General features: G+C 40.6%; 5 protein-coding genes across 5 annotated transcripts in view; all 5 read right to left on the bottom strand.

The window, feature by feature from the left end:
* The window catches only part of LOC112561953 (propionyl-CoA carboxylase beta chain, mitochondrial-like), a 23,536-nt gene extending 21,502 nt beyond the window's left edge, over positions 1 to 2,034 (bottom strand). Inside the window, exon 1 of the mRNA XM_025234827.1 lies at positions 1,814 to 2,034. Within this exon, the coding sequence (XP_025090612.1) occupies positions 1,814 to 2,020 (207 nt within the window). The 5' untranslated portion in view covers positions 2,021 to 2,034. The remainder of the gene's footprint in view (positions 1 to 1,813) is intronic.
* Positions 2,035 to 6,636: 4,602 nt separating this feature from the next.
* On the bottom strand, positions 6,637 to 12,166 carry LOC112562491 (arp2/3 complex-activating protein rickA-like). The gene is made up of 5 exons (XM_025235771.1): positions 11,567 to 12,166; positions 11,343 to 11,405; positions 7,597 to 7,737; positions 7,181 to 7,405; positions 6,637 to 7,020 (listed from the first exon to the last, which is right to left on the bottom strand). Exons 1-5 carry the CDS (start codon positions 12,164 to 12,166, stop codon positions 6,637 to 6,639), a joined length of 1,413 nt encoding a protein of 470 aa, XP_025091556.1.
* A 10,262-nt stretch (positions 12,167 to 22,428) lies between these two features.
* LOC112562907 (arylsulfatase J-like) lies at positions 22,429 to 26,572 on the bottom strand. Its single transcript, XM_025236506.1, has 5 exons — positions 26,545 to 26,572; positions 24,881 to 25,181; positions 23,958 to 24,489; positions 22,960 to 23,474; positions 22,429 to 22,730 (listed from the first exon to the last, which is right to left on the bottom strand). The coding sequence occupies exons 2-5, from the start codon at positions 25,135 to 25,137 to the stop codon at positions 22,517 to 22,519; spliced, it is 1,518 nt and encodes a 505-aa protein (XP_025092291.1). The 5' UTR covers positions 25,138 to 25,181; positions 26,545 to 26,572; the 3' UTR covers positions 22,429 to 22,516.
* A 14,662-nt stretch (positions 26,573 to 41,234) lies between these two features.
* On the bottom strand, positions 41,235 to 42,016 carry LOC112562492 (arylsulfatase B-like). The gene is made up of 2 exons (XM_025235772.1): positions 41,918 to 42,016; positions 41,235 to 41,508 (listed from the first exon to the last, which is right to left on the bottom strand). Exons 1-2 carry the CDS (start codon positions 42,010 to 42,012, stop codon positions 41,235 to 41,237), a joined length of 369 nt encoding a protein of 122 aa, XP_025091557.1. The 5' UTR covers positions 42,013 to 42,016.
* Positions 42,017 to 50,453: 8,437 nt separating this feature from the next.
* On the bottom strand, positions 50,454 to 53,656 carry LOC112562906 (arylsulfatase J-like). The gene is made up of 5 exons (XM_025236505.1): positions 53,554 to 53,656; positions 52,709 to 53,012; positions 51,786 to 52,317; positions 50,970 to 51,484; positions 50,454 to 50,762 (listed from the first exon to the last, which is right to left on the bottom strand). Exons 1-5 carry the CDS (start codon positions 53,603 to 53,605, stop codon positions 50,555 to 50,557), a joined length of 1,611 nt encoding a protein of 536 aa, XP_025092290.1. The 5' UTR covers positions 53,606 to 53,656; the 3' UTR covers positions 50,454 to 50,554.
* Positions 53,657 to 71,785: the final 18,129 nt, after the last annotated feature.

The following is a 71,785-nucleotide window of genomic DNA, read 5'->3' on the forward strand; positions in this document are numbered from 1 at the left end:
TTATATTGCTTTGTTGAATTTAAAGGTAAACGTGCATGGAGATTTAGGGGCAGTTAAGGTTGTTGTGCAAAGAAAATGTAAATAACCAGTAATATATCATACATTTTGAAGAATCATCTTGTAAAAATGTTTTTATCCCATTCACTTACAATAAAAATAATTTTTCAATTGGAGATTGCTTCACAGTAGTGAGAGGTTTTATTTCGATACTACATCCACTATTTTATATGGCTTTCAAATGTGCTTTAAAATGATCTATGTCACCATAACCAAATAGAAAGTGGATGCATCTAAGTCTGCTGTTCCTTATTCTTGCTTTTCAAGACACTTCATAACAGGATATGTAACTTGTGAAGGTACGCGCATTACTTGCAGTAATACTGGTCTCTAAAGAATCTGAGTAGCTGAGCTGGTGACACAGACTGCAAGTTTTCCAGCAATGTTATAATTATACCCTTCTTTTCTTAGCTTGGGCATTTTTCTGCACTGACAACGTCATTCATCAAAGTTCAGAAGGGGACAAGTCCCATAACCTTTTGAGTCATTGGGGAGTAAAGTACTAAAGATCGCACTAGCTGTTTTTTAGTACCCATCTCCTTTCCTTTGCCAAACTCCCTGGGTCAGTTACCCATTCAACAGCTAGGTCAAGAATGCTGGGCCACACAGATATTAATATATTGGCTAGTGTGTAGTGTACACTCTGGGGCTGTAATTAGGATGCAAGGATGAGTCACTGCTCTGTGACAAAATGAGAAAATCAAGGGCAAGGTTTTTTGTTTACTCTAGGACATCTTTGCTACCGTTTTTTTTTTTAACGACACCAGGAAAAAAAACCAAACTACTTTTGCTTCATAACTATGTGCTTTAATCTTAACCTATCATAAAAACTAGGTTGACATATTCACTGTAATGGTTACTTTGTGTGAGGCAGTGCTTTTACTGTGTAATGCTGCTTTATAACACAGGTATGATAAAAACTGTGTGTTTGTAGTCCATTTTATTTAACCTCTGCGATGAGCATGTGAGAGATGCATTCATCAGACATAAGTCTGATTAAAATCTGTTGCAGCACTCAACATTGGGCCAAATGACCACAGACTGCATTAACATCTCTGCCACTCCTTACAATGTCACTAATGTTGAAGTGTAGGCTCTGACATCTACACAAAAAGACAATGAAGTGGTGCAGTTTTACCAATAGCCAGACGTGGTTATAAAGGCAGTACCAAAAATGATATCATTGTACTCAGCGACTGGAACGCCAAGGTTGGCCCAGATGTTGGTAGAACAATGAGAAAGTACAGTGGGTAAATTTCAATCAATTCATTCATCTTGTGATTGATAGCAGCACATCGATAGATACGACAGCTGAAAAGTTCCGCCACTCACACCTGTTTCTTTAAAGGTAGGTGCCACATGGCCAAACCAGACCAGCTTGCGTCACTTGACTGTTGCAAGAAAAGGTTCCTGTGGCAGCCGTGCTTCGTATTTGTCATTGGCTTTATGTTCTCTGTAAGAGATCAAAAAGCCTAAAGTACCTTGGATTTGTTGGAATGAGATCAACGCAGTGGTGGCAAGAAAAAGAACTGGCGTCAAAGAGCGGACTGGTTATCCCGAGCAGTACCTGCTCACCATCCCTCAAGACGGTCTGTAGTAGCGATCGGTCAAGGGGCAAATGAATGATATGCACTAAAAAACTTTTCAATTATTTTGGAAAAAATCTCCAATAGACACGCTATCTCTTCAATGTGTTTAAACAATGTAACAGTGGCTCTCCAAAAAGTTAAAAGAATACTCCAACTGAAACTCGTACTTTTTTATGTTGTGTATCGATTCTGCGTTGTCCGCCACCTAAAAGTGCTCTTTGTCTTGTATTTTCGATCCGGTCCTTAACATGAAGAGTATTTTCAAGACTTCCAGCAGCCCCAGAATATGACTGCAGAAGAGGAAGAAGATTTAACCGTCTTAAAATCGTCTTCTGGTTGCACAGCATACTCCCCAACTTTCCCATGGTCGCCATGTTTATACTTTGGAAGGTCATGGCCAACGCGGTTCCACATTCAAGATTCTATTTTTGTGTTTTATGACATTATGATAATGTTGTATGATAACTGGGTATAAAGTAAAGTTTTTATTTTTAGGTGTAATTCTAAAGAAGATATTCTTAGAAAATGAAAGTTTTTATATTTCTAGTTACAATTTTGTGCGACCTATGAAATATGTCTGCTACCATTAGCATTCGTGGCTGGAATATTTCATGATGTTAAACCACTCAAAGCGACGGCAAGTAACAAGGTTTTCAAGGGAATCTGCAGGCTCGGTTTCAGCCTCTTTGTCAAACCTGTATAATCCTGCACCTTAACAAATTTCACTAAAAAGAGTAGATTTTTTGCTGTTGACAAATGTCAGAGTTGCGGTCACCATCATAACCAATCTCATGAGCCAGCATGGGGCCGTCTGGGCCGTCTCAAAAGTCAACCAAAAAGTTGGGGTTTAGGGTTAGTCCACTCATCTGTGTGTGGACATCTATTTGCAGCATAGTGCTACCTTTCCTGTAGAGCCAAGGACAAAAAACAGAGTATTGAGAATAGTGTGTGTGGTTGTGGATGAATGGTATACCGTATACGTTGGGGGCTGTGGTAATTTTTATCTATTAAACAAATCAGAATAAATAAAAAAATTCTGAAGATGGACCAGTGATGAAAAAATAAAATTCTGAATGATTGGCAAGGGATGGAATGGTGAAAAAGCATCATGTACTAAACCAACAAAAAGAAAACACGAATTACAGGGAGACAATTGTAGTCGTGCACGTTTAAAACCGATTATCGACCATCACCACCCTTGACGGGGAGATCACGAGGCTCGCATATCAATGCTTTATGTACATTGTCATTACAGTACTTTGCCTCATCCTTCAAAAAACGAAAAAAAAAGACTTTCTTGGACATTTATAGCGAGAATTCGTGCAGTTAATAGCGTAACAAACACGCCCACTCCCCAGATTCATGGTTCTTTTGACTTTGACCAAAATAAGAAAAGTTGTCTCCCTTGAAGGTAACATTGTGTATTATTTATCATTAATTCAATATTTTTAAATCTTTAAAAGTTATAAAATCAACGAAAACATTGTGCATCGGGCTTTTAATAAAATAACTTTAAAGCCGTAGACACATTTTAAGACTAAGGAAGATTTTATATATTTATTTCTATGATTATTTCTCAACCATGCATTTTTGATATATTTTAGATTTTCACACCATTCGATGCGACGTTATCGGCAGAATTTAAATATTACTTACTATTTATTTTTGTGGTGGGCAATACTTATTGCCTTATAACAATCAATATCAAAGGACTTGTGCTAGATGCGATAGGTGAGACTAAAGACGTGGTCATCGCGACTCGGTCGTTTCTCACAATCCGATCCACTTCTCAATCGCAAGCAGGATCGCGATGTTGAAGCTATTAATTAATATTACCCAAAACGTTGAAGTAGTTTAGTGCTGGCTAGTTCAGTCCCTGCTGGCACCGAGCAATGCTCTTTGATTTAGACAACAACACAAGAACAACACACAAATCCAAGACGCGGGCACACACACACGAGTGAAAGGCGTGAAAAGAGAAAGTGCACGGCGCGATGCGCTGCTTTCACGGCACTCAAGATAGGGTAAAGTATAAAGTGGTAATTCGAGGTACGTAACAGCGAAATCACCTACACTGTAAAGCGATTCTTTTCACGTAGTCGAAATAAGGAAAATGGTGCAGATGGAATATATAGTTCCGTCGGTGCAGGTACGTTGGCTGGGTTGGTTAATAATTAAGATCATCCATTGGAGAGAGTGATGTCCCTTGGCCTAACTGGCTAGAGGGGATTAGCTCTCCGTCGATTTTCGTATTTTCCTGTTAATCTGCGCTTTTTGTGCAATACTGTGCATCTATAACGCACTTTCATATATTCCCGGATTTAATTTTGCCTGCGCCACTTTTATTCTTTTCTACGACATTTATTTCTACTGCGACGTCAGCGCCATCTTGCCATAACTTCTATTTCAGATCTGCATCAGCAGTGTCAATCAGACTGATTCCATTTCTACAATTGCTAAAGTTTTGATCATGGTGAGTTGTCACAGCAAGCTTCGTTCGCTGTAAACGCAGGTCTGATAAGCTAACATTGTGCATCTCTCTGAAACTAGTTTGTGGCCGTTATAAAGTGATGTTCTAACAAGAGTTGTCATTATGGAACCATAGATTTGCAAAAGTGAAGCCACTCCACCAAAGATTGGCAGTTGAGCTTCCATTAGAAATATCGTACTAGCTCTCAACTACTTTTTTTCACGCAAAACTTTATTCACTTACCGAAGATTTCATGCAATGGCAAGGATACAGACCGCATAATAATATATACTGACGGCGTTAACATGAGTGGCCACACTACGTGGACACGCACTTATTGTTTTTTTAAGATCAACGCTTATTATTAATGTCTGGGTTTTTTGTTTTTGTTTGTAAAGCACATTGAGCCTGCCTTTGATGGTTGTGTAAAGTGCTACATAAATTTATTATTTATTATTAACCTTGAGGTGATTTCGCATTATTTGCGAGGAGCATGGCGAACTAAAGTACACGGAAAAAGCCCAACATCCAGCCCTGCATGGTGTGCCTAGACGAGATCTGAACTTACAGCCTCTCACTTCAGTGGTGACAAGTTAGTGTTTTAGAATTTGAGATTCAGCGCTATTAATGGTTCGAGAACGGATGGCACCATGGAAATGTGCGCGCTGCTACAAGTCGTGGTCATGTCTATGGGGTGCCAAGAGGCGAATTTTGTATATTTTTCTCTCGCTCTAGCTATACAATTATTTTTATAATTATAAAACAAGCTTATAAAAATAAAATTTGTTCCCCCCTCTTGGCGCCCCAAACACCACGTAGTGTAGCATAGTCAGCTTTTCAGATGTATTATAGGGCCGCGGTTCTCAGCCAGTGACATAAATACAGGGGTACACAGCGACATAAATACACGCCATTATGAAAATAAGTACTTTTATTAATTTACGCGCGAGGGGTACCCGCAGACACACTTTCACCATTTGGGGGTACATTTGGGAAAATGGTTGAGAATCTCTGTATTAGGAATTCCAAGGAGAACTCGTCCTTATTACGGAGCATAATGTGTTTATCCGACTTCCGGAGTTAAGGGAGAAAAAGGTCAATCTCCATCAGTTACGATACTTTTAATCATTTCATCTTAGACACTAGGAGAAGCTGCCTCCCTTGAAAAGAAATTTATTTATTGTAGGTTGTCTTAAAAGTTTGAAACAAACGATGTTATTTTAGATGTTATTATTAGTACAAATCCTTTCAAAAAGAAATTGCTTTTTGAGATTAAGAAAAAATATTTTTTATGATTTTCCTAACAAATATTGTTCTCAAATTTATTTAATATTTTCATATTATTGACAGTTTAAGTGCATTAGAAGCTATTCTGTCTACAGAACAGGCTGCACAATGCATCTCTTTGGAAAGTTGGGTACACGTTTGTTGACTTAGAAACAGAGTCGATTAGTGTTTGAAAAGTTTGCTCGCGGTGCACCGTCACGGTTAAAATGACGTCAACTGCTCGCTTAGTGCCGTTGAGTTGCTATGGTTATATAATATGTGCGGGATAGAGTTTTGATTTCCAAGTTCTTAGTCCTGTATAATGTAATAGGTGGCTGTCATGTGATAACCTACTTGGGGAAGTGACAATCCCCCCACTTAAGACACTGGGTTGTCACTCTCTTTGCTAATTGACACCTCTGCCAGCCGCCTGGTTGCGCTTGGCTTACTCTAATCCCTTAGGGCTTGCAACACGTGTGCCCTCCTACCACCTACAGCACCTCTAGTGGCACGTACGGCCCCACTTTCCGTGCTTAAAGGCCCTCGAGCTTATTACCCGTCGTGTAATAGTGGAGCTAATCCTCAGTTCACCTCCGCTTTTCCCCAACAACAAACACTTTCCGCGGAGTAAGCGACACCCGGGGTCTTCAAAAGGAACTGGAAGAAAAGAAGACAAAACTGACAAAGGTGGCGAGTTGCGTAACAGCGGTTTGTTACCACGGAGATCATAACTTCTATGAAGCCAGGGTGGGGGGCTTTCCGCTGAGTGCTTTTGATGATGAAACGCCCCTCCGACAGTTGTGTCTGGTCACTGAGTTCAGTAACACAAATAGAAAACCCTCTGGGTATGTGTTGTTTGCTTGCGTAAACTTCAGTTTACCATCTTTAAGGAATGCGTTTCTTTATAGAAAAAATGCCAAAATTATGCAGACATTAACACCACATTGTGGGTTTCATATATATATATAGACCTGGATTTGCAAGTTACCTTCGCCCCCAGCACCTCTCTTTCTCAAACACGCACAAGAGACAAAGTATAGAAAATTGCAAACAGGAAATTTATTGCAGTAATATGCTTGTTGAGGATAGCTTAAACTGCCCGTTGACAACTTCACAAAGTTTTGCCAGATATACTTGGACAGGTTTTGGGCACAACATCAGACACAGTGTCACAATGATCAATTAAGAAGAATTTTAAATGATGGGCAAGAAGGAAAGTTAAATGATTACACCACTACTACAATACCCAAAATACTAAGGAATGTATGCATAATGGCTAAGTGGAGGTGGGAGTGCTGGAGAAGGAGGATGGGGTGGTAGTGGTGGAAGGAAAGGTGGGGGTGTAGGAGGTGGAAATTGGGGTGGTAGTGGTGGAAGAGAAGGTAGGGGTGGAGGAGGTAAGGGTGGTAGTGGTGGAAGAGAAGGTAGGGGTGGAGGAGGTAAGGGTGGTAGTGGTGGAAGAGAAGGTAGGGGTGGAGGAGGAGGTGGTGGTGGTAGTCCAGCAAAAGATGTGAATGGCAGAAGCTGTGGACAGTACCAGCCTGCTGCACCGCCTGACTGCAAGTCTGGCAGTACCTGTACTTTCTGCAGTGCCTGTTGCAAGCGGGGAGCAGGTTCTTGGTGTAGAAAAGTTTGAAGCTGAAGCATTAAGAAATGAAACACTCACTTCAACTGCACATGACAAAGTTATAGTGACATAAAAATAGCAGAACTATGTTGACTTTATCTTTACCAAGACTACTTGTCATACACTGATGAATGTGAAAAAACAATAGAACTCAAAGCCTTAGTATCGTACCTTATTAGTACTAGTAGATTGTGTAGAATCCGTTGTTGGTGCAAGCTCTACCGTCAGTTTCGTCTGGGAATTTTCCACGACTTCCGTTTCTAAAGCGGCATCCATGAAATGGTCCTCTTGCAAAACTTTGTGCTTGGAAAATTTCCCATCACAACTGGCATTTGAGTGTATTTGCTGGCTGCTTGTGTTTAGCACTTTTTCCACAGCCACTTTGTTCAAAATACGCTGCACAGTTTTGGATGTTGGTTTTTGTGACAAAGTTGCAAGCTTCTCATAAACAGGGGCCTTGCTTACTGCCACACAATCAGTGTTTTGCACATTCTTTTCTTGCAGTTTCAGTTTGTGTGACGACTGAATAGTTTGAGCTTGACCTGAAGCACAGCGACTGAAGTCCTTTATAGCTCTCTTCTTTTTACACTTGAGCACAGGTCTATGTGACCAACTATTGCACGCTCAAAATCTGTTATGGCTTCTTCTGCCGTCTCTGCCTTGAATGTTCTCTTGACATTTTTGGGGCCTGACTTCCTATTGCTTCCTACACTGTTACTGCCATCTGCCTGCTGACAAACTTTGTCGTTTCTGTGGACAGCTGAATCTGCACTTTAGTCGTCTGGTTGATGAGTTTCGATCATCATCATGAATGATGAAAAAGTTTTCAGCAAATCAGTTATATTCAGCTCTGATTGCTGCATTTTGTCTAAAGTAACACTCACACAAACTTCTTCATCATCATGTGTGTAGGATATGTTTGTCAGTTTTGGATGATACAGTTTGGTATCGCTTTGAGAAGATATATTCTTAAAAAACTTTCTCAAAGTGTTGTCTAAATTTGGTGCTTTTCTTTTGAGACCTTTCCTCTCACTTTTTGAGGAATTCTGCGAGCAGTTTGTTGGATCCATAACTGTACCAAAACTGTCTACTTCACTATCCCATATACTAACTGCTGTAGAAAGAGGAAAGAAAGTGAGTCTCTTAAATACTGATTTTAGTGCTTGCATAAGGTATGAAGACAAAACAAGCAAAACTAAACAAAAAAAAAATTGGATAATAAAATTGGATCAAGTTGCACTGTTAAATGACTTTAAGAAACAATGGAAGTTACACACAAATACCTGAAGTGTAAAATATGATATAGATCTTATCAAAGTATATTTTCATGATCAAATGACAGTAGCAGCTAAACTGATCCTTATGGTGGCTCAAACAGGACATCTGGATGTTAATAAATAAAGTGAGCATTTCCATCAACAGAATTATTTTAAAATAGTTTTGAGGAAAAAAACATTAACAGTCATGCTGCTTTTATATTTGAAATTTGGGAAGTGTTTTATATTTGAAATTTGGGAATGAAGAATGGAACTGTTAATTATTCAATAATTTTTGTTGAGTTCTTGTGACTCAGGTAAAGCCGGCCTTGGGGTACAATAGTCTACTTACTAAGCACGCTTATACAACCTTTGTCCCTCTATGACAGGGGTGGGCAACTTCTCCGGTCGGCGGGCCGGATATGGGGAAATGAAGTCCTTGGCGGGCCAGATTACTGGATCAATACCTTAATCGCGTATTTATCTACATATGCAAGGAATAAATCGTGTTTAATGTAAACTCGCAAACTTTAATTTTAAAGCATAGAGACCGAAAACAGTATTTAATGATGTTAACGTAATGTACTTCAATAGCTGCTGAAGTCAATGAGACAGCTGCGGTCGATCAAAGTTGTCAACAAGTTGCTGGAACTCTGTGAACTCTGGCTGCATGTCGGACATAGAAATCCTCAGTAACGACTGCACGTGAATATCAGTTAGACTGGAACGCAGATTTGTCTTGTTAATGTTCATGGGCCACATTATCATGTACGACCAGAAACAGTCTGCGGGCCAGTCAAAATCCCGTCGCGGGCCGGATCCGGCCCGCGGGCCGTATGTTGCCCACCCCTGCTCTATGACATTGTTTGGTTTTCTAACCTATGATCCCGGCATTCTCACTTGTCTCGGATGTACATGCACTTATACAGGCTATGTGAGGTGCTGTGACCATTTCACCTAATCTTTTGCAGTAAGTTTAAGTAGGAATTCGATTTCTTACCTGACACTTGTGCGTGAAAGGGAGATACGTATTTGTAGCGTTGACGACAGAACTCACAGAAGCGCTAATGATCCTCGTGCCTTGGCGGCCACCACGTGGTGTCAAGCCACCACAGCCAATCAGATTGTGTTTTGCCACATGTATTATAGACCACAGCCAATCAGATTGAATTTTTGCCACATGTATTATAGACCTCAGCCAATCAGTGACTTCCTACACTGCCCTCGTTGTCAGCATTGGAGTCTCGTGACGTAACACCAAATATGCAAATGAGGGTCATAACCTTGCTGGAGGACAAACAACCTCCGCGTCTTGTGATGTTTACGCCTAAGGATTCATCGATTAGTTTTAATAGTAATAGTTAATCTGCTTTTAATCTCAATGTTGGTGAATGAAAGTGCTCCTTACATACTCTATACTCGCCCCCTTTCGGCGATACATGGAGGACAGTAAGTGCAGTAAAGCATGAAATGCGTGGAAGTATCTGCGATGCCATATTGTACGTTGGCAACACTAGGGTGGGATGGTCATTTCTCCCCTATAATTTCACGGCAGCGAGGTCTCCATTTTGTCCCAATGATCACACCACATCGGCCATGATCCCCAAAATGCTTCTTTTGTGAGGACAAGTCCACGGAAAATACAGGTTATGCCTTTCATGGGCTCAGCTTTTTATGAGGGTAGTGCCCACTTCGTTACCCCTTGCTGCTATACTTTAACGATATTTTTCCTCCCCTGTTTTCTCTTTCACCAACTTTCCTTAACAATAATAATAATAACAGGAAAAAGGAGAAGACTTTTATTTTATAAGTAGAGAAGTTGTTTTCACTAAGAGTTTGTACGGTTTATATTTTTTGTGTGTGCGATAACAACATGATCAGGACCCCAAGTATGGGTTAGGGTGGTTTGTGGACAAGCCCGAGGGCCTTTAGGCTAGGAAACGGGGGCCGTGCGTGCCGCTAGAGGTGTTGTAAGCCCTAAGTGATTAGAGTAAGCCAAGCGCGACCAGCCGGCTGACAGAGGTGTCAATTAGTCAACAAAGAGAGTTACACCCCAATGTCTAAAGTGTAATAATGGAGCTAATCCTCAGTTCACCTCCCTCTTTTCCCCAACAACGAACGCTTTCCGCGGAGTAAGCGACACCCGATTCATCTACCCGAGGTCTTCAAAAGGAACTGCAAGAAAAAAAGACAAACCTGACAAAGGTGGCGAGTTGCGTAACAGCCGTTTGATACCACGAAGATCATAGCTTCTATGATGCCAGGGTGGGGAGCGTTCCGCTGAGTGCTTTTGATGATGTAAGGCCCCTTGACAGTTGTGTCTGGCCACTGAGCTCAGCAACACAAATAGAAAACCCTCTGGGTATGTGTTGTTCTTGCGTAAACTTCAGTTTACCTTCTTTAAGGAATGTGTTTCTTTATAGGAAAAAAAAAAAAGCCAAAATTATGCACACCACATTGTGGGTTTCATTTATATATATAGACCTGTATTTGCAAGTTACCTTCACTCCCAGCACCTCTCTTTCTCAAACACACACAAGAGACAAAGTAAAGAAAATTGCAAACAAGAATTTAATGCAGTAATATGCTTGTTGAGGACATGCACCACACAGAATCACAAGTAAATACACAATTACAATCTGCTTAGACATTAAAAGATGGTGGGCAAGAAGGAAAGTTAAATGATTACACCACTACTACTATAATACCCAAAATACTGAGGAATGTATGCATAATGGCTATGTGGAGGTGGTGGAGGAGGAGGATGTTGGGGTGTAGGTGGAAGAGAAGGTAGGGTGGAGGTTGGGTGGTAGTGGTGGAAGAAGGAAGGGTGGAGGTTGGGGTGGTAGTGGTGGAAGAGAAGGTAGGGGTGGAGGTTGGGGTGGTAGTGGTGGAAGAGAAGGAAGGGGTGGAGGTTGGGGTGGTAGTGGTGGAAGAGAAGGTAGGGGTGGAGGAGGAGGTGGTGGAAGAGAAAGTAGAGGTGGCGGAGAAGGTGGTAGTCCAGCAAAAGATGTGAATGGCAGAAGCTGTGGACAGTACCAGCCTGCTGCACCGCCTGACTGCAAGTCTGGCAGTACCTGGGCTTTCTGCAGTGCCTGTTGTAAGCGGGGAGCAGGTTCTTGGTGTAGAAAAGTTTGAAGCTGAAGCATTAAGAAATGAAAACACTCACTTCAACTGAACATGACAAAGTTATAGTGACATAAAAATAGCAGAACTATGTTAACTTTATCTTTTCCAAGACTACTTGTCCTACACTGATGAGTGTGAAAGAACAATAGAAGTCAAAGCCTTAGTATCGTACCTTATTAGTAGATTGTGTAGAATCCGTTGTTGGTGCAAGCTCTGCCGTCAATTTCATCTGGGAATTTCCCAAGACTTCGGTTTCTAAAACTTTGTGCTTGGAAAATTTCCCATCACAACTGGCATTTGAGTGTATTTGCTGGCTGCTTGTGTTTAGCACTTTTTCCACAGCCACTTTGTTCAAAATACGCTGAACAGTTTTGGATGTTGGTTTTTGTGACAAAGTTGCAAGCTTCTCATAAACAGGGGCCTTGCTTACTGCCACACAATCAGTGTTTTGCACATTCTTTTCTTGCAGTTTCAGTTTGTGTGACGACTGAATAGTTTGAGCTTGACCTGAAGCACAGCGACTGAAGTCCTTTATAGCTCTCTTCTTTTTACACTTGAGCACAGGTCTATGTGACCAACTGATTGCACGCTCAAAATCTGTTATGGCTTCTTCTGCCGTCTCTGCCTTGAATGTTCTCTTGACATTTTTGGGGCCTGACTTCCTATTGCTTCCTACACTGTTACTGCCATCTGCCTGCTGACAAGCTGTGTCATTTCTGTGGACAGCTGAGTCCGCACGTTTGTCGTCTGGTTGATGAGTTTGGATCGTCATCATGAATGATGAAATAGTTTTCAGCAAATCAGTTATATTCAGCTCTGATTGCTGCATTTTGTCTATAGCAACGCTTACACAAACTTCTTCATCGTCATGTGTGTAGGATATGTTTGTTAGTTTTGGATGATACAGTTTGGTATTGCTTTGAGAAGATATATGCTTAAAAAACTTTCTCAAAGTGTTGTCTAAATTTGATGCTTTTCTTTTGAGACCTTTCCTCTCACTTTGTGAGGATTTCTGTGAACAATTTGTTGGATCCATAACTGTATCCAAAACTGTCTACTTCGCTATCCTGTATACCAACTGCTGTAGAAAGAAGAAAGTGAGTTTCTTAAATACTGATTTTAGTGCTTGCATAAGGTATGAAGACAAAACAAGCAAAACTAAACAAAAAAATAAAAAATTGGATAATAAAATTGGATCAAGTTGCACCGTTAAAGGACTTTAAGAAACACTGGAAGTTACACACAAATACCTGAAGTGTAAAATATGATAACATAGACCTTATCAAAGTTTATTTTCATGATCAAATGACAGTAGCAGCTAAATTGATCATCATGGTGGCTCAAACAGCACATCTGGATGTTAATAAATAAAGTGAGCTTGTCACCATTGTATTTCCATATTTCTATCTGTGCATAGATCATCAACAGAATTACTTTAAAATAGTTTTGAGGAAAAAACCTTGATCGGTCATGCTGCTTTTATATTTGAAATTTGGGAATCAAGAATGGAACAGCTAATTATTCAATAATTTTTCTTGAGTTCTTGTGACTCAGGTAAAGCCGGCCTTGGGGTACAATAGCCTACTTACTAGTAAGCACGCTTACACAACCTTCGCCTAATCTTTTGCAGTAAGTCAGTAGGAATTTGATTTCTTACCTTACACTTGTGCGTGAAAGGGAGATAGTTGGTAGTCCATTGCTGTAGCGTCGACGACACAAGCGCTCATGTTCCTCGTTCCTTGGCGGCCACCATGTGGTGTCAAGCCACCACAGCCAATCAGATTGTGTTTTGCCACATGCATTATAGACCACAGCCAATCAGCGACTTTCTAGACTTCAAGTAGGACTGCCCTCGTTGTCAGCATTGGAGTATCATGACGATATGCAAATGAGGGTCATAACCTTGCAGGAGGCAAACAACCTCCACGTCTTGTGATGTTTACGCCTAAGGGTTTCATCGATTAGTTTTAATAGTAAAAGTTACTCTGCTTTGAATCTCATTGGTGATGAATGAAAGTGCTCCTTAACTACTCTCTACTCGCCCCCTTTCGGCGATACATGGAGGACAGTAAGTGCAGTAAAGCATAAAATGCGTGGAAGTATATGCGATGCCATGTATGTACGTTGGCAACACTAGGGGGAGGGATGGTCATTTCTCCCCTACCATTTCGTCCCAGCGAAGTCTCCATTTTGTCCCAATGATCACACCATATCGGCCATGATCCCCAAAATGCTTCTTTTTTGAGGACAAGACAAGTCCAAGGAAAATACTTATGATTTTCTTGGGCCCAGCTTTTTATGAGGGTAGTGCCCACTTCCTTACCCCTTGCTGCTATACTTTAACGATATTTTTGTCCTCTTTTTTCTCTTTCACCAACTTTCCTTAACAATAATAATAATAACAGGAAAAAGGAGAAGACTGTTTATATTATAAGTAGAGAAGTTGTTTTTACTAAGCTTGTTTGTACGGTCGATTTAAAATTTTTTTTTGGTATGTGTGTGTTAACAACATGAACAGGAATTGAACATTGTTTCCAGGACAATGGGTCCAGAAAGGCAACTAACTATAAGCAATGATAATAAATAGTAGTAATTAGTATGTTTTCTATAAGGCCTGGATAAGTGGGCGCAGTTGGACTTGTGAAGGAATCCACAACATTGGAACAAGACTGGAGGGGAGAGCACTACGACGGAGGAGGCAGGGGGTTAGCGCTTTGTTGTGGAGGGGGATGTGAGGGTTAGGGGAGCCTAGGCCCCTGAGGTGTGGACTGTTAACGCAATTAGCTTAACGACCCTCGTCGCCGACCTTTATGGCTGGTTACATACACAGTGAATGGATTAGACGTCATAGCGGTGTCCCAGATAGCATGAAAACATTTTAAAAACGTTTTAAAAACGTTTACATGGTTGTAATAAGGTTTACGTTTTAGATAAAACGTTTTAAAAACATTTTAAAAACATTTACCAAAAAAACATTTTTCAGTAAAACATTTTAAAAACATTTTTAAAATGTTTGAAAATAAAACATTTAAAACAAAAATGTTAAATAAATGTTTTATAAACATTTACAATGTTAACCTTTATGGCTGCGCGTCATGACGTAATTTTTTATAAGACGTCACTATTTGATTTGCCGGCATTCACTTTTCCTACGGAATTTTAGAGCCAGTCCACGGTGTAGATACTGAAAATCCTTACAAAAAAGCATTTTTAAAGACTTTGTTATATTTGTCTTATGACTAGGTTTGATAGTTTAAAATCATTGCAGTTTTTAAAACATCAATGCTACGTAACTAAATATTTGCTATTCTTCTTGTGGATGCACGTACTCCCATGATTCCACGCGGCGCGACATTTTCTCTGCTGATGTACTGTATGTTTGAAAACCAAGGTTGTAATCTTTTCTCTTTGTTTACCACACACGTACTGCAGGTTCTTAAGTATAAAACGCTATATACCGTGTTCTAGTACAACACACATTTAATGTATGCTTATTGGGTGTGATGTGTCAAAGTTTACTTTCTGAATTGAGCGCTCGTACATAATCTAATATTCTAATACGTTAAGGCAACTGATAGTTCACATCATGTCGTCCTACTGGACGAAAAAAGTTAATAAAACTTGTAGAAGCAGCGTTGGCAGAACTGAAAGAAGAAAGTCAGATGTATTCAATACACACTGATACAAACATTCACGATTCACTGTCCCGTAGAGAAGGTGCTCACAGTTTTAGATCTACAGAGTCAAATTAATAACAGTTCGAACCAGCGGACACCAGAACTCTCAGCGATAACATCACGCCAGCAATATTTACCGACTAAATACAATTTGGATGAAAATAATGATGATGATGTTGTGAAATCTAATTTTAGTGAATTTGAAGATTATGTTGATGATCAGTTTGATTCAGGATATCTTCAGACAGCGACAGTGAAACAGATACAGATTTGGCCACACAGTTGGCATATTGGGTCGCAACATTTAACATTTCCAACAGTTCACTTTCAGTACTTCTTGCCTTGTTGCGACAAAAGCATCCTGTAATAACTGCTTGCTTGAATTCATTGCTAAACCGTTATCTATGGCTGAAATGGTACCACTGGTATTGTGTAATCATTTCTCATTATGGTGTAAATTTGTGTTACATGTTCTTACGGATGATAGAGTTTTTAATAACATTAAATAACGTTACATTATAACATTGCATGCCACAGAAGCAAACTGCAGTCAATACAATCATATCTCAGCTGAACAATATTCATGCTATCCTTCCTGAATTTACCATAGTTCCTTGAGTATAACAGTGTATAAAAATATATGCAGTCATAATCTCTGATGGAAATATGACAGATGAAGTCAAACGTCCAACACTCCATAAAGACACACAGTTAGCCTCCCTGGTAAGAGTTCATAGAGGATTGTTTATTTTTCAGCACGCGAAACGGTTAGCATACTGGCCACCAAGTGAGCTGACAAAACACCTTCAGGAGGGAGCTCTGCCAGATAGACATACCTGGACTCTTCAAGCTGTTTGCATTTTGGGTTCAAAGGGTACTTTTATACTTTTTACTCATTGTCATATACAGGTAGTCCTCGGGTTACGACGGTCTCGAGTTACGTCGTTTCGTGGTTACGACGCTCATTCCCACTTACGAGGTTTAGCGAAAGTAGACTCATCTGATAACAGTGCATCAAAGAAAAGGAAGGCCATCACCATGGAGGTGAAAGTGGATATCATAAGGCAATCTGAGAAGGGAAAACAGCAACAGAAATTAGCAGGTCATTAGGACTTAGTCGCTCGACTGTCGCTACGATTATCAAGATAAAGATCGCATCGTTGAACACGTGACAGGATCTGCTCCTAGGAAAGCGACAGTGATAACAAAGCGTAGTGTACTGCACAATATTTTACTGTACTTATGTTTATTGATAATTATGTAGGGTACTGTGTTAGGATAGGTGTTTGGATAGGCTAAGTGTTTGCAGTACTGTACTGTTATTATGCTACAGTACTGTATGAGCGTATGATCCGACTTACGTCAAAATTCGGTTTACGACTCCGCGTTAAGAACGGATCCCCGTCGTAAGTCGAGGACTACCTGTATATGTTTATTATAGAGATTAGATGTTTGATGACTTCATCAGCCTGGTTAATATTTTTGTGGTCAGTCTCTTGATAAAGTTTGTTCATATTTATTTTGTAAAAGGTTTTAAGGTAGTGTTAGTGTCTTTAGTCCACGCAGACCTTGCTTAGGGTTTATTGTGGTTACAGACTGGAACATACAGCCATATGACCATTAACATCTCAGCGAACAGACAGTTAACTGATTTTGTCATGTGAAATTCATATTGTGTGGTAAAGCATTGCATGCCATTATTCTCGATGTTTATTATAACTTCACAAAATAATAACCCTTTCAGATGAGTATTTGGTTGCCAGACGAAAAGTGGATAACAGCCAGTATACATCAAACTTGGATACAACAGATGATGACAGCACTAAAGGTTGAAAAGATCGGAAGAGGAAGAGAAACAAGTAGTCACATTGTGTCTTCTTTGAGTTATAGAATGACAGGGATTAGGGAATCCCTAGGTTTGGAGAACAACTTACAAGATCAGTACAGATTTCAGTATTGCAGTTCATTTCAATTTGTCATGAGGGTAATATTGATATTATGATAGGTATAGCCTAGGAATTATTTATTATTTTATTTCTTAAATCTTTTACTCCAGAAATTCTTAAATTTTCATAATTGTCATTTCACTGCACACTTATTAATAGGTATGCTTGTTAATTAGGTTAGGGCTAGAGAGCCCAGACGAGGAGGAAGAAGACGACTTTAGATGGAAATCAGTGCATCCAGCAGTGCCAGCAGGACCATTGCCAGACTCATTGCAACCACAAGTGGAAAACAAGCGTTTATGCCCACAGGTAAATGCACTAACCACAAGAATATTGCCCCACGACGTGAGCACCCCAGTGACCAACGTAGTGACTCTCAGCAAGGAGTACAAGAGGGGACAGACCTCACAACTGCAGCAGTAAAAGGCGGTACCCAGAGAGTGTCTAATGAAGGTAAGTCAGACAATTTTATATTATGGGTTACTTTTCTTGCTTTTTGTTTTGCCTATTTAATTTTGTTGTGAATTCCCTTCACAATCTCAAGTTGAACATAGTGTTGGTTATACAAGTTTCTAACTGCCTCCCAAATCACCGTTGATTGGCTTCGTTCACCTATAAAAGTTAATTGTCCACTTTTGCTCACAGTGCTATGTTCATACTGTTGCAGCATTTGCCTGGCTCATTCTGAAACAAGACAAAGAATTGAAATTGATGCTACAGGAAGTAAAAGATATGGTGATTCATTCACTGATAAGCAAAGACCAGCCTGCTCCAGCAAAGGATGCCTGAATGTTGCCAGAAGATTTGATCCTTCCGATTAGAACACAGCAAGAGCTGTTGGAACTGGATGGACGCCTTGATGATGATTCCTTTCATGAATTACTCGTACGTAAAGCAGATGTCATTGTTACAGCCATGATTGAAATGATAATCTGTAATAATTTAGGGAATTTTAAAGCATAGCTTGACATTTTTGAAAAACTTATGTTTTTATAGGGAATTCATTTGAGAATGATCAGTTCTTGTCAATCTATCATACATATATAGTGTGGAACACAATAAGTCAAATTTTAAATCCAGTTTCAAAGGGTTTCAGCCTCATAAACTTTATGGTTATTGGGAAGGAATCATTAAATGTCAGCTTTTTGTGAAAGTTTTCAGTTTATAATTTTTGTATGGCCCTTGAATTGTAAATAATTAAAGCCATGTATATTTTCACTACACCCTTTCTTGTTTATGATGTGTGGCCTACTTTTGACAGATATGTTTCTTGTCTTCTAATGATTTGCAAGTCAAAAGCCTCTCCTGTGTGGGTAGAACGAATGCAAAGGATTGTGCGAAAAGAATCATGCGGCGACTCCTGACCGACAAGGTTGCTCGGAACTATAACTGGAAAGGACAAAAGGGAGAGATGTGTGCTTTCAAGGACTGAAGGTGCAGGCCATGATCTACAGTAAGTGATGATGTATAAATGTTAGTGTATATTATTATTAAAGGTATAGATATATGATATATTGTCTACACATACTTTGACAAAAAAAAGAGAAGTGCAGATCTAAGTGCTTATTTTTGTATAACATGAATTGACATTTTTCATTGCTAGCTCTACAGTTTAAAATTATTTGTAGCTCTTGTCAGTATTAATTGTGCTTCTATGGGTGAAACTAGCGTAAAAACGGAAAGACATGGGGAACAAGCATAAGCACCATAAAACTGAAACAATATGTATAGTGTTAGACTTCTTTAGTCCATCTTTAATCTATAAACCTGTAGCGCTTCTTTAATCTACAAATCCCATTTTTGCTATCTGCAGAAGCTGTACGGAAGAACCGTGGGTGTATGGAGGCTTCCGATAAAGTTAGTGCAGGAGCCATCACAGAGTGGAGACCAATGCTTCAGCAGACAGTGCTGTTCCACCTGTCCGTCGTCCTTCCCGCCCGAGCTGCCATCCGCATCAGAGAGCGACGACTCCTCTCCCAGCGACAGAGAAGTCTAGAGATATGCACGTCATGTCTACGATGACTGCAATGCCACCTACAGCCGCCGAATGCCAGTACTGGTCACGTAGCCATTTGCTTCCCACGGCAACTAGCAGGCAGTCCAGACAGTCCTTTGCCACTGGATCGCCCCCACGATCAAGAGCTGTCTCCCACATAGGACACCTCTGCGCTCTACCTCATTGTACTCCTCTACACTGGCATATGTCTGCCCCACCTTTCTGCATGTGGGACCACAGGCTTGTCACCAAGCAACTCTTGACCCCAATTGGAACGCTTGATACTTCACCATTTAAGTTCACACATGACATTGCTGTAGAAGAGGTCCTATCCAATACATGGCCTTGGATGTAGCTGGTGATTATCTCTGATATTTTGCACAAATATCTGATAGTTTAGATATCTGATGACTACGAATAAGAAGGTTTCCGTATATTCGAATAAAGGCATGTGGATCTGCTAGTGTTCTATATACCTTGTTCTTAAAGCCTTTTCTCCAGATGTACAGGAACCTTTGTTCAGCCTTGTTTTACAGTGTGGAAAATCTCATAAGGCTGGTTAATTTGACTGATGTGTCCATTGTAGAAGGTTGGTGATGATAATTTGATCGTTGTTATGTACAGAAGGATACCTGTATGTCTTGTGTATTTTGTGCTACATCTAGATGGATTAACCATATACTATATCTTTTCTTACATCTAAAGCTCTATTAGTTTAGTTTTAGTTTAATTATTCCTTGGAATCTTTATGGAGCTTAACACCTATCCTTGAAACATTTTAAATTGAACTGTTTAAAAGTGTTACTTTAATAACATTCCTTTGCTTTGACTTAACAGTGGTTAATTAATTCCTCTGATTGTTCTCTGTTTCTCATCTTATCACATATGGTCAATGCTTTTGTTGTACATCTATAGTTAATGCTTATTAATAATTGGAATGATATGTCCCTTGTAGTAGGGTAAGAAGATGATAATTAGCATATTGTTATCTACATAGGGGTAACTGTCTTTTTTTGGTGTATTTTGTACATCATCCAATTGTATTTACATTTCACTATTTTTTAGTAAATGTAAATGTCGATAAGTTTCGTTTTAGTTCAATTATTTCTTGGCACTCTGCACGGATAACAGTGCCGCACAACCTCACCTTTAAGTACTGAAATGTGAAATATTTAAAAGTATTAATTTAAGAAAAGATCCTATGCATTGATTTGTCAGTGTTTAATTAATTCATATTCTTGTTCTCTTTTTTGAGTATCATTTATTCATTTTTGTCACAAATGGTCACCATTTTGTACTTGCTATTGTATAATGTAAATTTGTCTCCTGGATGGATCCACAATGACACGAAATATGGTTTAATTACAACAAATGAAAATCTTCTCTGTACGTCATTTATGCCATGTTTGAAGTGAAACTGTGAAAAGTATGTGTGAACTGTGAAACATTTACATTAGGTTTCAAAAACATTTTTAAAACGTTTAAAAAACGTGTCCTTCGAAACATTTAAATTAGGTTTAAAAAACATTTTAAAAACGTTTTTCAAACATTTACATACAAATATTTATTAAATGTTTTTAAAATGTTTTGCAGAAAAATGTTTATAAAACGTTTTTAAAATATTTTTAAAATGTTTTACAAATGTTTGCAGAAAACGTTTTTAAAACATTACTTTGATGGGCATGATAAACATTTTAAAAACGTTTTCTACAAACCTTTTTAAAATGTTTTATGTACACATTTTAAAACGTTTTTAAAACGTTTTTAAAACGTTTGCATGCTATCTGGGGTCTTTATTCTTGCAGGTGGCAATAGTCATGACAATCGCCCCAATTAAGGATTAGGGTGGTTTGTGGACAATCCCGAGGGCCTTTAGGCAAGGAAAGGTGGGCCGTACGTGCCACTAGAGGTGATTGAGTGGGGCGATTGTCATGACTATTGCCACCTGCAGGAGTAAAGACACCGCTATGACCTATTTCTCTTAATTCTCTTTGTTGTCAGGGAAGAGCAGTCGCGCGAGCGCTGACGCGGCTCTGCGCGACTCATTCTTTTACGTCATTACGAAGTTGACGTAAGTAAGCTTGGCACAGCGTAACTAGGGTGACGGTAGTCAACTGAGGCGGAAGCCATGTCGACCCTTCAACATTGCGTTCATGATTGGTCGACCCAGTCTCCAAGAAGGACTGTTTGGAAGGTCGTCCTAGTTACCTGGTCGCTAATGGCCTGATTGGTCATTTGTAGGAAAAGAGCAAGTTAAGTTAGGGATCTAACGTTTCTCGGGACAGACGAGAACGAGCAAGCAGTGAGACAAAAGCTCTGAAGAGGGTTATCATTGCGTTTACGGCCTTCAACGTTATCTACAGCGTTCATCCGTGAGAGGTCATCGCTTGTATTCTGAGGTGTATTGATTCGATAGGAGTGTATCGACTTCACCCATACAAGTGATACGGCATTGCCCACCGTGGATTACTTCTGAAGGATTATAGATTCGTTAACGATCATCGGCGTTGATCTACAACGTTTAACCGTATAAGGTGTAGCCCAGACATCGCCTGGTATTCTATGGTGTGGTGTAGGTATTGATTCGATGGGAATATATCAACTTCACCGATACAGGGGATACAGCACTAACCACCTTAGATTTACAAACTTTGTGATGTAACCCGTTTGGATTTAATCTACCGGTCCAGTCTGTCATCTCGCCAGCCCGTCAGACAACCATAGGAGAGGGTAGGGCGGTGAGGGAGTAGTGCTATTTTCCTTTGTTTCATTCACATTTCGTCACTATTTAGTTTCCTAAACATTAAATGTGTTAATTGTTGGCCGGACCTTTTTTCCTGAAAAAGGTGGAAGAGTGTGGTGAGCGTGGTTTACATGTAGATGTTTACACGCGTTCGTATACATATTTAACACACTCTTCCTAAAAAGTTACAGACGACTCGATATATGTGTATATCTAAACAATAAGTTGATTGATATACATATAAACAATAGTTACTGTTTCTACGGTATATTTCTTGTCTCAAAAACATCCCCAAACTTCTAAAACACCCAAAACTTGTGAAAGGAAAGGGAGTACCTGAAGAAAACCCACAACGACATGGGTTAAACGTAACATAATTATATGGCAGCCGACCATTCAGCTTGTGCAGACTAGAATTTTGTTCACAAGTATAGTCTTCTACAACTTTAGATAAAGTGTGATCATTCACTAGCCACTAAACGTGCGGCTCTTTAATGTTGCCATGCATCTACTTCATGTCGAAAGTAATTTTTTAAATTTTCTGTGTGAAGGATGAGATGCATGAGTGATAGCTCTTAGAGCTTGAGCCAAGAGCGAGACATAGACATTGTGATGTGGTCACGTTATTCATACATCCCAAAAACAAATAAACAGGAGAATTAAAATCAGAAATTTTATTTCTTCTTGAAATCTCAAATCTTCAGAACATCAACTGGTAACCGAAACGTCTGAAGATTGTGTCATCTGCATCTTTTAATATTTAGGGGTTGGGGTTGCACCAGTCGGTTCCCTGGTAGCCAAACGTCTCGTTGTACTTGACCCAGGTGACGGGTCCCTTTGCGGCTTTCACGAAGGGGAACAGGTTCTTTTTATATTTGCGAAGCAATTTCTTCATCTCGTCCACTTTTAATGGGTAGAGGTCTTTGAGGTTGTAGATCTCCTGGGGGTCTTCTTCGATGTTGAAGAGCAGAATGCTATAATTGGAAAAGGAAAACATCGTAACAATCTGCAGTGTTAATGGCAGAACAGATACGATAATCAGCCATCTTAGTTTACTGCAGTGCTAACAAAAAACCCAAAAACCATTGGAACTGCAATGTTACCAGAGAACCGAACATACCGTGACCCATATAAACAAGAATCAGTCATTCCAAGGTGGTTGATTAAATGATTTTGTCATTCAGTCCAGATACAAACGCTTACTTGGAAATGTTGCTCCTCGGGATGTCTTTGCCGAAGTTGATGTCGCCCCACGTCAGGTTTCCGGAGTAAATCTGGTTTCTTAGACTCGGTATCATGGAGACAGGGGGATACCAGCCGTTGAATGCCATTCCAGGAACACCTTCGCAATATTTATATTCGGATTTTCGAATGCAGTAGCGGTTAGTGGTGTCATCCATGTTGTAGACAAACTCTGTCCTGCCGGTGTCGTTGTTGGTGAGAATCTGATTCCACAAGTCTTGACCATCGAGGCCTGTGGTGGGCGGGATAAGGCCGGCGGCCCTCATCAAGGTCGGGAGCCAGTCCACGGCGTGGATCATGCCCTTGAAGGTGGTGTTGGTGTACCTCAGTTTGCCGCTGTTCAGCACAGTGAACGACCTCATGCCTCCCTCCCAAAACGTGGATTTCTGCCCCCGAAGTGGCCAGTTAGCCCCTCCTCCATCCAGAGGTCCACCGTTGTCAGCCAACGTCACCATGACGGTGTTGTTGTACATTCCCTGCAAAGCAATTCACAGAACAAGAAAGATATTGAACAAGGAAAATATTCGGTAGTTGCTATCTTACAAGTGTTGGGATAGGCTGGTTTCCCTATCCCCGTGAGCGGTCCGGTGGCGCAACGGTTAGCGCCTGTCACCAAGACAGTGAAGGTTGGCTGCCCTGAAATCATTTCTCATCTCGGGCACGCTGTTCTTTCTCTGCAGGTGGCATCTGTTTACAGGGCTGGCTGCCTTGCCTTGATATAGCATCAGTTGCTGGCATGGCGTAAAACACCAATTGCACCCCCCATCCCTGTGAAGAGGGTACCACGTAGAGACAGAATATGTCAGTTTGAAAAGAGATCTGAATCAACGATTCCTAGGACTTACACGGTTTGGTGTCAAAGGTCAGGAAAAGATGTTATACTAAAGAGTGAAGTGTCAAAGATCCTTTAGCCACTGAACCGCCCTGCGAGGAAAAGAAGGTGAGAAAATGGTTAATACCTCTGAGATGAGAACATCTCGCAGATCTCCGATAGCCTGGTCGGCCGAGTACATCATCCCACAGCGCGTGCGCCGCTCGAGGCTTTTGATGTGCGGGCACACCGTGTCCACCACGTCCTGCTTGGCCTCGCACGGGCAGTGCACGCTCTGCATGGCGTAGTACAAGAACATGGGCTGACTCTTGTTGCGGTTGACGATGGCGTTGCGGACGTACTGGGCGAAGAGGTCAGCGGCGTACGTGCCCTGGTCGTAGTACACGTCAGTCTGGTTGCGGAAGTCGTAGGAGAAGGGACTCTGCTCCGAGTGGTTGAAGAAGCCCAGGGCGTTAGTGTAGAAGCCGAAGTCGTAGTCGAACCCTCGCCACAGGGGAGTTAGGGTCTTGTTGCAGTTGCCCAGGTGCCACTTGCCCACCTTGTAGGTGGCGTAGCCGTTCTCTTTCATGTACTCGGGAAAGAGTTTCAAGCTGGTGTTCAGCCACGCCAGGTTAGCTCCTTTGATCTGGTTAATCTGCAATCCGTATGTGTAGGGGTATCTGGAACAGCGAGGAGCAGTTTACTTGTCGTCTGTCAGAAGGACTTTGTTTTTTCCACCAAGATGTGGGACGCATATGCATTCCATGTATTGCAACAAAAATTATATCTTCATTTGAAAAATTTGAGTATAATGATAATCTAACTCTTGAGATAAAAACACATCAATGGAGGGAAATCCCTTTAGTTACACAGTTATATATATATAACCGCATTGCTATTGGCAAGTCTCTGAAGTCATTAGAGAAAGAAAGATGCTCCCTACCAGACCCCACAAACATATTTTTCTATAACTAACTGTACCGTTCATTTAGACAATAAGGAATATTGACACGTCCTTTGTGAAAATTGAACATTTGTTATCTACCTAACGGACAACAAAGGAAGGTTTACCTGGCCGTGAGTATGGCGGAGCGGGTAGGAGCGCACACCTGCAGAACGTAGGACTGATTGAAGGTGACGCCCTCTTGCCTAAGGCGCCGTATGTTGGGGGTTCGCATATCGGGATCGGCGTCTTGATGGTCACAATAGCCCATATCGTCCACGAGCACGATGATGACGTTATCTTTTATGGGAGGCGACTCGGAGGCGACGTTCTCCAAGAGAAGGACGCCCGCAAGGAGGGCGATGATCAGTGAAGAATGAACCATGGTTCGTCTGCAGACTTCAGATACTTCCTTCGTCCAAGTCAGATCTGGAAAAGCAGCCATCTTTCTAACTGTGATAATTATCAAATACATCTATGTTTATGATGACTTATTGTCAAAGTTGTCTAATGGGGTGAAGGGGTAATGAATGCTCAGGTTTGTCCATTCAGCCTTCTGTTGCTTTGTCACTCCAACATTTGCTCTATCTGTATCCCATAAACCTTAACCCGTGTTATCGGGGGACGACATTAAAATGGATACATGCAAGAAGACTGTGTGCTTCTCCAAACATAACACGCTATTAAAAAAAAACTGAGTTTCAGATGCAAGACGGCGATAATTTCACTTTTACCCAGACCTGATTTTATTTCTTTCCTAAACAGTTTTGGATTACCGACTCGCTTTGTCAAATTCTCTGCTTTTACTTTCTTAAAACCTTATCTCTTTCTCCTTCACTAGTCTCCAGTACTGTTGCCTTCCTCTACCGACTGATAAAGACTTTCGTCCGACCTTTGACATCTGTATTTACGTAAACAAGATTGATCAAACTTTTTTGCCTCTGACCATTCTTTGTCAAGCCGGTCTGATTGTTTCAGCGGTTGCCTGTAAAAACGTTCTTCATACATGTCGCCGCTGACTGTAGGCAGTTCACGAACAGACCAATCGCTTCATTCACATTTTCTTCTAATTCAGAAGACGCACGCGCAAGTTCAACTCGGGCTTCTCCAATTTACTAAGAAGAGGCAGTTGTGTACAAAGCTTCCGGTTTAGTCACATTCTTTGTTTAGGTTCACCGAGACTAACAGGGGAGAACTTCGCAACAGGCTAAGCAATTCACCTATACACATCCATGATCCACACTACTTTTTCAGTTCATTTTCCATTTGCACGTGAGTTCTCTCGGTTTGTTCGTGTCGTGCGCACAATCAGTGACACTGATTCGCATTTTAAAGACAGGAATATTTCTTCCTTAAACAGTTCATTGGATGAACATATGCAATCTAAGATACTGGACCCTGGTTTTTAACTAACTGTGACACAACTAACGGCATGGAAAAAATGTCCACTCATCAAGTTAGAACAATTAAACAACTGACATAAATCAATTAGTTTTCTGCCAAACATATTAAAAACGGTATAATCTGATGTTCTTTCGTGACTTTTTTCTTCATGTTCAAACAGATCATGCCCCACTGACACATTACTGTGGTGGTGGTGGTGGTGGTGGTGATGATGATGATGATGATGATGATGATGATGATGGTGGTGGTGGTGGTGGTGGTGGTGGTGGTGGTGGTGGTGATGAGCTGAGCGCGGGGACGGCAGGCGGCAGGTTGTATTAGGTGGGTGGTGATGGGGATGATGATGATGATCATCATCATGAACAAATTAGAAAAGATTGAAACATACCAGTGAGAATACGCTGAAGAAAAGCGAGTTTCGCTCATGGAAGGACAAACATATTGTATGGCCTCTTATATACTTTTACATAGTGGTCACAGCTGCTAATGCTGTTTATCGGGGTAAAACCCCCCCAAAAACGGCCTTTTATGAGAAAGATGAATGAAAATTATTGTGAGATAACAATACCGTGCTCGTTTAGGTTTGAAGGGTAAGTAAAAATACATCTGTTCCCAAAGCCCTCCTGTTTCTTTCTTTTCTTACCATTGTCATCGAAATGTGTTGTGTTCCCTGGACTGTGTCTACAAAAATTATTATTGTTATTGTTATTATTATTATTGTAAGCAAATGTCATGGCTGAAGTGGGAAAGTCAGACTTAGTGCGAGGGATCCTAAGGACGGCATGAAGGATGGCTGGAACTTTCACGTGACTGATTTGCCATTACAAATGGGGGCAAGAACAAGTAGACGGGCAGATCAAGAGGGTGGGGAAGAAGAGATTTTATGCCTTGTGCAGAGCCAATAAGTAAGGTTATATCACGGTAAAACAGTCGGCCACGTATTGAGAAGGAACGGTGTGCCCGAGACGAGATCTGAACCCAGGACAGCCAATCCTCACTAAACCTAACCGCTGCGCCACGGAGATCGAAGGGCAGACGACACAGAAAGAAGGACCGTTATCTCGTGAGTCTTTGTTTTATGTTGTCTCTGCTAGTTTGATTTATTTATGTCCTTAGTCGAATAAATGTTTGCGTTTCTTTTTATCAACCCTTGTAGGCTTATGAAGAGAGTGAGTCTGGAAGATTGTTATTGCGACTGTATTTCTTTCCTCCCCATCGCTCTCCTTTCTCTCATTCTCACACACACAAAGATGGCAACGATAACAGAGTTAAAAAAAAAAAAACAGTTTGACGATAGAATATAGTCAGCAACGTCTTGAATATAGTTGAAGTTTCATGTCTCATTTCTCCAGGAACCTTTTTACCGATCTGAAATCCGTTTCATACTGAATACTGGATGCGGAAATACAAAATACTGAAAACTTAATGGGTCTCAATGTGAAGTATATAAATTGTCCTCGGTTAATGTCATTTCTTTACAACGTGGATGAGAAAAACAATTGGTTTACAGCCAGGACCGCTGTCTATGTGCTGTTCGTACATTATCACGATGTTTGCTGGCGTTTTCTCTCGGTATTTCATCTTTTCCCACAAAATTTGGGTCATTTAGTAGATAGGTGTTTTCTGTGACCAAAAATATACCGTAGGAAATGAAATCGAGTTTTTCATGTATATCAATTAGCCTGGTACAAGTGATCAATTGGTACAACTGATTTCATTATGGGTCGTTTCCATTAAAGATGCAGTTGCCAAGAATCTATTGACGATCCTAAGTGAAAATGTACTGCACTTTATGTTACATTAATATGAGGTTGCAACTGGTTTTTACTGATATTTCTCTGAAAAAATTCGAGTAGTTTACACTCATTGATGTTAAATTGATGCAGAGATATTTTTACTGGCTTTTCTCTGATGATATTTTAAGAATATCACAAACACTGAGTTTAAATTAATGTTGTCAGATTTTTATTGGCTTTTCTATTATAATGACCTAAGAATTTTACAAATATTTATGGTAAATGATTGATGGCGGATTGTTACGATTAATTTTCTCTGAGATTTTCTGACAATATTACAGACTCGAGACAAGATGTGGTGTAATTATATCATGTACTCCCCAAACTTTCATCTGATAAATGTGCAAATAGCTCATTACACCGAGAAACAGAAAAAAAAAATTACATCAGTGAGCGTGGAAACAGCTTGAGATAAGAGATTTTGAGTTATCAGCCAAAAATCTTATTCATGAGTTTTCTTTTATTACCAGATAACATATGTACCTAAGTAAAATGGGCAATAAAAAGATTGTTGAAGGGAAAAGCAATTCAAGCTGACGCTTAAATGAGAGACACTGATGTACTTAGTATGTCTAATCACAATTTCAGGTTGCAAGGCCATCGTTCACTTACAGTCGAGTCCAAAACACAGTTTCAGGCTGACTTATGAACGTCGCCACTTTTTCGAACTCTTTTGAAAAAAAACCCAAACTGGCTCTTTTTCATAACGAGGGCGGACTTCACCCCAACATCCATACAAAATGTTGACCATTGCTGGAATAGTGTCCTCAGCTTTAGGGAGGACCCATTTGAAAAGTGTCGAGCAGTTTTCGCCAAACACAGAAAACATGGAAGCTGCGGAAGGCTGAGCTGACGAGAAATGTCGGCAAACTTATTGTCTCAATGAACGGTACAGATAGTTATAGAAAAATCTGACTGCGGGGTCTGGTAGGGAGCATCTTTCTTTCTCTAATGACTTCGGAGACTTGCCAAGTCCTGTTGCCTTCCTCTACCGATTGATAAAGACTTTCGTCCGACCTTTGACATCTGTATTTACGTAAACAAGATTTATCAAACATTTTGGCCTCTGACCAATCTTTGATGATGATGATGATGATGATGATGATGTTGATGTTGATGTTGATGATGATGATGAACAAATTAGAAAAGATTGAAACATACCAATGAGAATACGCTGAAGAAAAGCGAGTTTCGCTCATGGAATGACAAACATATTGTCCGGACTCTTATATACTTTTACATAGTGGTCACAGCTGCTAATGATGTTTATTGGGGAAAAAACGAACAAAACAGCCTTTATGAGAGAGATGAATGAAAATTATTGTGAGATCACGATTTTGTGCTCATTTAGGTTTGAAGGGTAAGGAAAAACACATCTGTTCCCCAAGCCATCCGTTTCTTCATTTTCTTACCATTGTTATCGAAATGTGTTCCTTGAATTGTGTCTACAAAAAAATATTATAAATAAAATTAAAAAATTATTATTATAGTAAGCAAATCTCATGAATGAAGTGGGAAAGTCAGACATAGTGCGAGGGATCGTAAGGACGACACGAAGGAAAGCTGGGACATTCACAATTAAGGAATATTTAAGATGTCACGTGTAATCGCATTCTTCTATTTTTCACACAGAAATAGTTGGACCGACAACTTCGTCCACGTCGATTGCTATATTGAAGCACATGGTAGGACACTGGAATATTTGTCTTTCCCACAGTGGTTCTCCATTTCGTGCATCTTTTCATCAGTGCACGTCTCCAAATCCAAGATGCCAGGATCTCGGGGCGACTTATGCTAATGAAAAGGCTAATGAATCCCAGGTGCAGTATTACTTGCAGATTTTCTCCGTGTTGATCATATACTCATATACGCATATACGCATATACGCGCCAATGGAGTCATCACTCTTAATCGCCTGGTTCTACCAATCCTTGTTATCTGAAGCGTTAAATGGTTAATAAGTTTTTCTTCTTTATTTCTTCTCATAGTGTCTCTTTTGCTTTGTTTAATTAAGTTAATGTTTATTTTTTGTGATATTAAACGTAAATTTGATCTTATTTGATTTGATTTTCACGTGTCCTGTACTTTGGATCAACATTTAATAAATATTCACACTTTCTATCCATAAATCTTATTATTTTCACATAATACCACATTTCAGTATTTCAAATGTGGCATTGTTTATTACTTGGCAACTACAAACAGCAATTTACCTCCTTCAAACACACACACACACACACACAGAATAAACAAATAGGTAGAAGAATTACCACTAGGGTTATCGACCTCTCGCTGGTCGAACTATTCTTTCGGTATTTTAGACTTGTGCACTCGCACGTTCCATACACCCCAGAAAACTACTAGATGAGCATATGTCACCAGCATCCTTCTACCAATGATCAACTAGTCAGCGCAACACCACATGAGACCATTGTTTAGTCTTTGCCAAGCCTCTGTCTAGCCCTCGTGCTCAATCGCCATGACGGACCCTCTGCCATAGACGTTGACACGTTGACATGTCTAGGATGGCCACTGTCTATGCTTGGCTTGCTCTGGCCACTCAAGGCCCTCTGCCCTTTAGAATGCTTGCCTGAATGGCTGCACACAAAGCCCTTTGAAGAAAATGTGCTGCATAGCTGCTGCTATCATCATCACACACACAACACAGAATGCATGAGGAAGAGATCAAAGGGAACAAACTGTATAATCTCATTCACTCAATTTGAATGAGTAGCGTCCCTTGGTCGAGCATCAGTTTACCGAAAATGTGTCGTTTATCGGTATCAATCTATTTTACAAGTTAAAATTATGCAAATTGTGTTGTAAATTGGCTCTCTTTTCGAAAGAAACACTAGATTTGCGAGGAATTTCGTCAAACCAATAAACCACACACTATATTTTTACTTTCTTTTCTCTGATGATATTTTAAGAATATCACAAACACTGAGTTTAAATTAATGTTGTCAGATTTTTATTGGCTTTTCTATTATAATGACCTAAGAATTTTACAAATATTTATGGTAAATGATTGATGTGGGATTGTTACGATTAATTTTCTCTGAGATTTTCTGAAAATATTACAGACTCGAGACAAGATGTGGTGTAAGTATATCATGTACGCCCCAAACTTTCATCTGATAAATGTGCAAATAGGTCATTACACTGAGAAACAGAAAAAAACATTATATCAAGGAGCGTAGAAACAGCTTGAGATAAGAGATTTTGAGTTATCAGCCAAAAATCTTATTCATGAGTTTTCTTTTATTAACAGATAACATACCTACCTATGTGAAATGGGCAATAAAAAGAATCGTTGAATTAGAAAAGCAATTCAAGCTGGCTCTTAAATGAGAGAAACTCATGTACTTGGGTTTGTCAAATCACAAATTCATATTTTCGTGTTGCAAGGCCATCGCTTACTTACAGTCGCGGCCAAAACACAGTTTCAGACTGACTTATGAAGGCCGCCATGTTAACTGGCTCTTTTTCATAATGAAGGCGGCGTCATTGGACCTCCACTTAAAAAAAAAAAATGTTGACCATTGCTGGAATAGTGTCCTCAGCTTTAGGGAGGACCCATTTGAAAAGTGTCGAGCAGTTTTCGCGGAACACAGAAAACATGGAAGCTGCGGAAAGGCAGAGCTGACGAGAAATGTCGACAAACTTGTCTTTGTTGCTTCCTAGCTTTGAAAAAGCAGGATGCATGCGGATCAGTGACTTGGTTAGTGCGTGAGAATCTGTTTGAATTTTACTGCTAGTAGAACCCGAAATTCATGCAGAAGGAAGTTAAATTATTATTTTTTTTTTTTTGTAATCGCATTTTTTCTATTTTTCACACACAGAAATAGTTGGACCGAAAACATGTCCACGTCGATTGCTATATTGAAGCACATGGTAGGACACTGTAATATTTGTCTTTCCCACGCTGGTCTCAATTTCGTGCATCTTTTCATCAGTGCACGTCCTCCAAATCCAGCTTACCAGGATCTCGGGGCGACTTATGCTAATGAAAATGATAATGAATCCCAGATGCAGTATTACACGCAGATTTTCTCCGTGTTGACCGTGCAGCAAAATCTATTTCCTGTCGATAAAATGTTTGTCGCACATTCATCATCTGTGGATGGCAAAAGTGTACACCAAGTACATGACGCATATACTCATATACCCATATACGCATATACGCGCCAATGTAGTCATCACTCCTAATCGCCTGATTCTACCAATCCTTGTTAACTGAAGCGTTAATTGGTTAATAATTTTTTCTTCTTTATTTCTTCTCATAGTGTCTCTCTTTCTTTGTTTGAGTTAATGTTTATTTTTTGTGACATTAAACATGTAAATTTGATTTTATTTAATTTTCACGTGTCCTGTACTTTGGATCAACATTTAATAAATATTCACACTTTCTATCCATAAATCTTATGATTTTCACACAATACCACATTTCAGTATTTCAAATGTGGAATTGTTTATTACTTGCCAATTAGAAACAGCAATTTACCTCCTTTAAAAAACACACACACACAGAATAGACAAAAAGGTAGAAGAATTACCACTAGGGTTATCGACACTCACGACCTAACCTCACCTCTCACAGGTCGAACTATTCTTTCGGCCTTTTAGACTTGTGCACTCGCACGTTCCATACACCCCAGAAAACTGCTAGATGAACATATGTCACCAGCATCCTTCTACCAATGATTAACTAGTCAGCGCAACACCACATGAGACCATTGTTTAGTCTTTGCCAAGCCTCTGTCTAGCCCTCGTGCTCAATCGCCATGACGGACCCTCTGCCATAGACGTTGACACGTTGACATGTCTAGGATGGCCACTGTCTATGCTTGGCTTGCTCTGGCCACTCAAGGCCCTCTGCCCTTTAGAATGCTTGCCTGAATGGCTGCACACAAAGCCCTTTGAAGAAAATGTGCTGCATAGCTGCTGCTATCATCATCACACACACAACACAGAATGCATGAGGAAGAGATCAAAGGGAACAAACTGTATAATCTCATTCACTCAATTTGAATGAGTAGCGTCCCTTGGTCGAGCATCAGTTTACCGAAAATGTGTCGTTTATCGGTATCAATCTATTTTACAAGTTAAAATTATGCAAATTGTGTTGTAAATTGGCTCTCTTTTCGAAAGAAACACTAGATTTGCGAGGAATTTCGTCAAACCAATAAACCACACACTATATTTTTACTTCTTTTCTCTGATGATATTTTAAGAATATCACAAACACTGAGTTTAAATTAATGTTGTCAGATTTTTATTGGCTTTTCTATTATAATGACCTAAGAATTTTACAAATATTTATGGTAAATGATTGATGTGGGATTGTTACGATTAATTTTCTCTGAGATTTTCTGAAAATATTACAGACTCGAGACAAGATGTGGTGTAAGTATATCATGTACTCCCCAAACTTTCATCTGATAAATGTGCAAATAGGTCATTACACTGAGAAACAGAAAAAAACATTATATCAAGGAGCGTGGAAACAGCTTGAGATAAGAGATTTTGAGTTATCAGCCGAAAATCTTATTCATGAGTTTTCTTTTATTAACAGATAACATACCTACCTATGTGAAATGGGCAATAAAAAGAATCGTTGAAGGGAAAAGCAATTCAAGCTGGCTCTTAAATGAGAGAAATTCATGTACTTGGGTTTGTCAAATCACAAATTCACATTTTCGTGTTGCAAGGCCATCGCTTACTTACAGTCGCGGCCAAAACACAGTTTCAGACTGACTTATGAAGGCCGCCATGTTAACTGGCTCTTTTTCATAATGAAGGCGGCGTCATTGGACCTCCACTTAAAAAAAATGTTGACCATTGCTGGAATAGTGTTCTCAGCTTTAGGGAGGACCCATTTGAAAAGTGTCGAGCAGTTTTCGCCAAACACAGAAAACATGGAAGCTGCGGAAAGGCACAGCTGACTAGAAATGTCGACAAACTTGTCCACAGAGCTTAGATACATGTCTTTGTTGCTTCCTAGCTTTGAAAAAGGAGGATGCATGCGGATCAGTGACTTGGTTAGTGAGGGAGAATCTGTTTGAATTTTACTGCTAGTAGAACCCGAAATTCATGCATAAGGAAGTTAAATTATTATTTATTTTTTTTGTAATCGCATTTTTTCTATTTTTCACACACAGAAATAGTTGGACCGAAAACATGTCCACGTCGATTGCTATATTGAAGCACATGGTAGGACACTGTAATATTTTTCTTTCCCACGCTGGTCTCCATTTCGTGCATCTTTTCATCAGTGCACGTCCTCCAAATCCAAGAAGCCAGGATCTCGGGGCGACTTATGCTAATGAAAATGATAATGAATCCCAGGTGCAGTATTACATGCAGATTTTCTCCGTGTTGACCGGGCAGCAAAATCGATTTCCTGTCGATAAAATGTTTGCCGCAGATTCATCATCTGTGGATGGCAAAAGTGTACACCAAGTACATGACGCATATACTTATATACGCATATACTCATATACTTATATACGCGCCAATGTAGTCATCACTCCTAATCGCCTGATTCTACCAATCCTTGTTAACTGAAGCGTTAAATGGTTAATAATTTTTTCTTCTTTATTTTTTTCTCATAGTGTCTCTCTTTCTTTGTTCTTGTCAATGTTTATTTTTTGTGACATTAAACATGTAAATTTGATTTTATTTAATTTTCACGTGCCCTGTACTTTGGATCAACATTTAATAAATATTCACACTTTCTATCCATAAATCTTATGATTTTCACACAATACCACATTTCAGTATTTCAAATGTGCATTGTTTATTACTTGGCAACTACAAACAACAATTTACCTCCTTCAAACACACACACACAGAATGAACAAATAGGTAGAAGAATTACCACTAGCGTTATCGACACTCATGACCTCATCTCACCTCTCACAGGTCGAACCATTCTTTCGGCCTTTTAGACTTGTGCACTCGCACGTTCCATACAACCCAGAAAACTGCTAGATGAACATATGTCACCAGCATCCTTCTACCAATGATCAACTAGTCAGCGCCACACCCCATGTGAGCATTGTTTAGTCTTTGCCAAGCCTCTGTCTAGCCCTCGTGCTCAATCGCCATGAAGGGACCCTCTGCATATAGAGTGATACGTTGACATGTCTAGATGGCCACTGTCTAATGCTTGGCTTTGCTCTGGCCACTCAAGGCCCTTTGCCCTTTATAATGTTTACCTGAAAGGCTGCACACAAAGCCCTTTGAAGAAAATGTGTTGCATAGGTGCTGCTATTTTCATCATCACACACATAACACAGAATGTATGAGGAAGAGACTAAAGGGAGCAAACTGTATAATCTCATTCATTCAATTTGAATGAGTAGCGTCCCTTAGTCAAGCATCAGTTTACCGAAAATGTGTCGTTTATTGGTATCAATCTATTTTACAAGTTAAAATTATGCAAATTGTGTTGTATATTGGTTCTCTTGCCGAGAGTAAGGTTTGCGAGGAATTGCGTCAAACCAATAAACCACACTTGGTTGATTAGAGCTCAGGTTCTGGTCTGATTACTGGCATTTAAAGTTCGATCTTTCTCAAGCACAATCTCTATAGACACTATAAACCTCTGTCTCACCGCCACCGAGTGTAAACGTCATTGGAGTCGCTCAAAGATACAGTAGAGTGCGCATGCGCAGAACTTAACTTCGGTAGTCTGACAACTTAGTGACAAGTCGTGGAGATTTCTTGCTGTGTGGTTGGGAGTTGGTCTGTGTGGTCATTTAGATCGGGTACAGTCTACCGTCCATTGATATGAATCTCTGCCAGATATCAGGCTTTATTCATTCATTCTTTTTTCCATATTACCACTCTTGCTAGTTCTCTCTCATTCTACGGCATCAATGTATCTCTGTCTCCATGCTCCAGTCGAAGTTTCCACGGGAGATGGTGGTTATCACATTGTACAGTGGAAAGCTTGTCACCGACAAATGCAGGCTGCCAGAGCCCAACACTCCATCAGGAAATTGCAGCAGCTCCGAGGAGAAAGCAACTGGCCAAGGCGCTAGCAACTCGCAGTCAGAACATCCTTGCGAGACACGAGAGCAGACACCTCACTCTGAGGTGGTGTCAGAAATGAGAGATGAGAATAATTCATCCAACTGATAAGGCTTGTAAACTTATTCATTTTTCATGAATTGCTGAGACTTTCGATCTTTTCTGAAGACTAAATAGTCAAAGAATTTAGAGACATAATATTTAAAATAAAAATAGACCGAAAATCTGCCTCATGAAAAATCAGAGAATTTTATTTTTTTAAAAAAGACTAAAATTTCAAAGAAAAAATGTATGACAAATCTGTCTGGTGAGAGTTTAAAGAAACAATAATAAGTGAAACTTTTTTGAAATTAATAGAATCAAAAGAAATAATACAACAACCTGCAATTAAAAGATGATGATGATGATGATGATGATGATGATGATGATGATGATGATGATAAACACCTTTATAGCACTTTTCCAATGATTTACTCAGAGCGCTTGACAGAAGTGATATACAGACAGATAGAATCACTAACAACCTTGCATCCATATTCGCATGTAACAGATACGGTCACTTCTACAACGTACATACACACACCCATATACAAAGTAAATTATAGCCATATATTATATATATAGTTATTCTGACAATTACAACAATGTATTTTAAATTACAAAATAAAAGTTATGGATGTAAAGTAATGCAGTAAACAACAGCGGGATAAGCTGTCGGACAGCTCGCTGCATCACCGGAGCGAGAAGCAGGGAGGAATCTTGAATCCGGGTTCCTGCTAGCTAAGTATCAAAAACTTATTTACTGCTAAGTTATCAGTGACAGGTGAGTAAGGACAGGGAAGTCAGGGGACAACCAAGCGTTCATCAACAAGGGAGGTCATCCCTCGACTTCCGAGCGCCAAAACGAGTGATGTCCCTTAGCATCACGTTAGCCCTCCACGATAAACGCTTTTCATGCTCTTCAAATTTAAGTTTCAGCTGCCTCCATGTTGACTACGTCTAAGTAATATATCCTTATAATTATGACAAGTTGGTGATTATATCTGAAGAGAGGTTGGAAGGTTAAAAAAAAGGTGAGTGTAGCTCCATAACTTTTCAGTCGATATAAGGTAGAAGTCAAAGATACTAAATAATTTTTCCAGATCTAAAAGACTGTTTGAATCACCTCTACACTAAACACTAATACAGAACGCTTTCATGCAAGGAAACTCTTAATGAAACAAATAAACGAAGGAACAAACAGTAGGATCGAAATCAAATGGTTTATTCCGATTTAAAATCTCAGCACAGTTGTACCACGACTGATAAAATCGAAACTTCTGGAGACTACATCATCCAGGTCCATTTGACACCATCCTGGTCCTTCGTAACCAAACGTCTCGTTGTACTGGACGAAGGCGTTGGTTGCCTGTCACGGATCAGTCCGTGCCTCCTTTGTTTTTCGGCAATCCCGCCTGAGTTTGGTGAAAGGAAGTAGAGGGCGGAGCGGGGTGACGTAGCCAGCCCTGTGTGTGTGTGTGTTGCCCCTCTGCCATGGACAGGCAACTGCGTAATTAGTTGACGGATGTAGAGGTCGTGAAACCCCACGTGAGTTTCGTGACCTCACGTGCGGCAGGGATGAATGTCAGAAAAAAGCATGCATGTGTGAAGTGAAATGTTCACCGAATCCGGTAGGGTTTGAGAAAAGTATGTGGTCGTAGCATTCCGCACCGAGTTGTCACTAAGACAGACGAATGTAATTTGAAATAAGAGACTGCGGAATCAGTATAATTCCTTGCCTAGAACAAGGTATGTAAAGTGATGTTTTAATATCTTTGTCTACCTCCATGTGACTGTATAATATGTGGTTGTTGAGATATTAATTAGCCCCATATGAATATTTACAGAAAATAAGCGTTTCAGGAATTACTGGCGAGGAGGAAGTGCCGGAAGAGGAATTATCGAGTAAAAAGAGATTCCGAAAGCAGCCGCCAAGACGGGTGATACCAGTACATGTGTGAGTACCAACCAAAGAATTGGTGCTTGGAGTTCCCTGCCAAGGAACGGAGCTTATGTAGAGGGACGAGTAAGGAGGACCCGCCGAAACGGATCTCTAACGACTGGAGGGCCTGGGAGCCTGGTATCGTCTACTAGCAAGTGTGTTTTTTTTTCATGGAGATACGTCCAGCATTGTGTTGAGGGTAGTTGTTCGCAGAGAAAACATTCTAACGCTGAGGATCGAGAGAGAGTATCCCTACATTCAAGTGGCAGATGACAGGACTGGAAAGAGTAAGCCTACTCGAGGAGAAGTAAGTGAGGACGTTTACCAAGGAAAAAATAGTTGTGTATTCGTCCAGTGACGTCTGCCACCTTCTCAGGACAGTAAGTTGAACTATTTTGTTAACAGAAGGAGAGACTTGCGTCTACTTAAAGGAACTTTCGAGAGATTGAAAGTTACTCTTCGCGTGTATGAAAGTGAAAGACTGTGACATTTTTCGAACAGTGAGTGGAACTTTTTTGTTTGTTTTGTTTTGGATGAACAGTTTCCATATTAGGGGATATTCCGGGCTCATAGTCTTGTGTACGTAATAGTGAGTTGAATTTAGAGGTTATTAAAATTAGCAGGGCCTGTGTAAAGCAGAGTTAGTGTGTCTTTGTGAAAGAATGCGCGAAATGCACCACTGGATGTGTGATAGCGTCAAGCCGTAGATGACATACAGCGAACACTGCCCAGTTCAGTGCTCCACGAAGCCAGGGAACAGAGACTTTTTATATTTGCAAAGCAGTTTCTTCATCTCGTCCACTTTTAACGGGTAGATGTCTTGGAGATCGTAGATTTCCTGGGGGTCTTCTTCGATATTGAAGAGCAGATTATTTTGTCTCTAAAGCTGGGAGGTAAGCTTCCCTAAGCTGTTACCCGCACAGTCTTTTTTCCTCCATTCATACACACCATCACACACACATACATGCAAATATCGATAGCTCCTGCATTCCTGACAAGAAGAGGCTAATCAATATATGCATATATATGTATAACCAATAGACTAACAGACATACATGCATATATAAACAATGGACGACTCGATATATGTGTATATCTAAACAATAAGTTGATTGATATACATATATAGACACAATAGTTACGCTTCCTACGCGTATAATCTTTTCATGTCTCAAAAACATCCCAAACTTCTAAAACACTCAAAAACGTGAAAGGAAAGGAATACCTGGAGAAAACCCAAACCACATGGGTTCAACTTAACATAATTATATGGCAGCCGATCATTCAGCTTGTGCAGACTTGAATTTTGTTCACAACTTCTACAACTTTAGAGAAAGTGTGATCCTTCACCAGCCACTAAAGTTGCGGCTCTTTAATGTGTCAATGCATCCATTTCATGTCGAATGTCATTTTTTTAAATTTTCTGTGTGAAGGATGAGATGCATGAGGGAAGGATGAATTGCATCGCTTGAGCGAAGAGCGAGATATGGACATTGTGATATGGTGACGTTATTCATACATCCAAAAAACAAATAAACAGGAGAATTAAAATCATTTATTGCTTCTTGATATCTCAAATCTTTCGGATATCAACTGGTAACCGAAACGTCTGCAGAATTGTGTCCATCTGCATCTTTTAATATTTAGGGTTGGGGAAATATTGCACACGTCCGGTCCCTGGTAAGCCAAAGTCGCGCGTTGTACCCACTTGACGTAGGGACTGGGTCCCTTTAAGATTTCCGGGTAGGGGAACAGAGACTTTTTATATTTGCGAAGCAATTTCTTCATCTCGTCCACTTTTTAAAACGGGGTAGATGTCTTTGAGGTTGTAGATCTCCTGGGGTCTTCTTCGATGTTGAACGAGCAGAATGCTATAATTGGAAAAAAACATCGTAACAATCTGTTAATGTGTTAATGGCAGAACGGATATGATAATCAGCCATCTTAGCTTACCTGCAGTGTTTACAAATAACCCAAAAAAAAACATTTGGAACTGCAATGTTACTAGAAACCAAGCGCTGCATACCGTGTCACCCCATATAAACAAGATCAGTCATTCCAAGGTGGTTGATTAAATGAGTTTTGTCATTCAGTCCAGATACAAACGCTTACTTGGAAATGTTGCTCCTCTGGATGTCTTTGCCGAAAGTTGATGTCGCCCCCACGTCAGGTTTCCGGAGTAAATCTGGTTTTTTTAGTTTCGGTATCATGGAGGCAGGGGATACCAGCCATTGTATTTCCTTCCAGAACACCTTCGCAATATTTATATTCGAATTTTCGAATGCAGTAGCGGTGGTGGTGTGTCATCCATGTGTAGACAAACTCTGTCCGTTTGCCGGTATGGCGTTGTTGGTGAGAATCTGATTCCACAAGTCTTGACCATCGAGCCGCCTGTGGTGGGGCGGGTCAAGCCGCGGCGCCCTCAAGGTCGGGAGCCAGTCCACGGCGTGGATCATGCCCTTGTAGATGTGGTGTGTGTACCATCAGTTTGCCGCTGTGTCAGCACAGTGAACGACCTCATGCCTCCTTCCCAAAACGTGGATTTCTGCCCTCGAAGTGGCCAGTTAGACCCGCCTCCATCCAGAGGTCCCCCGTTGTCAGCAAATGTCAGCATGATGGTGTTGTTGTATATTCCCTGTAAAACAATTCAGAGAAGAAAGATATTGAACAAGGAAGAATATTTGGTAGCTGATATGTTACACTTATGGCTCTGGTTCTGTTTGTTTGTGGCCTATGGGTGTTGGCGGCTTGCGCTTCGATGTTGGGATAGGCTGGTTTTCCTATCCCTGTGAAGAGGATACCATGTAGAGACAGAATATGTCAGCTTGAAAAGAGATCTGAATCAACGATTGCTAGGACTTAGACGGTTTGGTGTCAAAAGTTAGAAAAAGATGTTATACTAAAGAGTGGCGTGTCAAAGACTGGATCCTTTAGCCACTGAACCGCCCTGTGAGGAAAAGAAGGTGATGAAAATGGTTAATACCTCTGAGATGAGAACATCTCGCAGATCTCCGATAGCCTGGTCGCCGAGCTTTACACCATCCCACAGCGCGTGAATCTTGTTGCCGCCGCTCGAGGTATTTTGATTGTGCGGGCACACCGCTTTTGTTCCACCACGTCCTGCTTGGCCTCGCACGGGCAGTGCGCACGCTCTGCATGGCGTAGTACATGAACATGGACCGACTCTTGTTGCGGTGACGATGGCGCTGTGGACGTACTGGGCTTAAGGTCAGCGGCGTACGTGCCGCTGGTCGTAGTTACAATTCAGTCTGGTTGCGGGAAGTCGTTAGGAAAAGGACTCTGCCCCGAGTGGTTGAAGAAGCCCAGGGCGTTAGTGTAGAAGCCGAAGTCGTAGTCGAACCCTCGCCACAAGGGAGTTAGGGTCTTGTTGCAGTGGCCAAGGTGCCACTTGCCCACCTTGTAGGTGTCGTAGCCGTTCTCTTTCATGTACTCGGGAAAGAGTTTCAAGGTGGTGTTCAGCCACACCAGGTTAGCTCCTTTGATATCGTTGATCTGCATGCCGTATGTGTAGGGGTATCTGGAACAGCGAGGAGCAGTTTACATGTCGTCTGTCAGAAGGACTTTTTTTTCCACCAAGATGTGGGACGCATAAGCATTCCGTGTATTGCAACAGAAATTTTATCTTCATTTGAAAAATTAAGTATATCGATATTAATCTAACGTTCGAGATTAAAAGCACATCAATGGAGGGGAAATTCCCTTTCGTTAGGGTGCAATCTATAGTATGTTATTATATATAACCCGCATTGCTATTGGCAAGTCTCCGAAGTCATTAGAGAAAGAAAGATGCTCCCTACCAGACCCCACAGACAAATTTTTCTATAACTATCTGTACCGTTCATTGAAACAATAAGGAATATTTACACGTCCTTAGTGAAAATTGAACACTTTTCATCTTCCCTAACGGACAGTAAAGGAAGGTTTACCTGGCCGTGAGTAAGGCGGAGCGGGTAGGAGCGCACACCTGCAGAACGTAGGACTGATTGAAGGTGACGCCTCCTCTTGGCCTAAGAAGCTGCATTGTATTGGGGGTTTCATCATCTCGGGAATCGGGCCTTTGATGGTCACAATGTGTCGCCTAAATCGTCCACGAGCACGATTGATGACGTTATCTTTTATATGGTCGGCCTCGGAGGCGACGTTCCTCCAAGAGAAGACGCCCCCGTCCCAAAGGAGCGCGAATGATCAGTGGAATGAAAACCATGGTTCGTCTGCAGACTTCAGATACTCCTTCGTCCAAGTCAGATCTGAAAAGCAGCCATCTTTCTAACTGTGATAGATTATCGAATACATCTATGTTGTTTTATGATGCACTGTTATTGTCAAAGTTTTCTTATGGCTTGAAGGGGTATTGGATGCTCAGGTTTGTCCATTCAGCCTTCTGTTGCTTTGTCACTCCAACATTTGTATCCATTTGAACTCCATAATCTTAACCCGTGTTATCGGGGGACGACAGTAAAATGGAAACATGCAAGAAGACTGTGTGCCTCTCCAAACATAACACGCAATCAAAAAAGAACCGATTTTCAGGTGCAAGACGGCGCTAATTTCACTTTTACCTAGACATGATTTTATTTCTTTCATAAACATAAGTTTTGGATTACCGACTCGTTTTGTCAAATTCTCTGCTTTTACCTTCTTATACCTTATCTCTTTCTCCTCCACTTGTCTCCAGTCCTGTTGCCTTCCTCTACCGATTGATAAAGACTTCTCCGACCTTTGACTATCTGTATTTACGTAAACACCCCGAGATTTTATGTCAAACTTTTGACCTCTGACAATCTCTCTCTATTTTGATGATGAGTATATATTCATGATGATGAAACTACGATGATGATGATGTACATATCTTATGAACAAATTAGAAAAGATGAAACATACAATGAGAATATCTGGCTGTGAAGAAAAGCGAGTTTCGTCTAGTGTGAGGATGGAATGACAATAACATATTGTCCGGCCTCTTATATACTTTAACATAGTGGTCACAGCTGCTAAGGCTGTTTATTGGGGAAAAAAACGAACAAAACATTTTATGAGAGAGGTGAAGGAAAATTATTTTGAGATAACGATTCTGTGTTCGTTTAAGTTTGAAGGGTAAGTAAAAACACATCTGTTCCCTAAGCCCTCCCGTTTCTTCATTTTCTTACCATTGTCCTCGAAATGTGTTGTGTTCCCTGGAGTGTGTCAACAAAAAAAATAATTTATTGTCATTATTGTTTTTATTATTATTATAGTAAGCAAATGTCATGGCTGAAGTGGGAAAGTCAGACTTATTGCGAGGGATCTTAATAATGGCATGAAGGATAGCTGGGACTTTCACAATTAAGAAATATTTAAGATGTCACGTGACTGGTTTGCCATTACAAATGGAGGCAATAACAAGCAGACGGGCAGATCAAGAGGGTGTAGGAGAAGAGATTTGATGCTTTGCGCAGAGCCAGCAAGTGATGTTATATCATAGTAAAACAGTCGGCCACGTATTGAGAAGGAACAGTTTGCCCAAGACGAGATCTGAACCCAGGACAGCCAATCCTTACTAAACCTAACCACTGCGCCACTGAGATCGAGGAGCAGACGACACAGAAAGAAGGACCGTTATCTCGCGAGTCTTTGTTTTATGTTGTCTCTGCTAGTTTGATTTATTTTTGTCCTTCATCGAATAAATTTTTGCGTTTCTTTTTATCAACCCTTGTAGGCTTATGAAGAGAGTGAGATATATTATGAGATAATTGACTGTAGTTTCCCAGGGGACTGACATGCATCCTTGGCAGTCTGGTTTGCTCGAACATTACCTAGGATAGCAGCATGGCCAGGAGCCCAAAGAAAAACAATGTCCCTGTTTCGTTGAAAGAGTGCTGCATGAATGGTTTGAATCTGTGCCACCAGGCCTGACGAGAGGGGGGGACAGGGGGGTCTGGTGTACCCGGGCCCGCGGCTGTCAAGGGGGCCCGGCCTTGGTCAGTGGCATTTTTTTTACATTATATACTGGGAAAATAATTTACGATTACAAGTACAAGGGGTCCGGAGAGGTCATCTGTCCCGGGGCCCGGGCTGGCTCTCGGCGGCCCTGTGTGCCACAAGGGGGTGGTCAAATTCCTTGGAGAGGAGAGCTTGGAGTGCAGAAAGAAAGGACTTTGGAGCCATCTGTAAATACAAGGCAGAATTCAGGATAGTCAGAAATGAGTTCATGAGTTTTTAAAGAAGAAAGGAATTTACTATCAAATATAAACAATTTTTATGTTTCACCAACCTTTTTTATACTTTATTCACCTCTTTACATCTTTTACTTACTATGTTGGTTTTTTACAAAATATCATATTGGGAAGACTAATCCCTCAACCTTTAAAGTTAGAGCTACCTTTTTTCCGTGATATAGCCCTAGTTGCTGGTATGGCATAAAAAACAAACAAACAAACAAACAAACAAACATCTCCATTTCGTGCATCTTTTCATCAGTGCACGACCTCCAAATCCAAGATGCCAGGATCTCGGGGCGACTTATGCTAATGAAAATGCTAATGAATCCCAGCTGCAGTATTATTTGCAGATTTTCTCCGTGTTGACCGTGCAGCAAAAGCGATTTGCTTTCGATAAAATATTCGCAGTCGTAAATTCTCGCACATTCATCATCTGTGGATAACAAAGGTGTTTACCAAGTACATGACATGACTCATATACGCACCATGGAGTCATCACTCCTAATCGCCTGATTCTACCAATCCTTGTTATCTGAAGTGTTAAATGGTTAATAATTTTTTCTTCTTTATTTCTTATCATAGTGTCTTTCTTTCTTTGAGTTAATGTTTATTTTTGTGACATTAAACATGTAAATTTGATTTTATTTGATTTTCACATGTCCTGTACTTTGGATCAACATTTAATAAATATTCACACTTTCTATTCATAAATCTTATGATTTTCACACAATAACACATTCCAAATGTGGAATTGTTTATTACTTGCCAATTACAAACACCAATTTACCTCCTTCAAACACACACAAAACACACACACACACAGAATGGACATAAAGGTAGAAGAATTACCACTAGGGTTATCGACACTCACGACCTAACCTCACCTCTCACAGGTCGAACCATTCTTTCGGACTTTCAGATTTGTGCACTCGCACGTTCCATACACCCCGGAAAACTGCTAGATGAACATATGTCACCAGCATCCTTCTACCAAAGATCAACTGATGTGACCATTGTTTAGTCTTTGCCAAGCCTCTGTCTAACCCTCGTGCTCAATCGCCATGACGGACCCTCTGCCATAGACGTTGACACGTTGACATGTCTAGGATGGCCACTGTCTATGCTTGGCTTGCTCTGGCCACTCAAGGCCCTCTGCCCTGTATAATGTTTACCTGAATGGCTGCAGACAAAGCCCTTTGAAGAAAATGTGTTGCATAGCTGCTGCTATGATCATCACACACACATAACACAGAATGCATGAGGAAGAGATCAAAGGGAACAAACTGTATAATCTCATTCACTCAATTTGAATGAGTAGCGTCCCTTGGTCGAGCATCAGTTTACCGAAAATGTGTCGCTTATTGGTATCAATCTATTTTTCAAGTTAAAATTATGCAAGGAACGAACAGGAGGATCGAAATCAAGGGTTTATTCCGATTTAAAATCTCAGGACAGTTGAACCACGACTGATAAATCGAAACTTCTGGAGACTACATCATCCAGGTCCATTAGACTCTTGTTACCATTCAACACCATCCGGGTCCCTCGTAACCAAACGTCTCGTTGTACTTGACGAAGGCGTTGGTTGCCTTCGCGGCTTCCACGAAGTTGAACAGGGACTTTTTATATTTGCAAAGCAATTTCTTCATCTCGTCCACTTTTAACGGGTAGATGTCTTTGAGGTTGTAGATCTCCTGGGGGTCTTCTTCGATGTCGAAGAGCAGAATGCTATAATTGGAAAATGAAAACATCGTAACAATCTGCAGTGTTCACGATAGAACAGACATGATAAATCAGCCATCTTAGCCTATTGCAGTGTTAACAACAAAACATGAGAACTGCAATGTTACTAGAGAACCGAGCATACCGTCACCCATATAAACAAGAATGAGTCATTCCAAGGTGGTTAATTAAATGATTTTTTCATTCAGTCCAGATACAAACTCTTACTTGTAAATGTTGCTCATCTGGATGTCTTAACCGAAGTTGATGTCGCCCCACGTCAGGTTTCCGGAGTAGGTCTGGTTTTTTAGACTCGGTATCATGGAGGCAGGAGGATACCAGCCGTTGTATTTCCTTCCAGGAACACCTTCGCGATATTTATATTCGTATTTTCGAATGCAGTAGCGGTTGTTGGTGTCATCCATGTTGTAGACAAACTCTGTCCTGCCGGTGTTGGTGAGAATGTGATTCCACAACTCTTGACCATCGAGGGGCGAAGATAAAAAAAAAGGGTTTAAAGGAAAGGCAAGTTAGGTTTAAATGAAACTTTTTAACAAGAACCGCTTACTTTATAATCGTGTTTTAGACAGTTCTGGGCTCGTTTCGGCTGTCAAACATTCATCCAGTATAGAAGTCGACATAAAGAAACCGTAAAACATTTTTTAAAAACATAAAACCTGCTTTTAAAACATGTAAACAACGCGAAGAAAAAATGGCGGTTGGGTTATTGAATTGGACAGTGTGTGTGTCGCGCCCAGACCGTGAGTAGACTTTCGCCGTCTGTAGCCAACGATGATGAATGTTTATGTCAATAAGCTTGTCCTCGATAATGTATTTTGCTCGCACGGCGCTGGATTAGCACTGCCCTGGATAAACAGACAACCGAAGTAGATCAACTGGACTGTGACGCATCGTCAGTCATGCGCACAGGCCATGTCGAAGAACAGCTGCAAACAAAGACAAACTTGTTTAGTTTGCTTGTCGAGAACAGTTGAGATGACGGAACGAAGAAAAGCTTTTATTTCTGATCCCGCTGTTGTATTACAGAAATAAATTTCTCGTTCCTAATACCTGAAATCAATGGTCTTGACATTTCTCTGTTATCGCTGGCAGCAGGTTTTGTCCGCCTACTGGAACGATTGCTGAGTAGACAAGAGAAAGCAATCGAATATAATTATTGTTTCGGTGATGCAAAATCTGTTATCTAAAGCTGTTTCCACACTTACTGTAATGTGAATGAATTGTTTTCTCTGCGCTTCGGTGGTTTAAAGTATACAGGGTGTGTCATAATAAACCGGTATGTCCGTGTGTAATCAGAAGAGTAATGAAATAGAAAACACGTACCGGTTTCATGGGACCTAGTCTGTCTAATTACCTAGAGAATTGTTGGACATTCATCATCTCAAAATCTGGGAAGTATAAGGTATATTTATGTACTCCTATGCTCACCTTGAATCTCTAATGTTCTCAGAGTGATTACGGAAAAATAAATCAGGGATTATTCCAGTCCGTTAATGTAATATCAGTATATTTACAATTTTCACGACATTTTCAGAGAAAAGTCTGTAATAATCCACAACATTATGAGGCAAAGACTCTGTTACGAAGGGTCTAGCAACTTTCCCTAAGGGGATTCCTGAAAACTCATATTTTTATATTAACTCTTTGTAAAATCACTAATTTCAACTCCCTCGGTTAGTTAACATCGACTCTTTCTCACTTCTTTTACAAAGTTTCGCAAGTATACCTACACTAGTATTCTTTTTAAATTCAAAATATAAAAAAATAAAACTGTATCCATTATAAATGAAAAATTAGAACTTTATCCAACGATATCAAAGATTGTCTTGACTCTAAACAATAAGCTTATTGATATACATATAAACAATATTTACTGTCCTACGGTATATTTCTTGTCTCAAAAACTTCACCAAACTTCTAAAACACCCAAAACTCGTGAACGGAAACGGAATACCTGGAGAAAACCCACAACCATATGGGTTCAAGGTGGAAAGTCCACAGAGGCAGTGGCCCTGGCCATGATTCCTTTTTTCTTTTTTATCAAAGTTAAAAGGAAACGATGTAAACGGGGGCCATTACCCTTCCCAATGAGCCCCGTACATTGTGTGTATTCTGTGTTACCAGTGATATATATCACGACTGGACATTAAGGTAGTACTAAAGGTATTGCGATTAAAAATCTCATAGCCGGATCTGCGAGTGTGAGTTGCGTTCACCGTCTGTGGCCGAACCCATGAGAGCGAGGCTACCTGCACCAGCTTTGGATTACTATGACGACGAGACGCCAGTACTTGCAAATAGTGTAAAGGACTTGGAGTGTACTACCCTGATTCACCAGGCTCATTATCGATGCAAGGGCAAAGGCCAAGATTCTACACGGACCGAGCAAGGACTCCGCGTTCCAAACGAGATCGTGAACCCAGCCTCGTGGAACACGAGACAATGACAAGACAGTCCTAACTCCAGGGTAGAGCGGGGCTTATAATTGCTAGAAGACTCAATCGTTCCACCCACAGAACTACCCTCAACAAGAGAAAAATAATGGTCTCACAACCTTGTAGGCAATCTTGGAAAAGATGAATCACCATACAATACGGTTAGGGCTCGACACACTGCCCCACCTACCCACCTGCCCCACCTACCACGACAACATGGACTATGAATACGGATGCGACACGCGACATGTGTGTGTGAGAGAGAGGACGGCTGTCTGTGTCATAATAAATTAGATAAAGTAGGACTGTACCTCACCGAATTTATTTTTTCAAACTTCAGATTTTGCATAAATGTTTTCTGTGCTCACTGATCATCATTGTTGGGTGGTTTTACCGACAAGTATTGAAGTTCCACAGAAAGTGTAGTTGCCTAACAACACTGCATGAATTCAAACTCAGACTGGCCAAAACGGTTCTGGAGAAAGCAAAATTGGACCCTTTTATATCTCTTTGTTAACTGTATTTTATCACCATCATAACGGGAGGTTTTTTTAAATTGTAATTGCAAACTCTCTTTGTGTATGTGTGATGTAAGCCCTTATGTGTGTTATGGTGGTAATGTAAAGTGCCTTGAGCCCGCTTTCAGTGGTGAGAAAGGGCCATAAATTACAGATATTCTTTCCTAATTGTTGTCACGATGTATGTAGAACCCTGGGGACAGCCCGTGAATAACCAGCGACATCAAGCATGAGTAGGGTGTTATGTCACAGTCATTGTATACCTTGCATTTATTTCTCTCTAAAAGCTCATTTATTTCTTCACCATGTTGTTGTTGGTTTTTTCCTCACTTTGACTAATAGACAGGGTTAGCAGCTGTTACCGTTAGGTTGAAAATATATATGAGGCCAGACGATAAGTTCTAGTTCGCCTCTCACTGGCTGAAGCTTGCTTTCCTTCCGCGCGTGCTCACCAGTACGTCTCAGAATTTTATTTTATCATCATCATCATCATCGTCATCATCAGCAGCAGCATCGTCGTTGTTGTCGTCGTCATCGTCATCATCATCAATAATTTCTCTGCGTCTATGTTAAGTCGGTAATATATTCGATATTTTCGATCGTTTTGATAATTCTTGCGATATTCTATTGCTCGGAGATCGGTTTATTGACATCCAACCGTGTAGTAGTGGACAACATACACAAAATGTTAATATTCCCAGCTTCAGGTTCTCTGATGGGATTGTTTAGCAAACACCATTTGCAATGATTTTATGAATCGTTCACTAAACAGCGATTCAAAACAAAGGAAGTAGCTGATAATAAAGTCAACAATGGATGGTGTTAAATGGCAACAAGAGTCTGATGGACCTGGATGATGTAGTCTCCAGAAGTTTCGAGTCACTAGTCGAGGTTTAACACTTCTGAGATTTTCAATCGGAATAAACCATTTGATTCGATCCTCCTGTTTGTTCCTTCGTTTATTTGTTTGTTTGTGTATTTGTTTCATGAAAGAAGTTCCTTGCATGAAAGCGTCCTGTATTAGTGTTTAGTGTAGAATTGATTCAAATTGTCTTTTCAATCGAGAAAAAACATTTACTTTTATTTTAATATCAGGGCCCATATTTTCCCCGTACATTAAACATACATATGCATTCCCTATACTTGGAAACTTCATTTCCATGTGACATGGCACACCTCCCCAATTTCTCCAGTGTTTACTAGAGGTCACACTCCAGCACCTACTCTCAGTACAAATACTCTTACAAATTTAATCTTCAAGTGGCACACACCACCTCACATAATTATATGGCAGCCGACCATTCAGCTTGTGCAGACTTGAATTTGTTCACAAGTGTAGTATATATTCTACAACTTTAGATAAAGTGTGATCATTCACCAGCCACTGAACGTGCGGCTCTTTAATGTGTCAATGCATCTATTTCATGTCGAAAGTTATTTAAAAAAATTTCTGTGTGAAGGTTGAGATGCATCAGTGAAGGATGAGTTGCATCGCTTGAGCCAAGAGCGAGACATGGACATTGTGATATGGTCATGTTCATACATCAGAAAAACAAATAAACAGGAGAATTAAAATCAGAAATTTTATTTCTTCTTGAAATCTCAGATCTTCAGAACATCAACTGGTAACCGAAACGTCTGAAGATTGTGTCATTTACATCTTTTAATATTTAGGGGTTGCACCATCCGGGTCCCTCGTAGCCAAACGTCTCGTTGTACTTGACGAAGGCGTTGGTTGCCTTCTCGGCTTCCACGAAGGGGAACAGGGACTTTTTATATTTGCGAAGCAGTTTCTTCATCTCCTCCACTTTTAACGGGTAGATGTCTTGGAGGTTGTAGATCTCCTGGGGGTCTTCTTCGATGTTGAAGAGCAGAATTCTACAATTGGAAAATAAAAACACCGTAACAATCTGCAATGTTAACGACATGATAAATCAGCCATCTGAGCCTACTGCAGTGTTAACAAAAAACAAAACAAAACATTGGAACTGCAATGTTACTAGAGAACCGAGCATACCATCAGCTCATATAATCATGGTAGTTAATTAAATAATTTTGTCACTGAGTCCAGATACAAACGCTTACTTGGAAATGTTGCTCATCTGGATGTCTTTGCCGAAGTTGATGTCGCCCCACGTCAGGTTTCCGGAGTAAATCTGGTTTTTTAGACTCGGTATCATGGAGGCAGGGGGATACCAGCCGTTGTATTTCCTTCCAGGAACACCTTCGCAATATTTATATTCGAATTTTCGAATGCAGTAGCGGTTAGTACTGTCATCCATGTTGTAGACAAACTCTGTCCTGCCGGTGGCGTTGTTGGTGAGAATCTGATTCCACAAGTCTTGACCATCGAGGCCTGTGGTTGGCGGGATAAGGCCGGCGGCCCTCATCAAGGTCGGGAGCCAGTCCACGGCGTGGATCATGCCCTTGTAGGTGGTGTTGGTGTACCTGAGTTTGCCGCTGCGCAGCACAGTGAACGATCTCATGCCTCCCTCCCAAAACGACGATTTCTGCCCTCGAAGTGGCCAGTTAGAGCCGCCTCCATCCAGAGGTCCACCGTTGTCAGCCAACAGCACTACGATGGTGTTGTTGTATATTCCCTGTAAAACAATTTAGACAATAAATATATTGAACAAGGAAGAATATTCGGTAGTTGCTATCTTACAAATGTTGGGATAGGCTGGTTTCCCTATCCGTGTAAAGAGGATACCACGTAGAGACAGAATATAACAGTCTGAAAAGAGATGTGAATCCACGATTGCTAAGACTTACACGGTTTGGTGTCAAAGGTCAGGAAAAGATAATATGGTAAAGAGTGGAGTGTCAAAGACTGGATCCTTTAGCCGCTGAACCGCCCTGTCAGGAAGAGAAAGAAAAGAAGGTGATGAAAATGGTTAATACCTCAGAGATGAGAACATCTCGCAGATCTCCGAGAGCCTGGTCGGCCGAGTACACCATCCCACAGCGCGTGCGCCGCTCGAGGTTTTTGATGTGCGGGCACACCCTGTCCACCACGTCCTGCTTGGCCTCGCACGGGCAGTGCACGCTCTGCATGGCGTAGTACATGAACATGGGCTTACTCTTGTTGCGGTTGACGATGGCGTTGCGGACGTACTGGGCGAAAAGGTCAGCTGCGTACGTGCCCTGGTCGTAGTACACTTCAGTCTGGTTGCGGAAGTCGTAGGAGAAGGGACCCTGCCCCGAGTGGTTGAAGAAGCCCAGAGAGTTAGTGTAGAAGCCGAAGTCGTAGTCGAACCCTCGCCACAAGGGAGTTAGGGTCTCGTTGCAGTGGCCAAGGTGCCACTTGCCCACCTTGTAGGTGGCGTAGCCGTTCTCTTTCATGTACTCGGGAAAGAGTTTTAAAGATGTGTTCAGCCACGCCAGGTTAGCGCCTTTGATCTGGTTAATCTGCATGCCGTATGTGTAGGGGTATCTAGAACAGCGAGGAGCAGTTTACATGTCCGTCAGAAGGACTTCGGTTTTTCCACCAAGATGTGTGACATATGTGCATTTCATGTATTGTAATAGAAATTGGATCTTTATTTGAAATATTATGTAAGGTTAATGATAATCTAACTCTTGAGATAAAAACACATAAATTTAGGGAAATCCCTTTCGTTACACATATAACTGTATTGCTATTGGCAAGTCTCCGAAGTCATTAAAGACAGAAAGATTATCCCTACCATCCCCATAAAGACAGATTTTTCTGTAACTGTTCTTAGAATAGTACCATTCATTGAAACAATAAGGAAGCTTTACATGTCCTTTGTGAAAATTGAACACTTGTTATCTTCCCTAAAGGAGAATAAAGGAAGGTTTACCTGGCCGTGAGTATGGCGGAGCGGGTAGGAGCGCACACCTGCAGAACGTAGGACTGATTGAAGGTGACGCCCTCTTGCCTAAGAAGCTGCATGTTAGGGGTTCGCATCTCGGGATCGGCGCCTTGATTGTCAGCATAGCCTAAATCGTCCATGAGCACGACGAAGACGTTTTGCGTTTCTGGAGTCGACTCGGAGGCGACATTCTCCAAGAAAAGGACGCCCGCAAGGAGGGCGATGATCATCAGTGAAGTGTGAACCATGGTTCGTCTGCAGACTTCAGATCCTTTCTTCGTCCAAGTCAGATCTGTAACAAGCAGCCATCTTTCTCACTGTGATAATTATGAAATACATCTATGTTTACGATGACTTATTGTCAAAATTGTCTTATGGGGTGAAAGGGCATTTGATACTCAGGCTTGTCCATTCAATCCGACCTTTGACATCTGTGTTCAGATAAACAAGGTTTATCGACCTTTTTTGCCACTGAGCTTTCTTGATCAAACCAGTCTGATTGTTTTCAGTGGTTGGCTGTAAAAGACTTTTCTTCATACACATCATCGCTGACTGTACACGAACAGACCAGTCGCTTCATTTCGGAAGACGCACGTGCAAGTTCAACTCAGGCTTCTCCCGAGTTCAGTGCTGCTAAAAAAATATACTTTGTCACCATCCCACACTACTTTTTCAATTCAGTTCTCTCAGTTTGTTCGTGTCGAGCACACAATCAGTGACACTGATACGAATTTTCAACATTCAATTGACACATTACTGTGGTGATGATGATGACGAGGATGATGAGGATGACGATGATGATGATGGACAAATTAGAAAAGATTGAAACATACCAATGAGAATACGCTGAAGACAAGCGAGTTTCGCTAATGGAGGTACAAACATATTGCCCGGCCTCTTATATACTTTTACATAGTGGTCACAGCTGCTAATGATGTTTTTGGGGAAAAAACGAACAAAACAGCCTTTATGAGAGAGATGAATGAAAATTATTGTGAGATAACAATACCGTGTTTGTTTAGGTTTGAAGGGTAAGGAAAAATACGTCTGTTCCCTCCACCCTCCCGTTTCTTCATTTTCTTACCGTCGTCATCGAAATGTGTTCTGTTCCCTGGATTGTGTCTACAAAAATAAATAAATAAAAAATAAAAAAAGTAAATAAATAAAATAAAAAAAATTAATTATTATTTTATTTCCCACTACTTAAAGCCGGCTCAAAGCGCTTTGCACTAATACCTCAACATCCAGGAAATTGCACCTGCACCAACCGGCACCATACAACGGGCTTTTTAATAAATTCGTGTTCGCATTCATGCGCACAGAGTACACGACAACACCAGGAGTCAAAGAGGGGCCGTTGACAGACAAACAAGTTTATCTTATTTATGTAGTAAGCAAATGTCATGGCTGAAGTGGGAAAGTCAGACTTAGTGCGAGGGATCCTAAGGATGGCATGAAGGATAGCTGGGACTTTCACAATTAAGGAATATTTAAGATGTCACGTGACTGATTTGCTATTACAAATGGAGTCAATAACAAGTGGACGGGCAATAAAGAGGTTGGAGGAGAGGAAATTTGATGCTTTGTGCAGAGCCAGCAAGGTTATATCACGGTAAAACAGTCGGCCACGTATTGAGAAGAAAGTTCTGCCCGAGACGAGATCTGAACCCAGGACAGCCAATCCTCACTAAACCTAACCACTGCGTTACTGAGATCGAAGGGCAGACGACACAGAAAGAAGGACCGTTATCTCGTGAGTCTTTGTTTATGTTGTCTCTGCTACTTTGATTTATTTTTAGTCCTATGTCCAATAAATTTTTGCGTTTCTTTTTATCAACGCTATTAGGCTTATGAAGAGAGTGAGTGTGGAAGATTGTTATTGCGACTGAGTTGCTTTTCTCTCCCATCGCTCTCCTCTCTTTCCCCCACTCTCTCACACACACAAAGATGACAACGACAACAAAGTTTAAAAAAACCAGTTTGACGATAGAATATAGTTCAGCAAAGTCGCGAACGAAGTTAAAGTTTCCTGTCTCCTTTCTCCGGGAACTTTTTTGCCGATCTGTAATCTGTTTCATACTGAAGAGAATAATGAAAACTTAATGGACTTGAACTCTAGTTTTTCATGTATATCAGTTAGCCTGTGGTACAACTGATTTCATTACACACATTGATGTTATTAATGCTGTGATATTTTTACTGGCTTTTCTGTGATAATATTTTTAAGAATATCACAAACACTGAGTTGAAATTAATGTTGTCAGATTTTTATTGGCTTTTCTGTTATGATGGTCTAAGAATTTTACACCTATTTATGTTATATTATTGATGCGGGATTGTTACGTATTAATTTTCTCTGTGATTTTCTGACAATTTTACACACTCGAGACAAGATGTGGTGTAAGTATATCATGTACTCCCCAAACTTTGACCTGATGAATGTAGATATAGGTCATTATACTGAGAAACAACAAACAAAACAAAACAAAACACTAAATCAGTGAGTGTGGAAACAGCTTGAGATAAGAGATTTTGAGTTATCAGCAAAAAATCTTATTCATGAGTTTTCTTTTTATTAACAGATAATATGTACCTAAGTAAAATGGGCAATAAAAAGATTGTTGAAGGGAAAAGCAATTCAAGCTGGTGCTTAAATGAGAGACACTGATGTACTTAGTATGTCAAATCACAATTTCGGGTTGCAATACCATCGTTTACTTATATTCGCGTCCAAAACACAGTTTCAGGCTGACTTATGAAGGCCGCCATGTTTTCGGACTCTTTTGGAAAAAAAAAACTGGCTCTTTTTCATAATGAAGGCGGATTCATTGGACCTCAACTTAAAAAAATGTTGACCACTTCTGGAATAGTGTCCTCAGCTTTAGGGAGGACCCATTAGAAAAGTGTCGAGCAGTTTTCGCCGAAACACAGAAAACATGGAAGACTGTGGAAAGGCAAAGCTGACGAGAAATGTCGGCAAACTTGTTTTTGTTGCTTCCTAGCTTTGAAAAAGCTGGAGGATGCGTGCAGATATGTGACTTCTTTTGTGAATGAGAATCTGTACAAATTCTTCTGCCAGTACAACACGCAATTCATGCAGAAGGAAGTCAAATTAGCAGGTAGTTGAACCGACTTCCATCCTCAGGCGTGATTGTAAGTGAACGATCATTTATTCTACCCGAACTTTTTACTTGAACACGATTCAGAACGCCAGTATCCATCATTTAAACCGCAGCTTACCGTTTAGCTTGCTTTTTCCTTTAAGTAATATCTGCTATCAGCGATAAATGTCTATTTCCAAACCATTATTCTGCAAATAAAAAGAAATGTATTTCTGTAATAAAATAGTGGGACCAGACTTCTCTTTGTTTTCTAAATCGCGGCGTCTTATGACAACAAATACTAATGAAGTTTATGATCCCAGCTGCACTATTATGCAGATTTTCTCCGTGTTCACCGTGCAGTAGAAAGCGATTTGCTGTCGATAAAATGTCCGCCTACGTAAAGTCCCGCACATTCATCATCTGTGACAAAGGTGTACACCAAGTACATCACATGAATCATATACGCACCAATGGAGTCATCACTCCTAATTGCCGATTCTACCAATCCTTGTTATCTGAAGCGCTAACTTGGTTAATAATTTTTTTATTTTTTATCATACTACCTTTCTTTGTTTAATTTTTTTGTGTTTATTTTTCTGTGACATTTGAAACAGGTAAATTTGTTTTCATCTTATTTTCAGGTGTCGTGTACAATGGATCAACATTTAATAACTATTCACACTTTCTATCCATAAATCTTATGATTTTCACACTATACCACATTTCAGTATTTTAAATGGGGCATTTTTATTACTTGCTTTTTATTACAAACACAAATTTATCTCCTTCACACAATCAGCGGTCCGGTGGCGCAACGGTTAGTGCTGTTAGCGCCTGTCACCAATACAGTGAAGGTTGGCTGCCCTGAGTTCATTTCTCGTCTCGGGCACTCTGTTCTTTCTCTGCACGTGGCATCTGTTTACAGGGCTGACTGCTTGCCGTAATATAGCCTTAGCTGCTGACACGGCGTAAAACACCAATTCCCCCCTCCTTCACACAATCAAGGCCCTCTGCCCTTCATAATGCTTACCTGACAGGCTACACACAAAGGCCTTTTGAAGAAAATGTGCTGTCGAGCTGCTGCTGTTGTTGTTGTTGTTGTTGTTGTTTGTTGTTGTTGTTATCTCAGATACCACTCTGTCTAACCACAGTGTTGGTAGAGAATTACATCAGCTGCCCAGTCCTGCTTACAGGGTCCACAAAATTGATATAATTTGCTGGACCTGCGACTATCAAATAAACAAAGAAACTAGGGACCAGTTCAACAAAAGTACAGCCAGAACATATTTTGTGTATTTTCCTGATTAATTTGTCAGGTGGTTGGGAGACTTGCAGATCGCACAGCTCTTACAAAGCGTTTACACCGCATCACTTACTTGACCATTCAGCGAGGACAACTAACGCCTCTTTAGTAATTAGTTTATGTCCTAATTCTTGCATAATTATTATATTAAAGAATTATTGCAGTACAGAATTATTATAGCATGTACTTTATGTATGTGATTTTTATGCAATAAATGCAGCTTCCATTAAGAATTGCGAACGTAGCATGTTACTTGTGGTTTGTAAATATCTCCAAAGATTAAAATATCCGTAAAATAAGAACTCAGAATAAGATTTTTAGCATCTACAAGATCGACAGATTATCACTGCTCGTGGTGTACGCACACAACGTATGAGGAGGAAATCAAAGGGAACAAACTGTAGAATCTCACTTCATTCAATTAGAATGAGTAGCGTCCCTTAGTCAAGCATCAGTTTACCGAAATTGTGTCGTTTATTGGTGTCAATCTATTTTAAAAGTGAAAATTATGCAAATTGTGTTTTAAATTAGCTTTATTCATATTACTACACTTGCTAATTATTTCTCATTCTACGGCATCAATGTATCTCTGTCTCCATGTTTCAGTCGAAGCTTCTATATAAAGTTGTATTGTTTTATTCCAAAATCAGCCGTTTCATTTTCTGGGCAAAAATTCACTTTTTAAACACAACAGCGTGAACGATGTTTCTTCATTTGACTCAAAAACATACATACATTTGCTGAACTGAGCCACACTCACTGTTACAAATACAACAGAAACTAATTTTTCTGCTTTCCTAGTGGCAGGTGAGAAATAACTACGTTACAAATGTATTGCAAGTCTATTGTCGACTTTAAAAATTTGATCGACGTTCCGGATATTAAACTGTTGAATGGTTCGCCGAGACCTGACAGCCTACAACTCTGCAGGAGGTTAGGAGTTGTCCTCGGCAGACAGACAGCAGTCGAGTAACTCTGTGTCCTTCTCTCTATTTGTCTTTGTGTCTCTCTGTGTGTTTGTCTCTCTCTTTATTCTCTGTCTTTTTTTCATTAGCTGTATGTAACTGTCTCCCCTCTCTCTGTTTCTCCTTTTTCTCTCTATATCGGTCTCTGTTTCTCTATTCATCGTCTCTTGTCGTGGCCCCACTTTACTTTGGTGTGTTTGTATCTTCCAGTATCTTTATTGTCTCCCACTTCTGTGCCTTCATTGTCTTCGTTGTCTCTTTTTCAGAAAAGGACAAGCGGCTGGCACCACGGAACCGTATTTACAAATAAAAGACAGTAACAGCTTTATAACAACGAAGGAAGTAAATATCAAGTCCAGTTAGAAGAGATCCAGATCTCTCCTTCACAGGGCAAGATGGAAGAAGAAAAGTCAGCAGCCAAGGCTGTACAACGGCCAAGTTGCCGGCCCTGCAAACAACTGTCATGTACAGCGAAAGAGAGGGGGAAAAAAAAACAGTATCTGAACGCGGATGTATAAATAGGTGAATGCGTTGAAAAATGTATCCTACCTCACACGGTCAGATAGATGATGGATCTTCTCCGGGTTCAAGCTGAGTGTGCACAGAAAGGTCAAGTAGACAGGAAGGCAGTAGGGTTACATGAATCAAAGTCATTCCCAAAAGAAAGTTCTTTTTCAACAGTTCATACAAAATGCAAAATCAATTTCTACCATATGGAAGAGATTTAGCAAGTACACAATCAAAAGTGTCTGAAACAAGCTTAGCAGAAAATTTACTGTGTTTGTATTTTGTTAGAGTTTTTGCTTTTTTAGCCGATCGTCAAGGATACCGAGCGTTTCAGAAGGTGGACTCCACGGGAGATGGTGTTATCACACTGTACAGCGGAAAGCTTGTCACCGACAAATTCAGGCTGCCAGAGCCCAACACTCCATCAGGAAATTGCAGCAGCTCCGAGGAGAAAGCAACTGGCGAGGCGCTAGCAATGAGGAGTCAGAACATCCTTGCGAGTAACACGAGAGCAGACACTCATCTGAGGTGGTGTCAGAAATGACAGATGAGAATAATTCATCCACTGACGAGCTGTAAACTTATTCATTTTTTTATGAATTGCTGAGACTTTCGATCTTTTCTGAAGACCAAATAGTCAAAGAATCTAGAGACATAATATTTGATATAACAATAGACCGAAAATCTGCCTCATGAAAAATCAGAGAATTTTACTAAAAAAAAAAAAAAAAGACTAAAATATCGAAGAAAAAATGGATGACAAATCTGTCTCGTGAAAGTTTACAATAATAAGTGAAACCGGGTAATCTTTTTGAAAACGAAGAGAAAAGAAATAATACAAGAACTTGCTATTAAAAGATTTATTTTCAATACAATTTCAACATTCAACGTGTCATTGGTTGGTCATAATAACAACAATGTATTTTAAATTTACAAAATACATTTTACGGATGTAAAGTAATGCAGTAAACAACAGCGGGATAATCTTCGAGTAATTTTACTGACTCGTCCTCGACAGCTGTCGGATACCTCGCTGGATCACCGGAGCGAGAAGCAGGGAGGAATCTAGAATCCCGGTTCCTGCTAGCTACATATCAAAAACTTATTTACTGCTAAGTTATCAGGGACGAGGAAGGAAGGACAGGGAAGGCAGGGGACAATCAAGCTTCACTTCAACAAGGGAGATCATCCCTCGAGTTCCGAGCGCCACAACGAGTGATGTCCCTTAGCTTTATGTTTGCCCTCCATGATAAACGCTCTTCATGCTCTTGTCAGGTAACGGCTTTGTTTTACTGAAGGGAAAGACTATCAGACAACAGCTGACCGGCTTGCTATTCGACTGAAGGGAGAGATACACAGGGAGTCCTGTATTGTTCACAGCGTCTGGAGGGAGTGAACTGTGTGTTCACAGTGTCTGTATGAATGCACACAGGTATATAGCTGAGAGCCTTTGAAGGGAGGAATTAAAATAGAGAACATTACATAATAGCTCTCTGATTGTGTTTTGATGGAGCGACATGAAATCAATGGGATGTCAAGAGTTTGTACCATGACATGACTGTGTTGGACAACTCTGACACAAGTGTCTGTGCCACATTCACCTATCGCCAAGGACTTCTCGATGTTTCCATGGTGCTCACTGACACTCTATGGGGAAAAGTGGTAAGAGTTTAAAAATGGCCAAATTTAAGCTTCAGCTGCCTCCATGTTGACGAGGTCTAAGTAGTATATTATTATAATTAGGACAAGTTGGTGATTATATCTGAAGAGAGGCTGGAAGGGGAAAAACAAGGTGAGTGTAGCCCCATAACTTTTCAGTCGATATGAAGGGAGAATTTACGTCAAAGATATACTAAAATATATACTAAATACTAAATATAGCGATCATACTTGCTTTTTGTGTAGGCAGCATCCTTCTCCTCTTCCTTGCAGCCTTGTCTTCCAACCCAAGATGAAGTCAGGTACCCATTAAACAGCTGAATGAAACTCGCTGGGTCACAAGGGTATCAAACCACCTTGTAAAATATGCTTCCAGCCTCAGATGCAGATGCTTTTATCACTCGTCTATTCGCTTTCCAAGGGGTTGGGGGAGGGGTATGTATACCCATATGAAGCAGAGGACAAAGAGTTGATTTGCGGTTGTACATGTTTAGGGGCGGTAATCCGTGTTGTGGTGAAGTCTTTCCCGAGGGACCTAACATTTCTAAACAGAGTCGGATGAGGAGTTTGTGACATTCAGCTGATTTGTCTTGATATGATAAACACTGTAAGCATGTAAGTAAGCATGGAACTCAGGAAAGCAAAGCAGATATGTCATTTTGCAGCGCGCACGAGCATCATAACCGTCACCTTTTCACACAAACCTTCTCTTCTAAAGTAAGAACTTCAAGGTGACAGGTCTGATCCCTTCCTCGGGGATTCAACAATGAACAAAGGAAGAAAATGTACGTGGTTGCTATGGTAACAGCCATCGACCGTTTCAGAAGGGCCGGCATGTCATATAGGCAGTTGTCTGCCTTGCAGACAGAACTTTTCACCTCATCCACAGCCCCTCCTCTCCCCTCCTCCAGCTTGTCGAGGTCAGGTCCAGCCAGTAGTATTTAAAACAAAAGAACTGACACGGGCTTCTAGTGAACGAACTGCTGACAGTTCTAAGGCAAAAACGACAACGAACTTTTTTTTTCTCTCTCTCTTCTCTCTTTTAGATTATTATTTGCCTCATTTTACAATTTATCAGAAATACCGCGAACATATACCAACTAATTTTTTTTAGTTATTTTTATTTATTTTTTTTGGTGGGGAGGGTGCTTTGTTATTATTTCAGCCCAAGTAGTGACTCGGGCAGAACTTTCTAGCCCGAAAACTGTTCATGAACAGCTCATCAGACCATGACGGTATCCCTCCAAAAGCCCCCAGCACCTGTATCCAGGGTGATTCAGACAACTCAGCTTTTGTGTTCATTCACTGGGAGTCTGGGACTGAAGGTGAACTTTGCTGTGAACGTGTCATCCATGGGTAAAAACAGGAAGAGACACGGATATTGTTTCAGAATGTGTTTGAATCGTTAAAATAGGAAACAGACTATGAAACAATAAATAAATAAAAAAAAATCAAAGAAAGACAGTGATACAATGTATTAAAGAAAGAATACGAGAAAGAAAGTACGATAGCAGAAACTGTGCAGAGAAATAGAGAGCGAAAAGAAATAACAGCAAATGTGTAGAGGAAAGGAAGTAAAAAAGAAAGGAGAGAAACAAGAAATTAAAGAGGAAAGAAAGAAAATAAAGAAAAGCGGAAAGACAATTAGAAAAAAGTCAGGAAAGAAAGAAAGGCGAATAAACAAAAAAATAGCCTGAAGGAAATGCGTGTAAGAAATGAAGACACACATCATCCCATAAAACAGCAAACTACTTTCTTGTCCGAGATTATGATGTAGCTTCCAGTAAACTAATGTTCGACTTTTTTTCTTTTTGCTTCAACTCTGCCAGACTTTTTTTTTTATCCCAACTCTCAGAGGATGATGAGCGAGAAAAGGAAGAAGAAAATGGCGCATCCCTTGACAGAGACGATATTAATTTACGACTGTTTAATCCACTTTCTTTCATGAGGCTGGCCATTATTTTTGTGTTTCTCGCTAGGGAGGCAATTTCGGTTTCAAGTTAAAATGGACATTATGAGGGGGTACCGACACGCTTTCCCTAGAAAAAAAATTCACAATGAAAGGATAATTGACGGGTAAAACCTTGGTGTAATCTCCATGAACAGGTTCAATTCTGGACCCGCCACATGCCTGGAGGGAACAAGAACCTGGCCAGGTCGCTTGGTGTGACCCGTTCCCCTCATCTGTCTTTTTTCTCCCCTTGTGACCTGTCTTGACATCGATTCGTTGGTACAATCCTGCTGTCACTAATTAGTCGCAATTTACGAGACACATCGGGTTTCCTTCCGGAGGGAAGACCAGGGCCCACTGGGCCGTTTGACGACAACTATAATTTCTTCATAGCTTTGTCACAAGGTTACGCCTTCCCATGGGGCAAATGTTTGGTTTTTTTTTCTTTAAATTTCTTCCTAGAGATTGTTGACTTTTACACAAGGGAATTTACATAATTTACATCCTGCAGGCTTTGACACAATTTTGCTTTAGAACGGCTTTGGACACAATTACACACTGCCGGAAACCGGAAATTGTGGACTGTGGTAAGAAAAGTAAATGGTATTAGGAAATTAAATTTAGGAATAGGGTTTGAAATATCTACTAACCCCTAGCACAGACCATAGCCCTAGTGGTAACTTGTTTCTCTGGTTATCTGTTATAGCATCCACAACCCTCCCAAGGCACATTTGTTCATGTCAAGTCGAATATTCACACCGTTTGTAGATGGGTGGAACTGTAGATGTCTTGATATATCTTGTTAATGGTACCCAACACAAGACGCTCAAGAAACTGAAATATTCGGAACAGCGATGTCTTGGCAAAGTCATGATGGTAACCGAGAACGCCATCTTAGTTTTAGAGGGTAAAAAAAAAAAGAAAGAAAATTTCTTCACGGTGTGTAGAGTGGATGACATGCACAGTTCAAAAGGTGAAGCCAACTCTTGCTAGTTGCCAGAGCAGAATTTCATTTTTGTTTCTCGGCCGCTAAATCTCATGGCCTTGAGCAAGGGACAAGCGAGGTTATTATCTGATAACATATTTTCCAGGCAACAATGCTTCACGTGGAATGCAAGAAAAGGGAAATTTTCGATTTCCCTCGTTTGCTCCTGTAATAAAATGATTTGGCTTGAAACAGCCTGCACAAAGCACTTGCCAATATGACTACCCATATTTTTTCAGCACTGTTGAAAATGGTGTTAGAGATATCGACAAACAATATTACGAGAATAAAAAATACTTGTCTTTAGTTTAAAATCTTTTTTTAAAAAATAACAGATTGTATAAACTGCTTTCCAAACAAACAAAATACTGAACCTGAGGATCAACAGACGATTTGTCGTTGTTTGCTGACGGTTAACATCAACACTTTCCATGACAGACTAAAAACCATTTTATTGTCTGACATCCTCTTCCGCTCATTAAAACGAACCTATTACAAATTATTGGAGTATATCTAACATTCCCTTCTTCCTTGTTTTCGCTAGTGTGCTCTGAACTTCAACCTGACACTACATCAAACACCAAAACCCCCCAAAACACACACACACACACACACGCAATCTTCCAACTTCCATATGGTTTATCTTGTCTGAGCAGAAATAAAGTGACTGGAGCTGAGCTAAACAGACTTTAATCGCCATAAGATATGACTCTTGTGGAGAATTAAATAGTATTTGTATTTTCGTGTCTTCAAGAATGACTACTCTCACGAGACTCGTGAAACGATATGAAATTTGAAAGAATTCTGTCCCTTGGCAGTGAAAGCTGGACGTTATCGTTTCCGGTTGTCGTTAGTAGTTGCTGTGTGTGTCCTGAGTGTCAGTTATTGCTGTGACACTTCATATACAATGTGTGTTCAGCACTCTCACGGGTGTTAGAATATCACACCAATCGCATTACTGTTTCTTCTCTACAGCATTCAAAGTGCCCCCTGCTCAGAGAGGATGCAGCTGTATGCAGCTGGTTGTCTTAGTTCAGATGGTGTCTCTTTGTACATTCTGTTAGAACTGTGCAGTAGAAAGAGTGGACATCAAAATTGGACAAAGGCTGAGTGGAATTATCAAATTATGCAATTAACCCTGCACATAACCGTTGGTTTAACGGTTAAACTTATAATCTGCAGTAGAAACAGGTACATAACTGTTCATTCTGTCGGAAAAGTATTCTGCAAATGTCTGACCCGTGGTCCGTGCAACGTTGTTGCACTGGCAGACGAACGTTTCCCATTCCCAGGCAATTGCAATTTTTTTTAAATACGCAAAACTTTAAAAACATATTTAATCACATTTAATAGTCTTTAGGCAATCAAAAAGCGAGTTACCTCAACATTTCGATTTCTCGCTAAATCAACGACACCGGTTTGACCTTTGAACCAAATCCCGATACCTCCTTGCGGGGTCTCGCTTCACTCGTCGTTTGGAAAGCATCCGGAACGCATCTTCCTGTGTTTTCTTTTATATCTTTTTATGTGATGATCAAAGCAGTCAAGTTCATGTCCTCGCTTTCTAACACTCGTACCTTCAAAATAGCTTTATGAGCACTGTTGGTATTAAAGGAAAAAAAAAGATTAAAAAAAAATTTTATACTGATTATTTTGTGTTGCAAAATTATTCTTTTCAAACTTCTCCTCTGGACGTTTGCATTGATTGTTTCCAGTCACATTGTAATGTTTTTCAAATGGGCATGATGCGTGGTCAGGGGATTAAAAAAAAGAATTCTTGTTTAGAAAAGCAGTTAAAAGGAGAGAACTTGAAAAGGCACACAGCGGAAGAAGATGCGAAAGCGAAGAAAGAAAGTTCGTTCTGTGTGATTCAACAACTATAAATCAACATCAAACTGCAGTTCCGTTTGACGGCAGCGGTAACACAAATTGCTTGTCAGTTGCCATGGCAATCACTGGAGGAGGGAAAGGGGAATTAAAAGCATTTTACGGAGTATGCTGTCCGAGAACACTGAACGAAGCCCCTGACAATCGTTACATTTCTCATTCTTGTGTCAAAGCGGATCACATTTTGTCACATTGAATGTCTTATAAGATTATAATATGATATTCAATATCTTATGTAAGACAGGTCGACTATCTTATTTCAAATTAAATAATCTTTTATTATTATTGTATATTAAATAATACAAGAAGAAAGGATTGCGATTGTTCTTTCTCTTCAGCGAAAGTCAAAAGTGGGGACGAGACCCAATCTAATTGTTGTCAGCAGTTCTTTGCATTCATTAGTTACTCAGAAGAAAAGGTTTGGGGGTCCAAATTTATTTGTAATTTCAGGACAGCTAACCGCGGTTAGCACCACTTGAAACTCGGAGAAGCCAACTGACGACTGTACCTGAGTTATCGACCCTTAGCCAGCTGGACGTCGTATGCAAGGGAGAGAATGGCGGGAGGGATGTGGCCATTGCGGCCGACGAGCTGGCATTAGCTGACGAGATGATCGTCTTGGCAAGACTAATTTGATACGCCAGTTGCACGTGCACGGAACAGGGCGCCGTTACACGGCATGGTAATGGAGCGCCACCAGACGGCCAAGGGCAGATTACTCTCCTCTCCCCGCCGAGAGACCATCTTGGCTCGTCAAACAGATCGATGATGTGTATGTGTGCGTGTGTGTGTATGTATGTGTGCGTGCGCGTGTGTGTTTAATTCTTATCTGTATATCAAATCTGTGTCTATGTTATTTGTATCTACCAATCTGTCTAATTTGTTCCTACCTGTCTGTGGAATCTGCATCTACCTGTCTGTGGAATCTGTATCTACCTGTGTGTGGAATCTGCATCTACCTGTCTGTCTCATTTTTCCGGTCTGACTGTTTAACTTGTATCTACTTGAGTATTTGTCAGACTACCTGTCCAGCTAAGTTGGTTTCACCTGTCTGTGTATTTTGTATCCACCTGCCTAACGTGTATCTACCTTGTGTATACTAATTTGTGTATACTTATCTGACTAATTTGTACCTACCGCTTTTTCTGCGCGTCCACGTTTCAGTTTAGTTCGATTTAATTCATATTTCTAATCAGTCCAGCTATATGTTTTAATATTGTATAATAACTTAAGCTACATGTTTTAGCATTTTATGATAGATAAATCAACCTACATATTTTAATATGATATATATATATACAAACATTGTGTATTGTACAAAATATGGCTTTTTACATTCATAGATACAGGTAGCGGTTATTATTTACATATATTTCTAAGAAAACATTCAATCTTGAAATCTACTTCATTTACGAATAATACTAGTACAACAATTCATCTCACATTCTTTGGTTTAAAGAAAAAAAAAGCATTACAATTCTAATTAGCATGGCCTTCACATTCCCGGGTCAGGTCACACCAGTAGGTCAGGGCCACGGTCCGGTGTGAGATGATGGTAGTACACACCCCACGCAAAAGAAAATAAAGGTTGAGCCCTCCCTGACATTCACGCTCCGTCGGGCTCTTCGCGTCATTTTTCACGCGCGTCGCGTGCACACGCTCCTGCATGCACGCCCTGTCTACAGTCCGTTCACACCTCAAGGACCGGAAATATGAACATCGACAGGACTAAAAGCCTCAGCGAATTTCCAGTCACCTCCCTTGTACGAACATCGCAAAAAAGAAAAAAATTAATGTCGTTGAATTTGTCTTCACTAGCATCTTTTTTTTTTTCTTCCCCCGAAGTTAAACAGAAAAAAAGAAAAAAAAAAAATGGAATCGAAGAGAAGACGATGCAGCACCGTTCACGAAATTTTGTAAGCGATGCTGCACGCAAGCAAAAGGCGATTACGCGTGTTTTGGAGGCGCAGAGCCGGTCACTCAATCCGCTGTTGCCGGAGGTAAATGGGAGGAGCACGTGCCGCGCTATAAAAGGGAGACCAGCCCGAGGGCGCTAGCCGTGGCGCCATCCGCTCTCAGGAGATAGTGACGCCAGCCTCTAGAGCTCGTGTGGCAAGAGAAAAAAATATATATCAAACAAAACAAAACAAAACAACACTCCGATCCTTTGCCGTTTGATTTGTCGTGTCTCGACAACGTGTCTCGGGACGCTCGGACGTGCATTGAGGCCGCGTGTGTTCTCTTCATTAGTGCGCTTGATTGTCAGCATCCACAATCATTCTCCATGTAATGACACACAAACACCGAGGACTATATTTAGTTCTGATGTTCTGATTTTCTGATCCAGACGAAGAGATTGTACAGCTGATTACAAAATAATTAATAATAAAAACAGTTTGAAGTCGGAGAGGGCTTAGCAGGTGGCAGACAACGTAAATCATTATGATGGTGGTTGTTGTTGTCGTCGTCGTTATTTAACCTTGTTTCTTTAGACACCACAAAGTAGTAGCTATATTTATATCTGGTAGTTGTGGGGAACGACGCCAGACAGAGTCTGCTGGGTAAAAATATGTAGCATGTCACATTCCATTATCAGCATCTTCTACTCGTATTAACTCCATTATCTACATTATTTACTCCGTTATCAGCATCTTCTACTTCTACTCACGTACCCTAGAAGGATATTTTTCCTCTCACCACAGACATTTATTTATGCGCGTACGTGCTCTTACTATGTGCCCACCTCCTCCCTTCAGAAAGTTCCAGAAGGAGGAAGAAACGACGTCGGAACCTTCATTGGAGCGAAAGTTGTCGCTGACCTCTGACCTGGATGCACGGTTCTCCAGGGAGATAAGTCTTTCATTCTTATTGCTGACGGAGACGGAGAAGGGACTGTGACCCTTAGGTCAAAGGGACCATCGATGACAATACGCGAACACGACTGCAGAATCACGGGACCTGACACAACCAAAAGACAGAGAATTTGGTTCTGACCCTCGTCAGCCATAGAAGAGATGTTACCGAGAAATTACATTAACCCTGTGAAATGCTTTCCTCGTTTCAGTTCTTTTCAGGCTTCGAACCGACCTCCGTCTCTACATCCAAGAGTCTTGCGATCCACCCACGGAGCCTTCCTCGACTTCAGAATCCGTTAATAACCGCCAGCTCATTCTGGCTTAATTTCAGTCTCATCTAGAGTTACCTTTTTAAGCACCGAAGACCTAAACAATGTAATGACATATAACCTTTAACAATCTCAGCAGAGTTATCGCATCATTAATAGAATTACCTCCTTCGGCTAAGCATTTTAACCTTCCAACTCCTAATTCTTGCCGACATCGTAAACTCTTCAAAGACAGCCTCCCTCGATTTACGGTTGCGGCCCACATTTTTCTCCATTAAAAGATTAAAAAGCTGGCTTCGACGAGAATTATGGTGGACAGGGGACTGCAGCAAGAAGCTGTTCGTTAAAATGTCAGTCATAACGTAAGATCTCGCGCGCGCGTGACTTGCGCGCGGGTTGACTGGGGGCGGAGGGAATCGGACAAAAGGAATCGAACTAATGATGTTTACGAGGCTGTTATTGTGTCCTCCCTCTGCTGTGCTCATTATCGATGGAATGTCATGGTGTATTTGGCTCCCTTGGCTGAAAATTTCTTTTTCTGTAATGGCTATTCACGTCGTGACGGGAGTCCCGGGGGGAGTTAGGGTAGACTAGTCTGACAGTGGGGAATTAGCATGCCAAGGATGCTGTCTTATCGTGGAGGCGGTTCTTCAGGTACGAGGAATCTGTAAATAGCTGTGCCACTCCCTCTGACGTAGTGGGGTAGCCGTTGGTTTTTTAAATCCCCTCTTCCCATCCCATCATACCCCGCTCCTGAGATTAGCCTGACCACAGCGGCTTAACGAACTAAAAATCGGTCATGGATGATGGGTTGTATGAAAAAATAAATGTGGGATACGATCTGTCATTCTCCAGGTTCATTCGATGGAGATGATGTAAGTATGTCGAGCGTGTAGTAAAGGACGATAAATAATTTGCCACAGAAAACAAATGAAACACAAAATTTAGACATCTTAGAAGTCCAAGAAGAATTGGTTGCCAGGTAAAACAAAAAACAAAAAACCTGCTTAAATAATCAGTAATAACGTGGATACCTGAACCCTCCTGAAAGTCTCAGAAACTCAAAATGTCTATCAGTCCCAAAAATGATGAAAATTCAGGGAGATGCACGGAAAAGTTGTCCGCTTCTGGCAAAGAAGGTTCTTCCACCCAGCAGACATCTTCAGCGCTAGCACCTGAGGGCGAGGAAAAATTTTACGCCTAGAGGGCGCTTTTGGAAGCCAAACAACGTCATTAACTTCGTCATGGAACCAGTGCTGTGCTTCTAGGGATGCTACGATGATAACCAAAGAAGGGACCGAGCTACTTCCGGTCTGTAATGATGCGATTAGAAACGTTTTGCACGCGTCACCGAAGCCTTGAAAGGACACGCGACAGGAACGGAAACTAGGAAAAACTCGACCAACTGGAATTCATTTTAAAAAGTTTCATGAAAAATCTTAGGTAGCGTCTTAATTATAGAGTTGAGTAACCAGGCGTGCATGAAGAAACTATATTGACGAGTTTCCGAAAGAAAGAAGGAAAGAAGGAAGGAAAGAAAGAAAACTGCTTTGGACGTGTGAGCTGAGGCTGCACATACCCTCGCCGGCACTCGACAAGGCCAACACCAAGGGGAAAAGAAAGTGCCATTAGGAGGAAGAGAGTGCGTTGGACAGCACCCGACTAATCAGTAGAAGTGCTGTCGGAAGAGTCAGTCGATCGGTCGACCTGAAAATTAAGACTGGCGCATCTTCAGGGAGGAGATGGAAGTCGCGGGATGTTGCGGTGCGGCACGACATCTTCTGCGGTGATTTAAATCGAGGTCACATTGCGAGATACTTTCATAATTAAAGCACCAGGAGGCATTACAAGGCTAATGAAGCAACATAAAAATACTGTAAATCACAGAGTAAGACGATGCTATGCCACAGAATAATGCGCTCGTGCACGCGCGCACACACACAGTAAGAACAATACAAGGACAGCATGTAATCACCTCTTCAAAAAAAGAACAGAATGAAGGATGCTGGGAAAAGGTTAAAAGGCTATAATCTGGCACCAGCCAGGCTCCATGGAAGCATTACAAGTATTCAGAACATACCGGGTTTCACAAGTGTTCAAATAAAACTGTTAAGAGAGAGAGACTGATCGAGGGCTGGATCGTAAAGGTGTATTAGATGAAGTTGGGAAAAAGAAATGAGAAGTTAATTCGTTAATAAAAAGATTCTGATAATAGAAAAACGTACGCAAAAATATCTCGAGAGTAATGTTTAAGGCTTTTATGGTTTATGTCAGTGAGACTGAGGTACAAACAACACATGCTGCAGGTTGAGGAGGTTTAAAATCCGTTCTGAAATTTTCGTTCAGAAGGGAGGAGGCATCTATTTCCAAAATGTTCCCAAATTGAGGCACGCGCTAAGTTGAGCATCCTACAAGTATTTACTAATCAAAATATTGAATATTAAATATTCCATAATAGAATGATCAAGACTCTGCACAATTACATTTCGTAGAATAAAATTTCTGGAAATAAGAAGAAACGCATGATTTACTAGAACGATAGGCGCCATTGTGTGCTGCGAATTTTCACAAATCTCATTAGTTACAGAAACTTTCGTTGACTTTATTTAGAAAATTCAACGAAAAATAAGATTAAACCTTAAAAAAAAAATACTAAGTTGATTGTAGTTTGCTAGCATTTTCGATAGTATAGCCTGATCTCAAGGCAAAACAAATAATTCAAGAGACAAAGGTTGCTTCAGTCTCACCTCTAGGCAAGACAAACATACATGGTGACACTTCTCACCGGGCAAAGTTTATTTTTGAGCAAATCTCCCCAAAAGAGACTCTCGGGAAACTGAATATCCTCCCCGAGAGACCACTCATGACGTAGTTAGACATGAAACCTCGAAAGTTCTAGTGAAGGGTAGGAAGCAGGAGGAAGGAGCGAACAGGCTCACTCATTTCATCAAGTCTGTGTTGTTAGTGTCGCTAACACTAAGGTGTCGGCACTCCCGGAGTAATCAGCTTTTCTTCCTGAGTGTCACCAGCTCCAAGCTGGCAGAAGCCAAAGAAGGGAGGGGATGAAGGGAGGGGCGAATCATTACAGAAGCTTGGAGACTGTTCATTGGGGAGTAACGACCAATAATTATATCTGCTTCCGGCTCGTGCCCACAATGACACGAACAAAAATTGAAAAAAGGAGAGTGAAAACTGTAAGTTTATGTAAATCAACTGAAGGACTACGTGTAAGAAAAGCGTCAAACACCACCACCACTACCACTACTTCTACTACTACAACTAATAATAATAATAATAATAATAATAATAATAATAATAATAATAATAATAATAAATAATAATAATAATAATAATAATAACAACACATTTCTATAGAGCCTTTCCCCACCACCTAAGTTTGGTGAGGTAGCGGAGGTCCCATAGTGTAGTGATTCAAAACTTGTGATCACTGCCGTGAGGACCCTGAGTTCACATCTCCTCTTGGGGTACTCTGTACTTGTTTGCAGGGTCGGCCCTCGTGGGTTTTCTCCAATTTTGGTTTCTCTCCCCCTTCTCATAATGCGAAATCCCCTGTAGGTGG

Source organism: Pomacea canaliculata, linkage group LG4 (genome assembly GCF_003073045.1).
Source record: "Pomacea canaliculata isolate SZHN2017 linkage group LG4, ASM307304v1, whole genome shotgun sequence".
Classification (NCBI taxonomy): domain Eukaryota; kingdom Metazoa; phylum Mollusca; class Gastropoda; order Architaenioglossa; family Ampullariidae; genus Pomacea; species Pomacea canaliculata.

Bases quoted from the DNA above. Each gene is read 5' to 3' on its own strand.
- LOC112562906 (XM_025236505.1), bottom strand. From the start codon at position 53,605: ATGTTTGTACCTCCATTAGCGAAACTCGCTTGTCTTCAGCGTATTCTC. The intron at 53,013-53,553 runs GTATGTTTCAAT...TGCTTGTTACAG, and splicing joins TCTTCAGCGTATTCTCATTG to ATCTGACTTGGACGAAGAAA. The intron at 50,763-50,969 runs GTAAGCGTTTGT...TTCCAATTGTAG, and splicing joins CAGATGAGCAACATTTCCAA to AATTCTGCTCTTCAACATCG.
- LOC112562491 (XM_025235771.1), bottom strand. From the start codon at position 12,166: ATGACGATCCAAACTCATCAACCAGACGACAAACGTGCGGACTCAGCT. The intron at 7,406-7,596 runs GTAAAAAGAAGA...AAAACTGTGCAG, and splicing joins ACATAGACCTGTGCTCAAGT to CGTATTTTGAACAAAGTGGC. The intron at 7,021-7,180 runs GTACGATACTAA...TTAATGCTTCAG, and splicing joins AATCTACTAGTACTAATAAG to CTTCAAACTTTTCTACACCA.
- LOC112562492 (XM_025235772.1), bottom strand. From the start codon at position 42,012: ATGCAGCTTCTTAGGCCAAGAGGAGGCGTCACCTTCAATCAGTCCTAC. The intron at 41,509-41,917 runs GTAAACCTTCCT...TCGCTGTTCCAG, and splicing joins TCCGCCTTACTCACGGCCAG to ATACCCCTACACATACGGCA.
- LOC112562907 (XM_025236506.1), bottom strand. From the start codon at position 25,137: ATGGTTCATTCTTCACTGATCATCGCCCTCCTTGCGGGCGTCCTTCTC. The intron at 24,490-24,880 runs GTAAACCTTCCT...TCGCTGTTCCAG, and splicing joins TCCGCCATACTCACGGCCAG to ATACCCCTACACATACGGAT. The intron at 22,731-22,959 runs GTAAGCGTTTGT...TTCCAATTATAG, and splicing joins CCGAGGAGCAACATTTCCAA to CATTCTGCTCTTCAACATCG.